The sequence below is a fragment of the Vipera ursinii genome (genome assembly GCF_947247035.1).
Source record: "Vipera ursinii genome assembly, chromosome: 9".
NCBI classification, from domain to species: Eukaryota; Metazoa; Chordata; class Lepidosauria; order Squamata; family Viperidae; genus Vipera; species Vipera ursinii.
Genome location: NC_139523.1, coordinates 14,005,932 through 14,078,020, shown reverse-complemented (window position 1 = coordinate 14,078,020; position 72,089 = coordinate 14,005,932). Strand labels below are relative to the sequence as shown.

General features: G+C 43.8%; 1 protein-coding gene across 1 annotated transcript; it reads left to right on the top strand.

The window, feature by feature from the left end:
* Nucleotides 1-31,274: 31,274 nt before the first annotated feature.
* LOC310644263 (mitochondrial peptide methionine sulfoxide reductase-like) lies at nucleotides 31,275-69,016 on the top strand (the record flags this gene model as incomplete). The annotated part of the gene is made up of 6 exons (XM_083369095.1): nucleotides 31,275-31,347; nucleotides 44,289-44,357; nucleotides 44,655-44,774; nucleotides 48,735-48,839; nucleotides 53,524-53,630; nucleotides 68,858-69,016. The coding sequence occupies 6 exons, from the start codon at nucleotides 31,275-31,277 to the stop codon at nucleotides 69,014-69,016; spliced, it is 633 nt and encodes a 210-aa protein (XP_083225221.1).
* Between the last annotated feature and the right edge of the window lie 3,073 nt (nucleotides 69,017-72,089).

The window sequence follows — 72,089 nt, the reverse complement described above, 5'->3', positions numbered from 1 at the left end:
CAGATGAGAATCTAATCAATATTTGTAATTCATTCCTTTGGAGTGCAAAGCCATCAATCATGCTGTCATGGCCATAGGGACCACCTTCTCCAGTCCAGTTGAAAAACAGAACAAATGGGGCTCACTCAGCAGGGGAACAATGGACTGGGTTGGGGCTCTGACTGCTACCACGGAAGGATCCATTTTGCAATGCCACGAGAGCAGGAGGACGGCAGGTCTTCTAATTGTGGAAATAGTTAGTAGCATCCAATAGTGAGTAGCAAAGCGTCCCAGCAAGGTAAATCTTTGCTGCCCTTTGGATGCCCCGTGCAATTCTCCAGACATTTCTTTTTCTTCCTACATGTTTCATTATTTATCAGTATCCTATTTTTTATTATTTTTGCAAATAACTCAAGGTGGCGAACATAACCAACACACCTTCCTCCTTCTATTTTCCCCCACCACAACAACCCTGTGAGGTGGGTTGGGCTGTGAGAAAGGGACTGGCCCAAGATCACCCAGCTGGCTTTCATGGCTAAGGCAGGACTTGAACTCACAGTCTCCTGCTTTCCAGCCTGGGGCCTTCACCACTAAACCAAGATGGCTTTCCTGTATCAGTTTGCTTTGGCTTGTCCCAACTTACCCTAAGCCAGGAGTGGGCTACTAGGGCAACTTTACAACCTGTGGACTTCAACTGCCAGAATTCCTGAGCCAGCTTAGTTGAATCAGGAGCCACAACTGAATGCAGTCTGATTGCAGAATCCTACATACAGTATTTACTAGGGGGCGTGGAGGCTCAGTGGTTAAAGATGCTAAGCTTGTCAGTTGGAAACCTGACAGCCTGGGTACAAGACCTGAGTGTTGCCTGATGGAGTGAGCTCCCATCCCTTGCTCCAGCTCCTGCCCATTTAGCAGTTTGAAAGCATGCAAATGTGAGTAGATTAATAGGTACCACTTTGATGGGAAGGTAACAGCATTTCATACACCTCGGCATATAGTCATGCTGGCCACAAGACCATGGAAGAATCTTTGGACAACACTGGCTCCCTTGGCTAAGAAATGGAGATAAGCACTGTCCCCTAGAGCAGGGGTCCCCAACCCCCAGTCTGTGGACCAGTACCGGGCCGTGGCATGCCAGCAACTGGACCGTGCAAACATGCAAAGCCCCATCCGTGGGATGCAGACAGCACACATAACCATGCACTCTCCGATCCGTGGAAAAACTTCTCTCCACGGAACCAGTCCCTGGTGCCCTAAAGGTTGGGGACCTCTGGACTAGGGTCACACATGATTGGACAGGGGAAAACTTTATCTCTAGGTATATATTTACCTGGAGGCATATAGTGATTATAGTGGAAGTTACTTTTGAGTGAACGTGTCTACAATTGAGCTATAAAGAAGCAGAAGTAAAATGTGGCTAAGCTGGGTGATGGTCATAAGGCAAGTCATTGTCATTGTTAAGTGAATCATATAGTTGTTAAGCAAATCACATGGCTGTTAGATGAATCCAGCACATCCACTGGGTGTTCTTTGTTCTTTTATGTTGCCAAATGTAGACATGTTGCCAAGATGTTGCCCATTGTAAATGTGAGCCAGTTGCCAAGACCCAAAACGTGACCACGGGACTCTCTCTCTCTCTCTCTCTCTCTGTATATGTGTGTGGCAGTTGTAACTTTGAGATGAATTGTAATGAGCTTTTTAAAAGTTGTAACTTCAAATGGTTGTTAAGCAAGGACATTAAGAGAGGATTACCTGGAATTGGCTGTGCATTACTGTTAGACTCACAGCTATTATTTGTGGAATACAGAACACACTTTACCTTTTCTTTCTCCTTCTCTAACTTCCTTTATGTGACTATCACATAGTTGATCATGTTTAGGATACGTGGCTCTATCCTGCCTCCAGAAAATCCATTTTGAAAGACATAATGGTTTTGAGAATAAAAACCACCCTAGAACTACAGCAATAATTTTGTCTGCCATAGAGTTCCAGCAACACAAAATTGGTGCCAACTTTTTACATTCAGATTTTGTAATTCATATTCATCTGTTTCCACGAGACAAACTAGAATTCAAGCAAAGACAATGTTAGCTCGCTCTGGACTGGAATAGTCTTACGAATTTAGCAGATAGAACCAGCTCCTCCAAAAGTTTTGGATCACAGTTCCCATCTTCCCCAAGAAATATACTCCTACTTTGAACCAGCTCCCCCAAATGTTTTGGATCACAGTTCCCATCTTCCCCAAGAAATGCCCCTACCTGATGGAGGTGATGGAAGAGGCTGGCTAACCCTTCCAAAGGGCACCCGGTTGGGACAGATGGCCAAGATGATTTCGGTGGCAGCTTCATTAAATGACCCCACTTTCATTATGCAGAAGGAGGGTGGTGGGGACTCATAGTGGAAAGCTAGGTAATAAATGTGTCCCTTGATTTCACCTCCTTTGGGGTCATCCATAACTCAGAGAGGTCAGCTGAGGCACAGCTGCAGCAGGCCCCATGCTCACTCTCGCCTAATGAATGGAAATGAAAGTGCCTTTGCCCACAGCCTCCCGTAGCAGGTCTGCTCATGCCACAAGGCTTTGTGCTTGTGCATTGGGCCTTGAAGAGTGCTTTTATTTGGCTGCTCAAGGAAGAGGGGTGCTAGCTGGGACAGGGTTCTAGATCAAGAGCAGAGGGGGAGCTGGAATTCACCCCATTGCCTCCTGCAGATATGTCTTCCAAATCCTCTGTGTGTTTTGATTTTAAATTAATATCCAGCTTTTCCTCTAGGAGTTCCAGATGGCCTGCATAGCGATTTCTCCTCTAATGTTATCATCACAGTCACAGACCTGCGAAGTAGGCTGGACTGAGAAGGAATGAATGATTCACAGGCTAATCCTCCAGCTGTCTACATACTCCTTTCCTTTCCTTTCCTTTCCTTTCCTTTCCTTTCCTTTCCTTTCTTTCCTTTCCTTTCCTTTCCTTTCCTTTCCTTTCCTTTCCTTTCCTTTCCTTTCCTTTCCTTTCCTTTCCTTTCCTTTCCTTTCCTTTCCTCCTTTCCTTTCCTTTCCTTTCCTTTCCTTTCCTTTCCTTTCCTTTCCTTTCCTTTCCTTTCCTTTCCTTTCCTTTCCTTTCCTTTCCTTCCCTTCCCTTCCCTTCCCTTCCCTTCCCTCCCTTCCCTTCCCTTCCCTTCTTTCCTTTCCTTCGTCTATCTTCCTTCCCTTCTATTCTTTTTCCTTCTTCTATCTTCCTTCCCTTCCCTTCCCTTCCTTCCCTTCCCTTCCCTTCCCTTCCCTTCCTTTCCTTTCCTTTCCTTTCCTTTCCTTTCCTTTCCTTTCCTTTCCTTTCCTTTCCTTTCCTTTCCTTTCCTTTCCTTTCCTTTCCTTTCCCCTTCTCCCCTTTCTTTCCTCCCTCCCTCCCTCCCCCTCCAATACCCAAACACAGGCATCAAACCAAATTCTCACTAAAAATCTCGCAAGCTGACTTTATGGAGAGGGACTGTTCCCTAAGATTTCTAACAAAGCATAAATGTCCAGTGAAGCTGAGCTTGCCCAAAATGTTTTCAGTCAGACACGGCACCATGTTTAGTCTTTAATTTGTGGGGCAATTCAACTTGCAAAGTACAGAGGACCTGAGGTGTTAGGGCAAAGCTGCAACTTCATAAAAGAGAATTTTTAAGAAGGAAAGTATTGGCTTATTCTTTCTGTCCCCCGCAGTCCTATGGCCAGCAAGGAACTATGAAATGGAAAGCCTTGTTCTCACCTCGCTCACCTGCCAGATCAAGGATTGAAGTCCAAGTTATATCCCTGGCAAAAGTCTCAGAAGGCACCTCCCCCTCTCTCTCTCTCTCTCTCTCTCTCTCTCTCTCTCTCTCTCTCTCTCTCTCTCTCTGTCTCCCTCTCTCTCTCTCTCTCTCTCCCCCCCCCTCTCTCTCTCTCCCCCCCTCTCTCTCACACACACACATACAAACACACAGATCTTAAAGGCACATTGTCATATCTGTAACACATTATTTTATTTATTTGTTTATTAAACTTATCTCTATCTCACCAAAGACTACTCTAGGCAGCTTACAAACATTCAATAAAATGCCATATAAAACATTTTAAAAAATAGACCTTAAATTTTAAATTAAATGTATTATTTTTATTTTATTTTATTTTATTTATTTTATTTTATTATTTTATTTTATTTTATTTTATTATTTTATTTTATTTTATTTTATTTTATTTATTATTTTATTTTATTTTATTTTATTTTATTTTATTTATTTTATTTTATTTTATTTTATTTTATTTTATTTTATTTTATTTTATTTTTTTATTTTATTATTTTATTTTATTATTTTATTTTATTTTATTTTATTTTACTTTATTTTATTATTTTATTTTATTTTATTTTATTTTATTTTATTTTATTTATTTTATTATTTTATTATTATTATTATTATTGTTGTTGTTATCGTTATCATTATCATTATCATTATCGTTGTTAATATTATAATCACTATTATCATTATTATTATTATATTTACTTATAATATAGATATTTGGTTTTTCTTCTGGAAGACTACCCTTTTATCATATTTGCTTTCATTGTTTATTCTCATAAGAAGCTGACTGTTTAATTTGCTGGTCAGAGACCATCATCAAGATCATCTATCTATACAGCTGTTAGTAATACCTTGGTCGAAAAATGCTTAATTGAGAGCCCCAGTTAAAGACCTCAGCCTCTGCAAGCTGTGCTTATTTTATGCATATGCATGCACACGTACTTTGATCACATTTATGATCAAATTGAAGAAACCACTCTTTCAATCATAGCAACGCCTACCTGCACAGACCTACTTGAGATTAACACATGCATTAGCAAACATATTTATCCATCAGAACGGAATTCTGAAACTATAGAATGGAGAGAAATAGTCTGTGACGGTTCTATGAAGAAATGTAGCCACAGGAGGTGATGAAATTCCCTTTCTAACTTTTAATTTAGCAATTTGCTACATAGAGCAGGAGAGAAGGTGAGAATTACAGGTACTGTAGTCCTCAACGTACAACAGTTCTTTTACTGACCTTTCAAAGTTACAACGGCACTGAAAAAAGTACTCATGACCCACACTTACGACTGTTGCAGCATCCCCAGGGTCAGGTGATCAAAATTCAGATGCTTGGAACTGACTCACATTTATGATGGTTCCAGTGTCCCTTTTGCGACCTTCTGACAAGCGAAGTCAATGGGGAAGCCAGATTCACTTAACAGCCAGGTTATTAACAACTGCAGTGATTCACTTAACAACTATGGCAAGAAAGGTCGTAAAATGGAGCAAAACTCACTTAACAAATGTCTCACATAGCAACAGAAATTTTGGGCTCAATTGTGATCGTAACTGGAGGACTACCTGTACACTGCCCATAATCACATTTAATACCAGCATTTCCTTTAAAGACCTCTTGTTGATGCAGATTCTGATGGTGTAAAGCAGGATTCTTCAAACTTGGCCCCTTTATGACTTGTGGACTTCAACTCCCAGAATTCCTCAGCCAGCATGCCTGGCTGAGGAATTCTGGGAGTTGAAGTCCACAAGTCATAAAAGGGCCAAGTATGAAGACCCCTGGTGTAAAGGAATAGTGACCTTGTGGTCAGAAAGAGCATCGCCCAAGTAAAGGTAATGTTATCCTGCTGGTTTCATAATGTTCTCATTTTTAAAGTTAAGGGCTTTTTAAAATTTATTTCTCATCTGAGACAGACCTGTTATCCTACACAGACAGCTAAAAGCACAGCTGGCAGGTGATGGCATATATTACATTGCAGGATGCGGGTGAATAATGTTCTGGCTGATATAGCTGGTCCATTTGAGTGCCACCTCAATAGACATATGAACTGAGCCAATAGCTGGAGTTGCTATAAATCAGTCTTGGATCTTGTTCCTCAGGACAAACTACTTTAGATTTGGCATTTGTAGATGAGAAATGGTCCTTGAGAGGGAAAAACAACTGTCAGAAAATCTCAAGTTTTTTTTTCTCTTGAGGACCACATGTGTCAGAAGTTGAAGAAAGAGATAGGTTGAGTCAGTCAAAAGGTAGGTGGAAACAGTCTCTCTTTATCCTGACTGCCTCTCTTGTCTCTCTTAAATGTTGAAAAAGAGGCAGATATTCTTCTCAGAGATCAGAGGTGATCTCTTGCAGAAAAGTTTTGAAATTAGGATGAGAATTACCTGAAATTAGGAGCAGGCTTTGATTGCCAATCCTTAGTGCAAGGGAGCAGTTCCCACTTTAGGTAGACTATTGTTTAATCCCTGAAAATTAACACAATCAGTACAAAAGCCAGGAGTTGGAAAATACAGACTTACCTCTGGGAACCATCACAGCATCTTAAGATTGCAAGCTGTTGGGAAATCTGCCATCCTAGTAGATGAGGACAAATGACAAAACCTGGCCGTCTCCTGCTTACAAGGTCTTCTGCTCTCGGTTTATGATAGTCACAAGCAGTCAACAGAGTCAGCCTCAAGATCGCTGAAGAAACAGACATACCACAGGCATTCCAAAATGACAACCCTTAGCTAGCAGTGAAAGAATGTTTTGTTCTCCTGATATCCTAAGAGAACCGAATAAGGACATCATGTTTTTGCAAGAAAACGCAAAATCAGGAATTGGAATTACTGGATGAGAATTTGATTGGATTCAATCCTTAAAACCTGGCAGAAAGACCTCTAGTATTGTTCCTGCACGTGGAGACTGCAGTTTTAGCTACAGCTCAGATTGGTACAAGAAGCATTGAGTTCTTCTATTATATTGCAAGGAGGACACACATTTTAAATATAAATTATAATCAGACCCACATAGTTGTTTTCTTCCCCAAAAGACCTACTGTAACTGGGATTTACTCACAGATAGGACCATCGAAACACATTTGAACTTTTAGATGCAAACATCACATACAGTATTTATCACATGGCAGATAATATTCATGGACACAGCCAAGCTAAATGAATCTAGAGGTGGCAACCATTTACCAGCTGCTGTTAGAATTGTCAAGGCTAAAGGCCATTTGCACATGCTGCACGATTCACAAATCTGTATTTATAGGAGTAAAAACAACCAGTTGTTCAGTAAAAATTCCTTACAGCAGCTTTTCCTGTTGCTGTTTGTGTTGAAGATGTAGAGCTGAAGCTGAAAACTGGAGTGTCTTCATTTAAGATAAAGTTGGGGCATAATTTGAATTTTTGGCTTCATGTAGTCCTTACTGCTAAATTTTCAGTTCTGGAAAAGAGAAATCTTACAAGATAACCAGCAATCTGGGGATTCATCCCAGCCACTGATCATCATTGGATTTAGATAGGGGATTAATAAGAGATCCTTTATCCCTGCAAACCTCCCGACAAACATTGTTTACATGGGCATTGGAGAAATATCTTCCTAGCTAGACTAACTATGTTGGTCTATATGTTATTGGAAAGAAAACGGCATAAAATTCCATGAGCAAACAAAATGTTCCTGTATAGATTTTTTTAAAACAACATAAATGCGCAATTTCAATACAACTTCAATATATATATTGCATACAGGGCTTCAAAATGTTTTCATGCAACCACTGATCACTACATATGCAGGAATATGTGAATTTCTTACTGGGTGATTAGTTCCCATATTTATCAGAATAACAGAGTTGGAAGGGAACTTCTTCTAGTCCAACTCCTGCTCAAGGAGGAGATCCTATACCATTTCAGACAAATCATCCAATCTCTTCTTAAAAATTTCCAGTGTTGGAGCACCTACAACCTCGGGAGGCAAGTCATTCCACTGGTTAATTGTTCTAACAGTCAGGAAATTTCTCCTTAGTTCTAGGTTGATTCTCTCCTTGACTAGTTTCCATCACTTCTTTCCTGCCTTCAGGTGCTTTGGAGAATGGGTTGGCCCTTTCTTCTTTTCAACATCTTTTTTGAATTGTGAGGACCAGAACGATACAAGCATGGTGTTGCTAGTGCAGTATAAAGTGGTACTATTACTTCAAACAACAGGCGGCCTTTCTCAGATATCCCAAGGTCACCTAGCAAGCAGAAGCTGACATTCAAAACAGAACAGGCTGGGGACATAATGCACTGAAAGATGTTACTAAGAGGAAAAGGATTTGCAAAAGAGTGCAGCCCTCGGGGGAAGACTGCAGAAGAACGTGTTCCCCTGTGGAAAAGGCTTGTTAAAAAAGTTTAAGCCTTTTAGACACAGATTTTAAAAGAAGTTTGCAAATAGACACCGGGCTGAGATTAAGGTTGGAATGACCACGTCTTTTTGCTTCCTCAACCCCACCTGGTGCAGAGGGAGTCAAATACTTTCTAGTTTTTCTCACAACCCCAGCATCTCCAAGCACTGGATGGCCACCACTTAAAGTCTTGGAGAGTTATGATTGATTAGAGGAAGTCAACCTCCCTTCTCCTTCAAGATGCTGTAGGTGATGGCCATCTTAGCCCTCAACAGGGTTCTGCTCAAAAAAAGATGGGTCTAACCAAGAAGTTGAGACTCTAGAAAGAGCGCAAAGAAGAGCAACAAAGATGATCAGGGGATTGGAGGCTAAAACACATAAAGAACATTTGCAGGAACTGGGTATGTCTAGTTTAATGAAAAAAAGTATTAGGGGGCGACATGATAGCAGACTTCCAATATTTGAGGGGCTATCACAGAGAAGAGGAAGTTGACCTATTCTCTAAAATACCAGTGGACAGGACAAGAAGCAGTGAATGGAAACTAATCAAGGAGAGAAGCAACCTAGCACTAAGCAGAAATGTCTGTATTCTGTATTCTAAGATACAGTGTGGGGAACTTTCCTTGAAGCAACCTAGAACTAAGGAAAAATTTCCTGACTGTGAATGCTCCAACACTGGAAGTTTTTAAGAAGAGACTGGACAGCCATTTGTCTGAAATGGTATAGGGTTTCCTGCCTGAGCAGGGGGTTGGACTAGATGACCTCCAAGATCCCTTCCAACAATAATATTATTATTATTATTATTATTATTATTATTATTATTATTATTATTATTATTGTTGTTGTTGTTGTTGTTGTTGTTGTTGTTGTTGTTGTTTTGTAGTAGTAGTAGTAGTTGTTAAATTTAAGTACAGTTGTTAAGAGAGGAGGGAAAGATGTGTCTATCTCACCACACAAACACATGCAGACACGTCAAAATATAAAAGGCGGTCCTACCCAATTCATACAACTATTATTCATATGTTTCAGCATATATAAAGGAGGTGGCAAAACTTTATTCAATCTCCATTCATATATGAGAAGAATTGTTGCAAAACTCTGAAAAATCTATTCTTGTATGATTCATTGTTGTGTATTAATAATTTCTCTTTAAAATCATTATCCTCTTCTTTCCTGCTCTGTATAAATGGCTTCTTTTTTAAAATGGATCTTTGATCATAATAAAATTGGACAAAAAGATTGGAATCAGATAAGACTTGATGTTAACTCTAGGAGCTAAGCTGCACTGTCTGTACAGTGGTAGGAAATGCTGCTTTACCAACAGTGCACATCAGCAAAAATGTAAATAAAAAAGGAGAAGCCAAAATCTTCAGTGCAAAGAACACCACAAAATAGAAGAGTATTTTTAGATACCAGACTTCTCAAATTTGGGAGAAAATATCCTTGCAGTGAAAACAATTCCCAGTTGCCATAGGATCTGGCTAGTTTTAAAAAAGCACAGGAAAAAAAAAGCTATATTCATATTTCTCTGAAGCAGCTTTGGGGAACTGAGTCCACCACTGTGTACGTTCTAATACTATTGTGTTAATCTGTGCTTTTAATAGCATATTTTTAATAAAAAGATCTATGAAATTTTAAACAGACACTTTATGCATTATTTGGATGTTATGGCCAAAATGGAAAGCAGACATCACATTTTCTCAGAGAACAAATACATTAACAAATTTAAAATACTACAAGATGCTGTGTTGCATGAAATTGAGCCACGTATTTCTAATCTGGCTAGTGAAATTTTGAAGGTTTAGGTTTTAAATTGTTACTTTTACTCTTTAGCATCTTTGTTTTATAATACTTATCAATAATTTTGATACCATAACATTAGACATCCATCTGCGGAGCCTAATCCTTTTATGTTCGAACAAAACCCTAAGGCAAAGCTAGGAATGGTGAAAAAAAATAAAAATAAAACCTCAGTTAAGGTTAAAATCATTTTAAGTGGTTGGAAGCAAATTCAAGAGAGCAGAATATGGAGCCGCGATAAATTTTCTATGAGTTGACTACAATAATAGCTTGTTAACAGAGAGTTTTGGAATTTCAGCTTTGTCTTTCCTTTATTATTAATATTTTTGTATTAATTGTATACTTTTATATAATATTCTTATTATTGTTCTTCCTGTTAACTGTTTTGTTATTAATATAGTATACAGATGACAGGCTAACAATTTGCAAATAGATTTAATAGTTTAGTAGCTTAAAATTCTTTTGGCCTGTTTCACAAGGGGTCAGAAGCTAACATTGTTGGATTACATTAATCAGCATCCATCTAGGGAGGACATTATGTGTATATGTGTTAGTCTTTATTTTTTTAAGGCACCATTTTCTTTTTAATGTCTTGATTGTTGTGTTTCCCCTTTTCTTGTCCCTTTTATTTAAACATTTTAGTCTTCTGCATTTTAACTTTTCTCAAATAAAAAATTCCCATTAAAAGAGAGAGAGAGAGCAGAATGTGGAAGACAAATTCTCTTCCTTCTCTCTTCTCTCCCCCCCTTTCTCTCTATTTTACCAGATACACACATACACACACACACACACACAGCCTGTTTGGACATCTGAGTGAACAACTCTAAGGGAAATTCTAGTTTGCAAAAAGAAGGGATACGTTTGCTGAAAGAGCCATGCTTTCCATTGGCTTCATCTGCAATTCTTTCTGTGCCAATATATATCTGGCTTTAGCCCTGCAGTATGCAGACAAATTCCTTTTGTGGGGGATGGTTGAAAGATTCTGTTTCACTGGGGCGATGCCTAGCTGCCTCTATATAGGTCAGCTGATACGATGTTTAATGCACAAACCCGGGGCTGTTTCTCCTTCCTATAGAGAAACAATGAATGGCGGGTGGAGAAGCAGGAATAGAAGTTACGTGATAAGATGGGACACATTTGCTCACTTTAAACCAAATATTTTATGGAGAGATTCATTTTTAAGAAGATTTAATGTTTGTGTGTGTGTGTGTGTGTGTGTGTGTGTGTGTGTGTGTGTGTTTAAAGTGGTTAACGTGGATGTTTGCATTTTAATTCTAAAGCAGATTCTGGAGATCTTTGGTGCATTCAAGCATGGGGCTTTGTCCTAATAAGCAACCAGCAAATTCTTGAGTGACTACATGGCCCAGCACACTCTGAGTTCTTCTTCATGGCAAAGGCTCTCCAGCCAATTCAGTTCCCTTTCCGTCATTTATGTCTCCTGGAAGGTTTCCCTCCAGCAGAAAAGGCTCACCCCAGCTTCTTTCAAAGTCATTGCCAGGCTCTTAATGGAAGAGCTTGACTGGAATTTTATAATCATCAATTCTTTAGCTTTTCATTGTCAGATGCAAGTAACTAGGAACAGGAACTGAGCTCAAAGCTCAAAAAGTGTTTTCCGTGCAACCTACACACAAGAACCTGATGTGTAAATCGTCAAGCCACATTGGCCCTAGATAAGAGTTAATGGAATTCAAGGGCGGTGGGGGGGTGGAATTGCAATCTCTTGTGGGAGTGCAGCAATTCCAAACAGATGATGGCTTTGATCCCCCCCTCAGACTCAGCCTGCTCATCTCGTACTTTAATCTCCATTGATAACCACGCCCCCAAAGCACAGAGTGAGAGAGAATATTTGATTCTAAGTTTTAATTAGATGCCATTCTTGCAGCTGTAGTTCCAACTCTTTTCTGGAAGCATTTTCTTATAGGAGAAAGAGAATCAAATCCTTAGCTTTGCAAACTATGACTTTGCAGGGGAAAGTGGCACCAAATACCATACAGGTGGGCATGCACACCAATTAGGCTCCTGATTATCTCAAAGACACATCATGTGGTGAGTGACTCAGACATCATTGGATATGGGAGAACCAGGGAAGAGAGATATGCTTCCATTCAAATATCTCGTAGACACAACTGTCTTATGTTGAGTAGCTAGGTTCAGACATGAGACTAGGGCATAGATTTTTAAAACCATGGCTTGTTGAACAAGCTGCAGTGGTCTGGTTTATACAACACTCTGGCTAGAAGTATGGAGCTCCTGAAAGCCTTGGATGTATCTCTAGAACAGCGTTTCCCAACCTTAGCCATTTTAAGATATGTGGACTTCAATTCCCAGAATACCCCAGCCAGCATGGCTGGCTGGAGTATTCTGGGAGTTGAAGTCCACACATCTTAAAATGGCTAAGGTTGGGAAATGCTGCTCTAGAAAGACCCAAATTCTACTGATTCTAATTTTCAAAGTGTCTGAAAGGCAAACACGATTAAACATATGATTGGAGTAGGACCTTATTAACTATATTTAATTTTAATTAGAGGGAAAGGGAAACAAAACCTTTATTTTTCTCCTGTTTCCTAGTTTGCATTCTGTGGATGTTGGCATAGCTTTTAAAGACCAAGTTCTGCCTTCCATCTGGAAAAAAAATATCTTTATCCCTAATTTAAATAGGAGTCTATAAACCACGTAGTCACATTTTGTGTGGAATCAAAAGAGCGTATTATGGTTTAGGATGATGAGTGAAGTAACCACAAAGCCCAGTACCAGGCATCTACTAAGCCTGGTCACACTTGACTGTTAGACGCTCTCCATAAAGATGGGCAGAATTTTAGTAGTCCAACGTGGTGGTTGTAAGGAATCAGATCATGCCTTCCTCTATCGATATCACCTCTCTAGCAAAGAACTACACACATGAAGTGTTGTGTCTCAGTTTGGTTGTTGACTTATTTTTCAGTGCAAGACCAGGTAACCAGCTGGTTGTGTGCAATAGGCTTCCCCTAGGACTGGTATCAAGAATGCCTCTTTGGGAGTCAGTTGGAGTTTAAAGAGCTAGCATTTATTGTCTTCTCTTGTGCTTTTTGGAAGAGGAAGAGTTTCTATCTATGACCGAGAGCAAGCCAGCTATACAATATATTTTTTCCCCAAAGTGCAAGGATCTATTTGCAAATCTGTTCATTGCTCCATATGACCTTTGTGAGGTCATCAAGCACTTTCTTTGCGTTAAATAATATCAGAGAATGTGACAAAGGCCACAGGGACAGCAGGAACAGTTTGGGAAAACAATATGTCGAAGACACAGCTTGCAAAGATATTCAGTCCATCGCAAAGGTACATTTAGTGAAAGAAAGCAATAAAGTTTACTTCCGGCGCAATATTCCCCAGAAAGCAGGCTGGGGCAATTTACCCCCATAGTTATGGGGATAACTATCAAATCTGAACGGATAAAACATCAAACAACCTGAAACATGGCCCATAGAAACAGCAACTATTATAATAATCAAAAAACAATCCGTATTTCTGACATTCTCCTCTCAAATCTGCATTGGGGGGGCAGGAGGAAAGAGTGTTAAATCCTCCCCCTACACACACTCCCAAGGCTTTCCTCCTTTTCATCAGCTCTCTTGAGCTCCCTCTTTGCCTAAAAGGAAAACCGTAAACAATGGGGATGATTGCTAGGCTGGAATCCACCTGGAAGGGAAGGATGCTCTAAAGGCAAGGGCCAAAAGAGAGAAGGAACTTCATGCCAAATTTATTTTATTTTATTTTTTTAAAAAAGGGAAGAACGGAGCCAGAGTGAAGCAACTGTCTCTTTAAGAAGCTTCCTCGGGCTTCCAAATTTGGGTCAGGCTTGTGCATCTGACGTGAAAGCAAATCTGCTCTCAAAGCATTTCAATTAAATAAGCTGCAATGCAAAGGGATTATTCCACAATGTCTCCTGCTCTGCTGTTCCCCATCAGCCCCCTCTGAGCCCACATCTGGCGTTTGCCTTGCAACAAGGTAGCTGCAGACCTGGTTCCTACCTTTAAAAACATCCCGGAGGTCCAGCCTTGGGCCTATTTTAAGGAGGCAGTTTTTTTTCTCTGGGTCTATTCTCCTGAGACGGGGACCTAAAATGGAGCTTTAGCATTTCAAATGGCCAGTTGGGTGGTGATGTTTCGCTGCAGGAGGCTAAAATTGAACATGAGCCTCTCTGGTGCAATGGTTAAGGAAGGAAGCTTAGAAACGGAGAGACTAAAAGTTCAAGTCCTGCCTTAGGCACAAAACAGTTGGATGACCTTAGACCTTAGACCAGGGGTCTTCAAACTTGGCCCTTTTATGACTTGTGGACTTCAACTCCCAGAATTCCTCAGCCAGCGTGCCTGGCTGAGGAATTCTGGGAGTTGAAGTCCACAAGTCATAAAAGGGCCAAGTTTGAAGACCCCTGCCTTAGACCTAGGAAAGAAGCAAGGCCAGGTGCTTCTGAAATTGTGCCAAGGAAGCTGCAGGGACATGTCTAGACAATTGCCAGGAGACAAAAACTGTCTCAAAGGAACCACACTTTTTTTAAAAAAAATGTTTTTTAAACAATATCAGAATCATAAAATGTCAGCATTTGGAGTGTTTCCACCCACCTTCCTGCTGGAAGAACAGTGGAGAAAAACAGTGTAGATGGATGCTGTTTACGAAGGGCAGTTCTCAAGTAGTCATTCTGCCCTGAAACTTTTAAAAGCCTCGCTTAGAAGTAGCAATTCTGAATTGATTCTCCCAAGGTGACAACATTTTGAAAATCTACCTAGGACATTTATTACTACGCTCCTGACATCATCATCCCTCTGCAGATTTCTCTGGGTGCAGCAGGATTGGAGTCTGTGCATACTAGCTGCTGAGTCCCTTAAAACTGGAATACTTTTGCATCCTTTAAATCCGGGGTGTCAAACTGCCAGCTCACGGGCCGGATGCATCACACGGAAGCTGCGCCCACCCCATTGCTGGCAATGGCAAAACTGTCCCGATACATTGCATGTCTGCTTTAAATGGCCTAATTTCCAACCCAGAAGTACTTGGCCATGCCCAGCCCTCCTCCTCTTACAAGGGAATGAATGTTTGGCTACGGAGTTGCCACTTGCTTAACTGGCCTTTGCTGCCAATCTTGGGCAGCGGATGAAATGGCCTCGCCTGGTTCAAAAAAGCTTTTAGTCTTACATGCTCTTGCATTAAAGACCAAACATTCACTGAGCCTGCAAGCCACTTAGAAATTAGGCGGCCTAATTTCTTCCACCCTATTGCCAATTGACAAACTCTGCAAGTAAAGTGGAAGAAGCAGATATTCTAGAAAGTATGATATACATATATTAGAAAATGGGGGCTGTTTCAAATGGATCTTCTACAAGCGCCAGCTGTGGCTTTCCACCCTGGTTTTTATCACTGTCTCCTGTGGACTTGATGCTCTATGATTGTCTTTGGCCTGCAGGCCTTATGAACAGTTGGAGGAAAAGATGCTTTAGGATGCTGAACTGGAAGAGAGCCTCTTGATTGGCTGCCAGTGATGTCATAGCCCTGCCCACATTCTCTGGGCGGTCTGTGGCCCAGCTGCTACTTAGATTGCATTCAGGGTTTCCACTGCAGCATCTGCTTTCTTCTCCTTAGAACCGCAGCAAGCATTGGACAGAGAAGAAACCCCGGTTTGCTTGGGAACCTGGCCTCCTGTTTCTCAGTGTCCCATTTCTAGGCTTTAGACAAGGAGAGAGGAATACAAACCTCTCAAGTTTTGGGTTTTTTAAAATCTCCAGTATTGAGTAAATGATGTCTCTTTGTTAAGGCAGGTTTCTCCAGCCTGGTACTCTTTAGGTAGTCCTTAACTTACAACCATTCATTAAGTGACTTTTTGAAATTACAGCGGCACTGAAAAAGGTGACTTCCAACCGTGCTTACGGCCATTGCAGCATCTCCACAGTCATATGACAAAAATTCAGGCCCTTGGCAATTGGCATGTATTTAACACAGGTGCAGCATCCCGGGGTCATGTGATTGCCACTTGCGACCTTCCCAGTTGGCTTCTGACAAGCAAAGTCAATGGAGGAAGCCAGATTTGCTTAATGGCCAAATGGTTCGCTTAACAACTGCAGTGATTCCCTTAAGAACCTTGGCAAAAACTTTGACTCAGTTAACAACTGCCTTGCTTAGGCCTCCCCTGTGGTCTTCAGTCAAAGACTAGCTTACTCTATGGCAGGGCCTTTCAACCAGTGGTACGGGTACCACCTGTGGTACATTGGCACCTGGCAGGTGGTACACAACCATCCTAGAAAAGTGGTAGCGGGGGAGGGGAATGAGCAGAATTGGTGGCAGCACCGCACAAGCCTGAGCGAGAGATGGCTGGAGCTGCAGGGCTGTCAGGGCTCAGTGGAAGCACCAGGATCAGCACCAGGCTCCAGCTAGAGCTCGGCACTGATCCTGGCGCTTTGCTGAGCCCAGAAGCGCCAATCAGCTGGCATGTTGCAGCATCTCCAGGGTCCAGCAGATGGGGGGAATAAAAACCAAACACCCTCCCACACCCCACCCCCGCTGCCAATCCTCAACAGAAATGTTCACAACAATGAAAACCTCAGTCAGGAAGAAGAGCACCGCCAGGCAGGAAGGCAGGTGTCTTGCTCGGCTGTGGCCTGGGGGGCACTTTTTTCACTGCCATTGTAACTTCAAACAGTCACTAAGTGAATTGTTGTAAGTCGAGGACTACCTGTACTTCATCATTTTTTTCCTTTTTTTTTTGGTCATCAAGTTTTTGACACCTTGCTAGGCGACTGATGGTACTCGGATGTTGCCATTTCCTAAAAGTGGTACAATGGGTGAAAAAGTTGAAAAGACATGCTCTATTGGGCTGTGATCTCATGACTTAAAATCAACAGAAAATCTGTGACCTTCTTGTATAAGCATCCCATTACAGTCCCAAATGGCTTTCATCCCTCCATAATAATTTAATTGTTTTAATTGTTTTTAATTTTTTGTATTCATGGTTTTAACTGCCCTGTAAACCACCCTGAGTCCTATGGGAATAGGGCGGTATACAAATCCAATAAAATAAATAAATAAATAATGCATTACACAGCCCAAGGCAGGACTGTGTGTCTGTAAAAGGCAAAGCAATATTTCAAAAGTATTCACTTCCTCACGCTCATTTGTATCTGTAAAGCCTCAGCAAGAGCTCTGTCCATGTAAAATTTCTCTCCATCTAACCTGAAGTTATCTTCCTCTTTTTGTGACTTGGTTTCGAAGACTGTTTTCTAAAATGAGAGAACTGAAATCGATGCACAATCCTGAATTGAACTAGAATGATCCAAAATATTGAGGTTTGCTCACACAGAATGCTAAAACCCGGTTGATTTAAACTACAGATTGCTAAACAGGGGGAAAAAAGAAGTCAGAATTTGTATAACACACTAAGTCATCAGCCATGTCTTCCCAATCACAATATCTAGGTTTACACAACACACGAAGCCAATGCTAAATGAATCATGGATTATTGAAATATATGGACCTGGCCTAAGAATTCATATTTGCAGCAAGTCCTTTGATCCTGAGAAATACTGGAATATGGATAAAACTACCAGTCAAGGTGCTTGAACCAAATTCCATGAGGGAAAAACAAAACAACAAAACACAAGTACGTCACACAAACAAATCCATTTCAGAAAATGCCCCTATACAAAGTTTGTTTTAATAGAAACCAAAACTGATCAGAAATGACTCCACGGTTCTCCTCTAAGAGTGGAATTTTTTCAGGGGAAGAATACAATATTTGACCATTTCTCAAGGACAGACACCCCTTTTTGGGATGATGCTAGCTGTAATGGAATTCTCTCATCCCTGGACTGGGAATCACAACTTTTTTTAAAAAAAATGAAGGACAGGAATATCTTCCTATCAGGTGAACAGTTAGATAGAGGACATATAACTCTGAGGTTCTGCCTTAAGGTTCTTATAATTTTAATTTTTAATTTAATTTTTTAATTTTATTAAATTTATATACCGCCCTTTCCCGAAGGACTCAGGGCGGTTTACAGGGTATTTAAAATCAAGCAGTACAAAATACAAAAGTTAAAAAACAATTAAAAAAGATTAAATTATCCCTTAAATAAAAACCTCAGTTAAAAATTCTCAGCCTGGGCCGGAGAGCTCAAAGTGTAAGGTCTTCAGGTCCCGGCGGAATGAATGAAGGTCAGGGGCGGCCCTAAGCTCCACGGGCAGCTGGTTCCAGAGGGCAGGCGCACCCACTGAGAAGGCCCTACCCCTGGGTGTTATCCGGCGGCAATCTTTTACCGGCGGCACCCTGAGATGACCCTCCCTGTGTGAGCGCACAGGACGAAGGGAGCTTGATGCCGGCAGCAGGTGTTCCCTCAAATATCCCGGACCCTCGCCATTTAGGGCTTTATAGCACCTTGAATCTCACCCGAAGGGCAACCGGAAGCCAATGCAGCTCGATGAAGCTAGATGAAGTACCTACTCAAATTACCTCTTTTCCTTTCAATAAGCCTGGCTAATGAGAATCTAGATTACTAGATTAGACAGTATTGAGGGCGGGGGGGGGGGAAAACTAGTTTCCTCCTCATGTTCTTCCATGAAGTCCAGTGTGGCTGTAGATCCTGAAGCCTCCTAGCAAATATCAGTTACTGAAATTTACCAGTAGGTTAGCAATAGTGGAAAATAGCTGTAGCTCAGGTGTAGGATGAGGTTTTCTCTGCTGAAGACGTTACCTAGCCTGGTAACCAAACATTTGGAAACCAACCCACAAGCTCGGAGAACGAACCTTCACCCTCATTTACCAGTAGACTGCAAGGAGGAAAAAAACTACACAATTTTCTGCTTTGGAAAACTCAGTAAGTAAAATAAATATATTAAGCCTCTAACCGAATTAACCTTATTTTAAGCTAAAGGTAAAGCAAAAATATTGTTCAGATTTATATACCCCTTCAATAACAAACCAACTGTATGTGGTGCATATTTCAGTAAACAGGAGAAAAAAGGACAATCGCATAACAATACATAACCAACATGTATTACGCTAAAGAATAGTAAAGGTAAAGGTAAAGTTTCCCCCGCACATGCGTGCTAGTCGTTTCCAACTCTAGGGGCCAGTGCTCATCTCCGTTTCAAAGCCGAAGAGCCAGCGCTTGTCCAAGGACGTCTCCGTGGTCATGTGGCCGGCATGACTAGACGCCAAAGGCGCACGGAACGCTGTTACCTTCCCACCGTAGTGGTCCCTATTTTTCTACTTGCATTTTTACGTGCTTTCGAACTACTAGGTTGGCAGAAGCTGGGACGAGTAACAGGCGCTCACTCTGCTACGCGGCACTCGGGATTCGACCCACCAAACTGCCGACCATCTGATCGACAAGCTCAGTGTCCTAACCCACTGAGCCACCGCGCCCCTTACGCTAAATAATAGTTGTACCAAAATAACTCTCATTTGCTGCAAGGTGGGTATCAACTCTCAAATCGGATGCCAAAGACAGGTGGGGTGGGGTGGTGGGAAACAGGTCCTAAAGGTTGATTAAGGACCAATGGAATTGATACTGACCTGACCCTGAAGGGGATGTGGTTTCACAGAAGGGGGTCAATAATGGAAAAATCCTACTTCATGGCCCCTGTTGGCAGCCCTTTTCTAGACAGGGAACCTGAAGGGAATCTCTCTTCCAGATCTTGCTGGATGCGAAGATACTGGCAATACTCATCAAAGTCAGGCTTTATGAATGACAATCACACTTCGAATTGCATGCACAAGCTAATTGGTAAGCAATGCAGTTTCATAATGGAGGTGTTATCCAGGTAAATAAGGTGCTCTCCGCTAAGCATCTTGAACCACTGTATCCTTGACCTTTCAACTTTCAGCAGGCCTTCTAGGGAATATCTGTATAGAATGCATTGTAACAGTCAAACCAAGAGCTGACTATAGCTTGAGTGTACACGAGCAGGGCCTTCTGATCTAGGAATGGTTGTAATTGGTACATTAGATACCAACAATTTGTACATAGTTCTAACTGGTGCACTAGATGGAATCATGCAAAACCCATCCTGGCCATAGCCACTACCTGCTATTTGAGGATCCCAAGTTTACCATGTTCTGTTTAGTAGAGCGCAACCAACCAAAAATGATATATTTGCAACCTCAGTGGGTTTCCAACCCACTGAGATCCCATCCATGTTGCTGGGACTAAGCCTGCATCTGTTCCTCCCCATCCAGATCCTCATACCCCCCCCCCCCGACACTGGATTAAAACCTTGATCCCTTATCCCAGGGAAGAGATACACAGTTGAGTATTGTCAGCATATTGATATACAGGCAGTTTCATACAAGTGTTAAATAGGAGTCGAGAAAGTTGAACTCTACAGCACCTGCATTAGATGGTCTTAGACTCTGATCTACACTAGAACTCTCCATGGAAGAAGAAGGAAGGAGAACCATTGTAGAACAGTATACCCAATTTCTAACCTAATGAAAACTACTAGAGGTCAAGCAAGACCAGGAGGATTGCACTGCCCTATCTGGGTTCGGTCACAGATTATCCACAAGATCAACTGATGGGATCTCAATACTATATCATGGCCAGCAACTGAAATGAAAAGGCCATAGGATCATAGAATAGTGGAATTGGAAAAGACCTAGTCCACCTTTCTGCACTGTGCAAAATAATAATAATAATAATAATAATAATAATAATAACAACAACAACAACAACAACAACAACAACAACAACAACAACAACTAAGCAATTCAGGATAGAAGACTGTCTAGTCTCTGTGGGTTTTAATCTCCATGTTAGACTGTTTCCCAGTTGAATAGATCTTACCAGCAGGACATAGTTTCTTACATTGAAACAAGATTCAAGTAGCTGCAACTTGCACCCACAGTTACTAATCCTAGATTACTTCCTGACTATCTTCCTTATGGCATCCTTCCATGTAGTTGGACATTGAAATCATCTCTCCCTTCAGTTCAGAGTTTCATCCGGGGCGCTCTGCATTTGCACAGACAACCTCCCTCATGCCTCTCTCCCTTTACTTCCAGCCCCTGACACATCTCTGTGTCCCTGCCATGCCCCCTGCAGTCCTTGGAGAAACATAAATGAATACATTAAAAAGATGGTTTGGTGACAAAATGTTGCTCGCTTCTCTTCTAAATGTAGAGGTTATGCTGATAATCATTAATCTGGAATCACACGGAAAGTGGCAAAGAAAAGAGTAGTTCTGGTTTGCCTCCAGTATGCACAACCCCTGCAGAAAGCTACCAGGTCAGAATTAGAGCCACTGTTTTATTGATGTCCTTTGGGCAAGATGGAGAAATTGTGTGTTTGTCTCTCTCTCTCTGTGTGTGTGTGTATTTGTGCGTGCATTCCCCATCTATGCAAGCTAAGAGAAGCATGAAATGTCACCAAGCATTTTCTCTGCCACTAGACAAGTTGAAAAGAGAGAAAAAGGGGACTGGGGGATGAATAGAAAACTGGCAAACCCCTCCCCTCCCTTAAAGTCACCTTACTATATGGCCATGGTGCTTTTCTGATAGTGAACACTATAGATTATGCACCGTCCCGCTCACTAACCACTAGGCTTTAATGAATCAGTTCTAACATTATAAGAGATGGAGAAAAAATATTTCAATCTTATTTCTCCTCTGTATGATTTATTGGAGACATTTCTTAACATTCCCTTATTCACCTTTTGCTGGGGGGAAGGGGCAGGAGAAGGGATGGTCTTAAAAGCTCCTCATCTTGTACTTGGATAAGAAAGTTGTTTATTTTGGCAACAATGTTATTCCCCCCCTGCATTGAGGAATAGCTAATCTTAAACAGGTTTTAATGTATCTTGGTTGAGTATGAACCACATCACATGAGTATGAACCACATCACATGAGTTCTGCTCTTACAGACAGGCACTTTCTTGAGAAACTTGAGAAATATCAAACTTCTCAAACTTTCTTTCTCGAAGCAGGAGAGGAATTTCACTGTACTGCATGCAAACCATTCTGTGGGTGTCTGCATTCTGTAGGAGTGGATGACACAACTGAAAAATGATGTCAAACTCATTTCTGGATGACTGTCAAAACACAATGCAAAGGGGGAAGCACTTTGTCGGTGTGACGCTGGGAGCTCTCCGTGGTACTGACGAAATGGAGCTATTTGCCATGTCCTTTCTCTGCCTGTTTCTGTTCAAAGACTGGATTAAGCCCTGCTTGAGTTTCAACCACACTTAATAAATCTGTTTACATAATATGCTAAGCCATAAAGCAGTTTCTTTTTATTATTGTTGATTTTTATTAAGGAGATTTTTTTTCCAAAGTGAAAAATTTCAAGCAAAAAAAAAAGAATAGAAAGGAAAGCGATAGGTGAATAAGTAATAAATAAAAAAGAAAAGAAAGAAAAAGAAAAGCAAAAAAGAAATATAAAGAAAAGGCTTTCATTCTTCTCTACAACAGTTATAAATGCGTTTATGTTCTATCGTCTCTCTATAGAGAGCTTTTTTGTGCCTTCCTGTTTTCTATCTTCCACCCTTTCTAATCATCCAACACATTAATCACACGTTCATTTTTCTCAATTTTCAGCAAAAAGTCCAATAAACTCATAAAACAGTTTCTGAGTTTGCAACAGCCCACTAAAATAAGACAGAAGTGCTTTTGGTGTATTGTGTGAATCCTTTCAATAACACAGACATGTCAAACACAAGGCCCAGGGACTGGATCCGGCCCGCGAAGTGGTTTCATGTGGCCCGTGAAGGCATCCTGGAAACAGTGAGGGAACGGCCCCCACTGCCTTGGCCCTGGCCCAGAGACCCTCCTCCTGCCAGAGACCCTCAGATCTGTCCCACTCCTGCCCGGGCCCCCATAGGCACCCTTGATGCCAACGATGTAGAGCTGGCCATGCCCACCCAGTAGGCCATACGCACTCTGGCCATGCCCACCCAGTAGGCCACACCCACCCTGGCCACACCCACCTGGCCCCCTGAGGGCAACTGCAATGCTGATGCGGCCCTCCATGAAATTGAGTTTGACACCCCTGCAATAACATCTTGTTTGGGTAAGAAAAAGAATAAGAAAACTTCTTTTAAAGAAGTTCTTCTTTGTCTTGCTTTAATAAACTATCACAGATATCGGCAAATTCCTATGCTGCAAACAATGAGGGGTTCAAATATATAGTATACCTTTTCCAAAGTGGTGTGTTATTGTTGTCCTAGACTACAATTGCTGTCATTTTGAACATGCCAGTGAGAGGCTAATGGGATTTGTAGTCAAATCTATCTGGAAGCTACCACGACGGGGGAAGCTGATGTCTTACAAATTAATTTACCACTTCATTTGTATTTCTAACGCTTCCTCTGCCTATATGTGCATGATTTGATGAGAAACCACGAGGCAGAGCTTTTGACATGAGAATGACGTGCTCGTATGGAGCGAGTCCCATCAAGCTTAAGGAAAGAATTTAATTCATACCCCTCCTCCCACTCAACTCAAGGTTTTTTTTTTTGTTTTTTAAAAACGTGCCTCACGCATGAAAAAAAAACCAGGCAGAGCTTCAATCATTCCATTGCAGATGCCATTTTGACTTCTTTTTTTTTGGACCCAAAATTCTTGATTTGGATACCCATGAGAAAGTGAGCCAGCTGAAATCAGCAACGGGCAGGGCCAGAAATGGACAAAGCAATTTTTCCCCCTGCTTTTTTCTCATTTCATTTAAACGATAACATACACATTCTTCTCTGCCTCCTCTCCTTCCCTGGTCGACTTCTAGCAAACTGCCCTTTCTGTGCTTTGAAGCAGATTCTATACTTGTGCTAAAGAGAAATATAGGCACAATTTCCTGATGCCCTCCCCCAAAAAATGCTTACGTGATGACGTCCATTTAATTACAAGAATCAAGATGAGGCGTCTGCGACAGTGTACCTGACTAGATGCTTGCTGAGAGCGAGCCAGTGGAAAGGATGCTTTAGTGAGCAATCCTTGGCCCAATCAGCCTTGGCATAACCAGGCCAACCAAGCTGTTTGCCCCTGTTCTGATTGTCTCCCATCCTCTGGGAAAGCATCTCCCTTTCCCCCAAAACTAATCATGCGAGAAACCTGTGGGACAAAATTCAGATGCATCAGCAGGGCCACCCGCACTCCTGTTTCAATTTCATCTTCCCACCAGCCTTTTGAAGTTGACCGGTAGGAAGCCAACAAAGGAAAGGAAAAAGATGTAGGTTACAGCGGACTCCCCAGTTGTAGAGAGGAACCGTCCATGTTTCCTGGGTTTGGTTGCAGCCTCTCAACTCCCTTGCTGATAAGAGTGTGTGCTTGTTCTATAGAAATTCCACCCCACCCAGGTCTTGTTCATCATTTTCTTTCAAGGTCATTTTTTTTGAAGTAGGGTGGCATCTGAAAGAGGAGGTATGAATCAGAAGAGGGGGGTGGGATGGGATGTTCTTTTGTCCCTCTTAAGAGATTGTTTTAAAAGGCAGTCTTTGGAAAATAGGACAATCCAATTCAAGGCAGTTATGTCAGTTGGTGCCCGTGTCGGGAGTAGAAAGATGGGACATACATTTAAAGTCTACATGAAAGAGCACAAATAGGAATCAGCTAATCAATGCTTAAGAGCAGCTGGGGTTTCCTGCCCCCCTATCATTTATTAGCAGCACAAAAGAGGTTGTTTTTCATATTGAGTCAAACAATCTAAAGCTGGTCATGACCGGGTTTTGAGTTTTAATTCGGATACTTATAAACAGTTTTCTAGGCTGAGCGTGAACATCAATGCATCCTTATTCATTCTTTCCTATTTGCATCGTTAGTCTGCCCTTGACTGGCATAACCTCAGGGTCCAGCACAAAGTCGGTCCTGAAGCCTGCCGGCTCCTCAATGGAACAATGGGACTGCTGGGATGAGGTCGGAGGATGAGTGGCATCACTGACAAAATGCGCCAGGGGGGTACAAAATGTTGCCTGTGCTGCTGGCGGTGCAGAGTTTTCTGGGTTTTGCTATCAGCAGAGGAAGGACAATGGAAAAATTTATCCTGGCATCCCAGGGGTGTGCTAATGCTAGCGTGCAGAAGGCATACACAAAACTGTGGGTGGGGGAAAAAGGGGAGGTAGGGTGTTCACACAGATAAGAAAGCAGAGGGACTTGGCAAGGGAAAGGGTGCAATAGGACAGCAGGATTCAGAGGAGGAGCCCTAGGAAGAAAGGCTGTATGGGAGCCAGAACTGGCTTCCTTGTGCCTTGTGCAAGCTGACTGGTTAATCTAGCTAGATGGAAACTGATCTCAGTATAGATTGGGGGGGTGGGTAGGGGAGGGAGCTTAGCTGCATGACAATACATGCAGGGGGGTTTTGGGGGGGTTGGGTATCAGTCACGGGGATAAAACAATTGCTTTCATTGCTGATCTATTTGGGGAGGCCAAAGCTTTCGAGAGACTTGCAGTTATTCATGGGTGATACACAGAACACCATCTATGGCCATACTGGGTTGGACCAGCCAACAACACAGCTAGTGCTGAGCCTGTAGTATGTGTCTAAGTGCACCCACAGTTCTCTCTCTTTTTCACACATACATACACATACACACACACACACAGAGAGAGAGAGAGAGAGAGAGACAAAGTCACACATGCATAGGTACACTCCGTCACTAAAGGACTAACAAGAAGGCTTCTTCATCCCTCTCCCAAGTCCCCTTTCTGAATTCCCTATTTAGAGCTGAAACAATAGTGTTCAGTACAGGACAGTGTATAACCATTTCTCTCTCTCTTCTGCCTCCCCCCCACACACACCTCATCTCTGGACTCCCTCTCCCCCTTCTTCCACCCCCCCCCCACACGCTGAATCATAATTACCTTAATGTTTGAACTGCAGAACATTCCAAGCTGTTCCTTCTCGGTGGAGAGGGGAGAAAGATGTAGAGAGAGAAAGAGAGAGAGAGAGAGAGAGAAAGGAAGGGAGGGAGGGAGGAGACTGGAGCACAGACAAATAAAACCTAAGTGAGAGATGATCTTAGCAGTGAGCTGATGGGTGACACCAAAGGTGTCAATGTCGCCTTTCCAACCGGAATGAGGCCACTGCTGTTGTAAGGTGTGCCCCCCCCCACACCAACTCATGAGCTCTGCCCATGTGTGTGTGTAAATTTAACCCCTTTGTGATAAAGCACCAAAAGTGTCTTCTGTCAGCTCATACCAAGACAGGATGGAGCAGAAAGTAGACCCGAGATTAAGAGGGGCAACCAGAGATGGAGTCAAGGACCACCCCCAAGGTATTCAAATCCAGCTTTCACTGCCTTATAAGCAAGGATGCATCTCTGCTTGCCCCAGTTTTGCTTTTGGAAATGGGGTTCCTCCTGGTATCTCTGGGCTTGAGGAGAGGCAGTGTGCATTAATTGGAGAGGTCATCTGTGTTACCTGTCTTACCTTCCTATGACCGAGCTATTGTGAGTTTTTCTTTTCGTAAACAACTGTGGCCATATTACTAACATCCTTCAAGGACTGTTGTCAGCGTTGTGGGTTCTTTTTGTCCTAGCTCTGCTGCCGATAAACGAGTCAAGGCCTTCCAATGCTGAATCATATGCCTGGTTCCACACAGCTCTGAAAGAAAAAGACAATAGGAAGATGGATAAAGAGCAGAGCATTTTTTTAAAAAAAAGAATGATTGTTTTTAACAGACTAGGGATTTAAATTGGCATCCAGATAAGGTTTGGGGGTGGGGAGAAGGTGGTATGAGAAGGTGGGTTGACATTCAAGATGTTTTAAATGTAAAAATCTGCAATTTTTAACCACCCTTTTTCAGATGTGTGGGTCTGCGTGTAGGCTGGTATGTGTGAGAGAGAACAGGCAGAATGAATGGTAAAAGAGAAGACTCCGTTTTCTTAAAATATATCGGTTTGAGCCATTTGTTTAGGATCCAAACAATTGAAGGGCAGGGGGTGTGCATTAAATTTATGTAACACATTTGGATTTTGAAAAAAAAATCTGTGGGGAAGTTAGCTCTGCTTTTAAAAACAATCAGGTCTGAGTCATACCTCCTTCTGGGCAGATGTATGATTTTGTTGTAATAAATGCAACACATCCTTTTTGAAAATGGTTCAGCTTAGAGACCAAACTCTTAGAGCTTTTGAAAAAAGCACCTCAAAAGCGACTAGATATTTTGAGTCTTCCAATGGTGGAGACAGAAGTCCAACTTAAAGAGAAGATCCAGTCATGCCAACCTTGAAGCTGGCTTGAGTCAACTTCCTTCTGATGAAAGCAATGAATAACAGAATAACAGAGTTGGAAGGGACCTTGGAGGTCATCTAGTCCAGCCCCCTGCTCAGGCAGGAAACCCTATATCATTTCAGACAAATGGCTGTCCAATCTCTTCTTAAAAACCTGCAGTGCTGGAGCACCCACAACTTCTGGAGCCAAGTCGTTCTGCTGCTTAATTAATTGTTCTCATTGTCAGGAAATCTCTGTTACAGTGGCTTTCTAACCATCCATCCAAAGTAATTTCTGTCAACACTGTGCAGCATTTTGCGCAAAGACCTTGAGAACAGATGATGCAGAAGGGGAAACATGAAAACTGAAGGAGCCAAGCAGCCATCTTGATTAAGAGTTTAAAAATCAACTTGCTACCCCAGTTTTCCACCCACCGAGTGACAATATCTCTTCTTTGACTTTGGTGCCTTCTTTCTTCCATTTGGGAGGGATTTTTTCCTATTATCATTTTCGGAACATGTTGATTGTGACCTAAATTGCTTGCACTGGGATTTTAATTCATTCTCAGCAGCTGTAATCACTTGAATTTAAGATTCTCTTTTCCTCCCCTCCCACATGTATAGTTTCCCCTGCAATTTAATCTACAAAGTCATTTCCACACTGAGGGATCCTTTTAATGACACAGTTGTTCCTGCTACAAAGCAGCCTTTCCACCCCCATGGAGTTTTCTTTATACATTTCAATGATGGGTCAAATATTATTGGAGAACCTAATAAACTTGGGAGTCCTCTGGCTTTAGCTGACTGCCATATGGGCCACAAAGCAGAGCTTCATACTGCCGATTCCATGTCATTTTTTTGGGGGGGGGAGGGAGGGAGGGGGAGGAAAACTCTAAACCTTTTTATTCAGCAATGGAATCTTTTCTCACTATCTTCCTGGGCAGACTAATTTATGTCAAACAAAACAGTGGATCACCCGTCATTTTGAACAATATCAGTGCAACTAACACCTGAGGATTTGAAGCACTGCCAAGTTGGATCAATCTTAGTAGGTTGGATATATTGGCCTCCAGCAGTAAATACTGAAGATATAAAAATCAGTCCATACAATGGCTGGGTTCAATATGCTAAGATATAAAGCCTGGTTGGCAGACCATGGTGTCTGGATTCCCACGACCTGCTAGAAGAGTCCCTGCAAAGTTAGCTTTCTACAGAATAACAGAATTGGGAGGGACTTTGGAGGGACCTATACCATTTCAGACAAATGGCTGTCCAGTCTCTTCTTAATAACTTCCAGTGTTGGAGCATTCACAACTTCTGGAGGCAAGCAGTTCCACTGGTGAATTGTTTTAGCTGTCAGGAAATTTCTTAGTTCTAGGTTGCTTCTCTGTTTAATTAGTTTCCTTCCATTGCGTCTTGTCAGCTGCTTTGGAGAATAGCTTGACTTCCTGTGGTAGCCCCTGAGAAATTGGAACATTGCTATCATGTGCTCCCTCGTCCTTCTCTTCATTCAACTAGACATACCCAATTCCAGCAACCATTCCTTATATGTTTTAGCCTCCAGTCCCCTAATCATCTTTGTTGCTCTTCTCTGTACTCTTTCTAGAGTCTCAAGTTCTTTTTTACATCATGGCAACCAAAACTGGATGCAGCATTCCAAATGTGGTCTTACCAAGGCATTATAAAGTGGTATTAACACTTCACATGATCTTGATTCTATCCCTGTGTTAATGCAGCCTAGGACTATGTTGATTTTTTGAGCAGCTGCAGCACACTGCTGGCTCATATTTAAATGATTGTCCACTCCAAGATCCCTCTCACAATTACAACTATTGAGCCAGGTACCACTTATACTAAACCTGTGCATTTTTTCTTGCCTAAATATAGAACCTTATTTTTTTCATCATTGAATTTCATTTTGTTACATAGCGCCCAAAGACTTTCTTAGCAAATTCCATTCTGGATTCCCATAGTTATTCTACACATGAAGCAGTTTGCCTGGTTTGGGACAGGTGTAATGCAATGTTTTTCCAGCTGGCAATTTTAAATTGGGTGGACTTCAACTACCAGAATTATACAGCCAGCTCATCCTAAAGTTATCAAGTTCAAAAAACACTGGTGTGATCTATGTTTATCTATTGTATTCTAATAACCCTACTGAGGATGAATGTCATTCAAGATTAGATTGAGGGCCAGAGATTAGTTTACCTGACATATCCTCAGCATGTGTATCTCAGAGTATTCAAAACCCTAAATCTGGATTAACAGAGTAAAGCTGCGCCCTTTGCTTCACACCCTGTGAGGAAGCATCCATATTAGGGTTTGAGTCTCATTGCCTGGTTCACGCATGATAAGACCCTGGCTTGGTCTCCATAGCACATTAAACCATAAGCTACAAAAACCAGTTTCATCTGGTCTACCATATTGGACAAATTCAGCCAACCCAGGTAACCGGGAAGCAGGACTGACTGAAGAGAGCATTGGTACAATAGCTCTTTTAGTGGGTTCTGCACCAGCTTTTGTTGATTTTATTCTGTTGAATTTGAGAAACGTTGGAAAACAATTGACTCCAGGTGTTGCATCAATGAAGTATGGCAGGGCTCCCCAACCTTGGCAATTTTAAGACTTATAGACTTCAACTTCCAGAATTCTGGGCGTTGAAGTCCACAAGTCTTAAAGTTGCCACAGTTGGGGACCCCTGAACTATGGGCTATCAAGGATCCTTGAGAAAATACGGACAAATGAGAAAGGGAAAACACAAAACTAGTACCAAACTTACACAAAACCTAATAGTAATTTAAAATGGATGAGTCCTTACTGAATCATGTGATCTGCAAAATTAGAGACCTACTCTCCTAGGGTGAGGCTTTTCTCTTAGGCCTCTTCTTTTACCCCACGCCATCTCTCCTGCAGCCAGGATGGAAATTTAAGTCCTAGTGAAGGAACAGATTTCTTCTTAAAAGATCCAAGATCTAAAGAACTCTGAAAAGGAATCTTCTGATTGAAGAACTGGCCTCAAATTGATGACCTTCAGTTGCAGGGATTTTTCCTAGATAGGGGAACAGCAGTATTTTAAAATCTTTCTTAGTTTTTATTTGTTTATTTGACTTGTGAGGCCGGTGTGTTGTGCAATTAGCTCACATGGTGCAACAAGATGGTGGGTTTGTTGTCACTGTGAGTTGGGGGTGGGGGCACGAAGGGAGGCTCAGCCAATCTCAATGTATACATGGTTGTGCTTTGACAATAAAGGTTCATTCAAGATGCCTGGACTTCAATGCCCAGAATTCCCCAGACAGTTGAGCTGGCTGAGGAATTCTGGGAGCCGAAGTCCACACATCTTAACATTGGCTCAAGTTGAGAAACACTGTTCTAACTGGACTTCAGACGCAAGAAGTCTTATGCCTGATAAGCAGAATAGGCTTCTTCCCATCCTCGCTATTTCACCCGTGACAAAAGGACGCAGGCCTTGCCTTTCACTTGGGAGAAAAATTCCTCTGACGGCACGAATGAAGGCAAATCAATGTACGTGTCCCGGGATAATGTTGCAGGAACCAATCTGGATCGGCCACCGGGATCAGAGGTTTATTAGTCTTCCGAGCTTTCGGACTTGTGCTGGAGCCCATCCTCAGGGAACTTCTCTCTCACCAGAACGTGTGAACGTGTGACGCGCATTCCGTTAAGAGTCCGAAAGCTCGGAAGACTAAACCTCAGGTCCCAGTGATCGACCCAGATTGGATCCTGCAAAAATTCCTCTGAATTAACTGGGACTTAATGTTGAGGTGACCCATATAGGCTTGCCACCGGAAGCCTCTCTTTGCCTGAAGTGCAGCAAGGCAGCTTCGCCCGTAGCCAAGAAACTAGGCGCACCCCCAGCCTTACGCAGGTTTACAAGGAGCCGCGTGGGGGAAGCGGACCCACGGGGGAGTTATACGTGCGTCGGAATGCCACCTGGATGCCAACACTGCGCAAGCTTTCCAATTCCTGGCCTCCCCCGGCCCCTCCCGCCCTGCAAAGGCCAACAGCCCCTCCCCCAAGGGTCTACGTCACGGCCTCCCCTCCTCCCCGCCCACCCCAGCTAGCCAGCGCAGCACGCTGGCGCTGCAAAGTGGTGGAAGGGTCACGCGTGGATACTGGGTGGCTTCTTCAGGGGGTCGCGCCGCGATGCCGGGCAAAACGGAGATGCCGAGCCGGGACCAGGCTCCGCCGGGCAGATCTGAAGCTATCGTAGTCCAAGGTATCCCGCGGAGAGGGCCACGGCAGGGTCCGCGTTGAGGAGTTGGAGCGTCCCGGGCTGGTGGTTGAGAGTTCGGTTGGACTTCAACTCCCATCGTCCTTTGCCGAGTAGGGAGGACGGGAGTGGAAATTCAGCAGAGCTGCAAAAACCGAGGCGGAGCTGGGTATGTGTAGAGCAAGCGCTAGGCAACCTTGGCTCTTTTATGACTCGTGGACTTCAACTCCCAGGATTCCTGGCTGGCTCAGGAATTCTGGGAGTTGAAGTCCACGAGTCATTAAAGAGCCAAGGTTGCCTAGCCCTGGTGTGGTGTAAACGCGTCCACTTAGTTTGGTGCGCGTGTCTTGGGGAGCCGTGGGGTCCCTACCTCCAAGGATGCGCAGCGTGCCTCGCCTGCCGCCCTTGGAGCAGCCTCGGCTCGGGTCTGCGAAGGGAGAGACCCAAGTCCCAACATGGGCCATCAAGGTGCCTCGCATAAAGCGTCAAAGTCCTACGATTGTGCACCCTGAAAGCTGCCAACACTCCTTGAAGTCGAACTGCCAGTTGCTTTTCCAAGCCAGGCACAGAGAAGCAGCCGAAACTTACAAACTACACCAGGGTGGAAGACCGCGCGCTTGGCAGCGAGGGGAGCAAAGGCGAAGCGACCTTCGGGAGGGGGGGGAGGCTGCTCGCCTCTCGTTCTCAGGTTTTTTGCTCAGCAAAACGGTGGCCGTGATCGTCAGGTCTCCTCGAAAACTCCTTCCTTCCGTAGAAAACAGAACGGGGACACCCCACCCCCACCCCCCAATAAATGAACGCCCTCAAAACGGACGTTGGTGGAGTGTGTAAGTTTGGGTTCCTTCTGTCTTGGAAGAGCAACCTTTATACTTTTACGCAAGACACATTGCATAAGTCTTGGGACTTCGGTCTCTCCATTTGCAGACACAGGTTTTTCTGCTCTTTTGCCCATATTCCCTGCCTCACCGTGGTTGTATATTCTAGAGAACAAGGGTGACTTTGGAAGGGATTAGACCAGGGGTCTTCAAACTTGGCCCTTTTGTGACTTGTAGACTTCAACTCCCAGAATTCCTCAGCCAGGCACGCTGGCTGAGGAATCCTGGGAGTTGAAGTCCACAAGTCATAAAAGGGCCAAGTTTAAAGACCCCTAGATTAGACCTGGCAGGAGGCAAGCTATCTAAGAAGAAGAAAAAATTCTCCTTCCTCTCCGCAAAGAATAGCTTTAGCCGCACTAAGGCCCACTTATTTATTCCTTTACAAACAGCATTTTATTATACTTTATCCATGGACCAGAGCATCGGCACTGTGTATTCCCCAAGATGCACAGTGGGGGAAGCATGTGCATTGTTTGCAAGCCATTTGGGGAGGATATCCTGAAAGACAAGTTATGCAGAATTAAAATAAATAGGCACACAGGTAGTGGATTTACAACCATTCATTTAGCAAGCTCTTGAAGTTACAACACTGAAAAATGACTTGCAACCATTCCTTGCGCCTACAACCATTGCAGCATCCCTATGGTCACATAATCAGAGTTGCCGTGTCCCCAGGTCATGTATGTTGTAACCTTAGCAGCTGGCTTTCAACAAGCAAAGACTATGGGGGAAGTGAATATGCTTAATGACCACATGGTTCACTTAAGACGGGGGTCCTCAAACTTGGCCACTTTAAGACTTGTGGACTTCAACTCCCAGAATTCCCCAGCCAACCAGACTGGCTGGGGAATTCTGGGAGTTGAAGTCCAGATATCTTAAAGTGGCCACGTTTGAGGACCCCTGACTTAAGAACTGCTGTGATTTGTTAACTGTGTGGGGGAAAAATCGTAGAATCGGGCGCAAGTAATTTAATAGCTGCCTTACTCAGCATTGGAAATCCGGTCCCGATTGTAGTGGTAAGCTGAGTACTAGTGATATCCAAAGATTTGTAAGTCTTGGAATTTACGTTCTTCCATAAAGGTTGGAGAAGTTACCCCATTTTGGTTAGATCTTCCTTGCTTTCCTATCAGCCAAGCGTATAACAGGACAGGGCTCAACAATACACAACCTCGGTTGTGGGTCCAGACCTCTAATCCTTTTTTTGGTTTGTTTTTTAAGTGGCTCTGAGATCCTCCTCTCTCAACCAATAGGGGTAATTGAATATCACTGCCAAATATGTTCGTAAAACAAAAACTTGGTAAGCGAAGATCTCCATGGATTAAGCACAATGAAGAGAACAGCAAAGATCTAACCCCAAACCAGAGGGAAGAAACAAACATTCCTGAAGTCCTTGTGGACTCATTTTACAAACCTTCCCCCAAAAACATGCTTAATGTTTTAGTGACTGTTAAAAGTTACAATGGCACTGGGAAATGTGTCTTTCAACCAATAACTCACACTGACAACGGACATAGCTTTCCCCATGGTCATGTGATCAAAATTTGATTGCTGGGTATCCAGCATGTATTTATGATGCTGGCAGCCTCCTGTGGTCAGTGGATCACCGTTTTTAACCATCCTAGTTGGCTGGATTCATTTAAAGACTGCATCATTCATTTAATAACTGCCATGATCCAGTTAACGGCCATGGGAAAGCTGGTCGTACAATTGGGTGTGACCCTCTTAACCACTGCCTTGCTTCACAACAGGAAATCTGATCTCCATTGTGGTTGCAAGCCGAGGACTACCTGTATAAATATTTTGAAATAAATAAAAATAAAATGTCGTTACTTCTGGCGATATACTGGTATGCTTAATACCGGTAGTAGTGAAGATGCTGACTCTGGAGAAAGCTACTCCACCCCTGGACTTTGGAAGCCACATTATTTGCTCCTCTGTTCCCCCTCCCTCATCCAAAAGATTAGAGACTTGACCTTCAGAGGGTACACCATGCATTTTGCAGCCACTGAATATTGGACAGTGCCATTCTTACCTCTGCCTTCCCTCTGCAGTTGGCAGTCTCTTGCTCAGGAATGAGAGCTGGGTGTACAATATGGTGTGCGCGAATGTCTGCGGTTTGCTGATTTCCCAGCTGTTCTTCCTGACCCCGAGTCATCTCTGTTTACATTCTGAACATGTGCCAAGAGCCAATGCTCTGGAATGATACCCTAGCTGCTCCCCATGTGCTGATTGGGATGGGGCATACGGCACTTTCCATGGCAACGGATACTGTTGCTAGGAGACGGAGGAATAAAAGACTTGGAGGGATGCCTGGAAGCCTTCCTCCCCCTCCTCCTCGGCTTCTGCTGTCTCCCCATTTGGAACAAGATGATTCCTGAAACATGGCAAGCACAGTTATGACCATGAGACAGGAGCACCAGGACATGGAGGAGTTGGGGACAATTAAAGGCTGGGCATTTGTTGGGCCCATTTCTTGGCTGTGTGAGAGACCAACTGTTTTATGCTGAATTTATTTGAAGCAATGGTGTGCCCATCAATTGAGGGGAGGCGGTATCTTGATCCTGGCTTTATTCTAAAAGAAGATGCTAGGCAGGGATATGGCCATAATGGGCTCTAAAAATAAGAATCTTGCTGGCTCAGGTCAGAGGAGTGGGGGGACAGTCCCTCCCTAATAGTTCCCACAGTAGGTAGTAGATGCAGATAGTAGAGTGTTTAGTCTGGCAAGATTCTGTCCATAGGTGAGGAACAATAAGGAACTTAGCTTGGAAGAATCACCACAATGTCCTTCTTGGTTTGGAGGCCTGACGGATTTTAAATCAAATAAATTATGAGTTTCCAATCGTATTACTCTTATCATTTCCCTGTTCTTTAACTTAGGTCTTCAACTTAAGTTGAAGGAATACAAGAAACAGTTTTAGGCCATTTGTCTTGGGGTATCCAAAATATAAGGGACGTGGTGGCTCAGTGGGTTAGGACGCTGAGCTTGTCGATCAGAAGGTCGGCAGTTTGGCAGATCGAATCCTGAGTGCCGCGTAACAGAGTGAGCGCCTGTTACTTGTCCCAGCTTCTGCCAACCTAGCCGTTCGAAAGCACGTAAAAATGCAAGTAGAAAAATAGGGACCACTACGGTGGGAAGGTAACAGCATTCCATGCGCCTTTGGCGTCTAGTCATGCCGGCCACATGACCACGGAGACGTCCTCGGACAAGCGCTGGCTCTTCGGCTTTGAAACGGAGATGAGTCAGAAACGACTAGCACGCATGTGCGGGGGAACCTTTACCTTTATCCAAATTGTATTTTGACTGGTAGATAATGGCCAGGCAGGAGAGAAGAGAATGTAACCCTGTTTACTCTTTGCTTAGAAGAAGAATAAATATTCACTTTGGTTAGTTGTCGCATCTAGAAATAATGATCCCTCTGATTACTCTAATCATAACCTTATCTGCCTCTAGTATTTTTTTAAAAAAAATTAAATGCTCTATCAGCAAAACATTGAAAATAAAAAAAAAACATTTAAACAAACAGCAAAGCAAAACAGACTGGAGCAAACCTTGGAAGAAACAAATATGGCACAGTTTGGGAGTTGTATAGCTGTTCCTTTCCTCTGATAAAATGTTTGTCCTAAGGCAGAGGTGGGGACCAATGGCCCCCTTTATGACTTGTGGACTTCAATTCCCAGAATTCCTGAGCCAGCATGTCCTAAGGCAGGAATCTTCAAACTTGGCCCTTTTATGACTTGTGGACTTCAACTCCCAGAATTCCTCAGCCAGCATCCACAAGTCATAAAAGGGCCAGGTTTGAAGACCCCTGTCCTAAGGTGATCAAGCAAACGCTTTTGTTTCAAAGCAAACAACTAAAGAAGATAGGGTAGTTTTCAGAAAACTCCGAAGCTGTCTCCAAACAGGTTCTTCATTTCCCACAATTTGCTGGCCATGAGGGATGTGGCCAGGAAGGAACTGGTATCCAAAGAGGAAAGTGTTGTTTTGAATTCTCATAATGCACTACTTTTGGGAGAAGAACACTTCCCAGTAGGCGCTAGTTCAGTGTTTCTCAAACTTGCTTTTTGAGTCTTTCATGCAAGTCACTGCAGGTAGTCCTTGACTTATGAACATAACGGAGACTCAGATTTCTGTTGCTCAGCAAGACGATTGTTCAGTGAATTTCGCCCCATTTTGTGATCTCTCTCACCGCGGCTGTTAAGTGTATCACTGCCGTTGTTAAGTTAGTAACACGAATGAATCTGGATTCCCCATTGACTTGGCTTGTCAGAAGGTTGCAAAAGGGGATCACATGACCCTGGGACACTGCAACCACCGTAAACATGAGCCAGTTACCAGGAGTCTGAATTTTGATCACGTGACCACAGGGATGCTACAATGGTTGTGGAAAATAGTCATAAATCTTTTTTTTCCCCCAAAGCATTTCTAACTTAGAATGGTACTAAGTCCAGGAGTACTTGTACTTGTGTGCTATTGTTTGCTAGGACCTCAAGGTAAAGGTAAAGGTTCCCCCGCACATGCGTGCTAGTCATTTCCAACTCTAGGGGCCGGTGCTCATCTCCGTTTCAAAGCCGAAGAGCCAGCGCTTGTCCGAGGACGTCTCCGTGGTCATGTGGCCGGCATGACTGGATGCCAAAGGCGCACGGAACGCTGTTACCTTCCCACCGTAGTGGTCCCTATTTTTCTACTTGTATTTTTCGCGTGCTCCTAGGCTTTTAATATTCATATGGGAAGGAGAAATCATAGGCAGGCAGTGAAATAGGCAATTTATCAAGTCCTTACAGAGCAGCACCCTTGGTTGATTCTGTTCAGCATGGCGGTGTCCCACTTCATAAAAGTTGTTCCAAGTTTATTCATGTTCATTTCTAGCTTGCTTTCTTTCAGTGCAGTTTTGGAAGAAACTTCACAGAGAATTGGTAGTAGTGCAGTTAGCAATTACTGCTGTTGAAATGAATTTCCATTTCAGCTGAGCCAAGAAGTCACAGTAGTTCCTGAGTAATCTGGACTATTAAAGTGAGTTAAAAGTTGGGTCAATAAACCGGACCGTTCCTGGGATCTAATGTCCCGGTTTGAATGCATTGGAATACAAATGTTAATAGAAGATTTCCTAGTCCATATGAAAGAAGGATTCAAAAAAGCTGCAAGTTTGAGCAGAGATTCACTCATATCATTCTAGCGTATGAATGAAGGTCCACTTTTTAACCTTCTAGAGGAGTGGAAATCTCAAAACATACATTTTATTAGAAGGGATGGGTTTTTTTTCATTTGTACAATGTATATTGGTGAGTGGCAACTATTTGGAATGCATAATGTGACCGTGTTTTAGTGCAGGAGAGTACAACTTGTTGGCTGCAAGCCAACATTTAAATCTTTTTGTGAAGAGTAGGAAGGCTGCAGTCAACAGGGAAGGGTGGGGTTTGCTGGCATTGGTGAGAATTTTGACATTTGGGGGCTTTAAAACACCCATGTTTATTTCAGGCTTTACATTTCGGATAGTCCTCAGGTAATGACCACATGTTCCGTGACTGAACTTGCAACAGTTCTGAATAAGTGATACTTAAAACTGGTCCTCAGAATTCCATCCGTTGCGGCACCCCCTGGTCACGTGATCACCATCCAGATCCTCAGTAACTGACCATTGCAGTGTCACATGATCACAATTTGCGACTTTCTCTGCTGGCTTCCAACAAGCCAAGTCCTCACTTAGTGACCCCTGATGATTTGCTTAACAACGGTAACCAAGAACTCAGTTCTCACCTTGAGAAGAAATGGTGGAGAAATAGCATGTAAAGATTTGAAGAGCCAGGTTTTTTTTTATCTCTGAGCTATTTGGAGAATTAAGTTTTTCCTGCTCATTTTCTCAGCTAATTTTGAACACGGGTGTTGGTTTAAAAAAAAGAAAGAAAGAAAGAAAATTGGCATCTCTAAAGGTAAATTTGTTCCCTTCTCCCTTCTGCCTCCTTCTCCCTCCTCCCTTTTTTCTCCCTGTCCCATGATGCATTGTACCTCAGCAAGCTGATGCCATATAAAAAAAACAAGGGGTTGTTATGCTGCCCATTCTTTTGATGGCAGAAGGGTGGGAAGAACCTGGCACCATTTGGAGAGGAAAAACTCCAGCCTTCCGACAGTAGCCTCCTGGGCATGTATTGTCTGACCTACTCCATCCCCTTCCTGAAATCCCTGAGTCTCCTGCAGTACAGAGGGCACAAGGCGGGCATCCAAAAAGTCCGGCCGGGTCCTAATCCCGAAGGGAACCAAGAACCGCCAACCCAAGGGGGTAAGCATTTATTTGGGCTCGGCTCTTTCTCCTCTTCTTCCCTCTTCCCTCTTATTCAACCTTATTTTTGTGTGTGTGTGTGTGGGGGAAAATAAAAGTACAGTAGTCGCCATGAACGTTCAGATTGTTCAACATTTTCTCTCTTTTTTTTGGCTCAGTTTCTGGGTTCTAAACAAGCAGCAAAGGGGGAGAGGGCGGGAGAGAGGATCACGGCCATTGGGATGAAGGTTGGCAGGGAAGCCGTGAGACAGAGGGAGAGAGGGAGGGAGAGAATAAAACTGGCACAGGCTGGAGGTTTGCCAAGGCTGCTTGGCAGAGATGCCATAGAAAGCTGGGCGAACACACACATGGTAATGTATATTTCGGAAGAGAAATGCTAAAAAGCAAAGGGGGGTGGGTGGGTTTAGGGGAATAGAACGACTCGCAGATCCTTGATCTGGGCACCTGTTTGTTTTCTTTTAATATGGCAAATTGCTTCATCTTTTCCTTTTATTTTATTTTCCCTTCTCCTTTTCTTGCGGTTATTGGATGTTCATTATGTAGCACATGGATACCAAATGCAGAGAGTTGCGTTTAGGGAGCACAGCAGTTCCTATGCTGATTGATTTGAATCTGGGCCAAGGAAATAATGTTGACTGCTATCTTGCCTGGAACGGGGTTTTTTTTTTGGGGGGGGGAAGGAGGGTTTGGGTAGCAGGAATTGACTGCCAGCTGCCAAGCTGCCTCGCCACCTTGGCATTGAATTGTCAACCGGATCCAAACGGGCCTCCGGTGGTACCTTTGGACTTCTCTTGGATATTGGTTAGGGATTTCCCTGGTGACTTTTTCACAGGGGACCCCTGCAGCCTCGAAGGCAGGTAGCCCAGAACAGGTAGGAAACCTCAGGGCCAGCTATGGTCCCTTTGTCTGCTTTAGTTTTTAAAAGGATGCCAAACCTGGAAACTTTTGCATCCAAAATCCAAGGATATGTAGGAGAATGGGGCTGGCACGGCATGCAGGGTGGGCGTGGGTGTGTTTTTAAGGGTGAGTGTGTAGATTTTAGTCTCACTTTGGAAAAATAACCCAAGAGCCGATGCCTGCTTTGTTGGGTCTCATTTCTCAAACCACATGGCATGTTGAATGTAGCAGTGGATCTATTCCCTTGAGATGGCTCTTTGGCCAACTGTAGGGCAGTCTCTACCTTTGGTGACCCCCTTTTGGCACCGGGTCTTTGGTCCTGGACACCCAGAGGCTTAAGGAGGTGAGGCAGAGCTGAAACATGGCTGCAGCTTTGCTAGTTCAGGATTGCCAGCCTTCCTAACCACCTTTGGTGGGTGTGGTGCAGAAGACGAGTTACAGGAGCTCCTGGATGAAGGAAGCTTGAACAGGAGGCTATTGGCTCTAACGTGGACCTGGGAACAGAAAGAATTCCTGCTACATCTCTTCTGCCCCGCTCACTTTGAAGCCTGTTCGATAGAGCTGCTGGTGTGGTCGGCTGCCTTTGTGAGACATCCAGGGAGACAAAGAAATTACAGTCTCACCGAACTTAAATAAGGATTTAGACTAGAGAAAATGAGCCAGTGGGACATACCGTTCTTCAGGCTTCAGCCTGAGTTTACCTGGGTTTCTGAAAATTAATTCCTTAGGTAAAGTGAAGGGGTTTTTTTGGTGTTTTTTTTTAAAAAAAATCTGAATAGAAATGAGAAGATGTTTCAGGATGCAGGGTGCAACCCTTGATACTGCAGCTGGCAGGCTCGCTTTTGAAGTTGTAGATGTAGAATAAGCGCAAGCAGAGATCTGATCTAATATAGCATAGGTAAAAGAAGAGGAAATATCTTTAAAAAAAGAAAGAAAGCATGTTCTAAGATGGAGACAAAAGCAACAGAAATTATTGCAGGGGTTAAAAGAAAGACCGCATCATTTGGCTGTAGCTTAGAGCAAAGGCAGGCAGGAAGAAACTCAAATAAAGGTATGTACAGGTAGTCCTCACTTAGTGGCCACAGTTGGGACCAGCAACTTTGTTGTTAAGCAAAGCAGTCACTAAATGAAATCACGGCTGGGCTTATGATCTTACTTCAGCTTTACAGACCTGCAAAAATTAATAAATAAAAAGGATTGGTCATAAAATGACTTTTTCAGCACCGTTAAAACTGTGAATGGTTGTTAAATGAGGCAGTTGCACAATGAAGACCCCCTTTAGTCAATATATGGTGTGGAAAATACAGGTAGAGATATTATGCCCCCATGTTAGAACTCAGAGTCATCTCTAACTGTAAAACCAAAAAAGAGAGAGACTTTTTACAGAAGATGGGCTTAAATTGTAGAAGCTGCTGCCATCCCAGACAGCAATGGTCACCTTAATTTTAAAAGAAGCCTGAACAAATTCTTGAGGTATCAGACAATAGGTGGCTGTTAATCTTGATGGCTGTACGCTGCCTCCTGTTTCAAACGCAGATTTCATGTTGTGGTGTTTGATATTGCCTAACCTGAAAGTAATCCGAGCTCTATTTTCCTAGAGTTCTCTTTAGCTAGATTTATTGAGAAGAAAGCTGTGGAGTTAAAATAATTTAATTATTTTCCTTCTAGAGCCAAGCAGGTTAACAGGAAGACTTTATTGATCTTTCTTCTCTCTCCATAAGATAAAGTGACTTAGAGTTTTTTGAGAAGACTAACAAGGGTCTCCCTTTAAGAATCTTTCTGAACAATGGTTCCCTCTCCTCTCTCTACCAACATTATGTCTGGTTTTGATAATATAAATATTGCTCTGTCTCCTTTCCCCATATAGTACATGTGGTCCTCAACTTACAGCCATCCGTTTAGTGGCTTTTTGTAGGTTAAAAAAAGCACTGGAAAAAGTGACTTATCACACTTATGATTGTAGCAGCATCTCCATGGTCACATGATCAAAATTCAGACGCTTGGCAACTGGCACGTGTTTATGACGATTGCAGTGTCCTGGGGTCATGGGATCACTTTTTGTGACCTTCTGACAAGCAAAGTCTATGGGGAAGCCAGATTAACAATACAGTGAAATAATAATAATAATAAATAATAATAATAATAATAATAATAATAATAATAATAATAATAATAATAATAATATGATGATGATGATGATGATGATCATCATCATCATCTAGTCCATCCCCCTGCTCAACTGGAGTGATTTACTTAACAACTGCCATGGTTAGTAATGGAAATGTTGGGCTTACTTGCAATTGTAAGGACTATCTGTAATGGATATGTGAACCCGGCGAAGGTATACTTTTAACACTTGGAAATCGTATTTTTCAATACAGAGCTCCTATATGGTTAGCAAACTTTGGGAATGCAGGGTGGGGGGAGATTGAGTGGCCAAATGGTACTCTGTATTTGAGAAACTGGTTTTGCAAAACGGGGGCTTCATCTCAGAACGTATCTTGGAAATGATGTGAGATCAATATTAGTCACAATATTCCTCGTCTTATGTTTGTCTGACTTCTTTTTATCTTGCCTGATGAAGAATGCCTGGATACTGGAATGCTTGCAACCGTTTTATAATATTCTACCGTAGTTGACTGCACAGATGTACTGCTTTGGTGGCCTCTGTGCTTTTTGTAGCAATGCATGATGGTAGTGATATCCCTGCTAAATAAGTTTGCCGTAGTCCTTAAATTCCAAACTCTCCAGGATGTTTGTGTTTCACAGGGATGACTAAATATGTCAAGGGCAATTTATGTTTCTCATTTTTTTTATTTGTCAGTTCGTTTTGTTCATTGTTTTACTACTTTGGATTGCTTATTTATTTACATCCTGCCCTTATTATTTTACAAATAACCCAAGGCAGCAAACATATCCAACATAACTTCCTCCTACTATTTTGACCACCACAACAATCCTGTGAGGTGGGTCAATCTGAAAGAGAGTAATGGGTCCAAAGTCACCCAGAGGGCGTTCATGGCTAAGGCGAGACCTGAACTCACAGCCTCCCACTTTCTAGCCTAGTACATTTTAACCCACTTCTAACCACTTTCCTTGAAGAAACGCTCACGAAAATCTCTTACCGGTCATCCTTGATTTACAACCTTTTCATTTAGTGACCATTTGGAATTACAACAACATTGAAAAAAGGGACTTATGACCATTTTTCACACTTGTGACCTTCGTAGCATCCCTGTGGTCACGTGAGAAAAAATTGAGATGCTTGGCATTTATGGCGGTTGCAGTATCCCACCAGGGTCACGTGATCCCCTTTGGCAACCTTCTGACAAGCAAAGTCAATGGGGGGAAGCCAGATCCACTTAAGAACCGGGTTACTAACTTAACAGCTGCAGCAATTCACTTAACAACTGTGGCGAGAAAGGTTGTAAAATGGGGTAAAACCTTGTAGCTAAGCAACAGGGTTGCAAAGTGGAATGTCACATGACTGCACCACTTAGTGATGGCAGCTTCAGCAGTCCCAGTTGCTATAGTTAAGCGAGGACTTCACATGACCAGTCAAGGTCACAGATCATGTGACTGCGGGATGCTGCCACCGCCATAATATAGAGCCTTGGTGGAGCAGTGGGCTAATGCCTCCTTAAGTAACACCAGCTGCCTGCAATTAGTGCAGGTTCGAGTCCCACCAGGCTCAAGGTTGACTCAGCCTTCCATCCTTCCGAGGTAGGTAAAATGAGGACCCAGATTGTTGGGGGCAATTAAGCTGACTTTGTAATAATGCCGCTTGGGGTGTGTGTGAAAGCCCTTAATAAGCAGGCATATACATAGAATGAAGGCTATTGCTAAGCTTGTAAGCCGCCCTGAGTCTTCGGAGAAGGGTGTGATATAAATGGAATTAAAATAAAAAATAATAATAATTATGAACTGGTTGCTGGGCACTCAAATTGCAGTCACAAGACTGCAGGCACACTGTGAAAACTGCAGTTTGGAGGACTGGCATAAGTTTCTTGTTCGGTGCTGTTGTAACATTCATCAGTCACCTAATGAAAGGTCGTTAACTGAGAACTATCTCTCTTCTTTTTTTTAATAAATGTTTTATTAATTTTCTATTTTCACAAACAAGTGCCCAATAGACAACGTGATGACTGAGTCCATTAGTGATTCCTTGGTACATATAAGCTTCTTCAACCTTCAAGTCCGAGATTACACCCTCCGGTACATCTTCTCTTTTGATAAGAACCATTTTTCCACACTAAGCAAATGCAATTCTTCTTGTTGTTAGTAAATATACAATTGCATATCAACATTTCTTACATTTTTCTAGTAATGTCAATAATATCAGTTTAACATATCTTTTCTAACCAAAGCATATCTTAATTGCACTTGCATTCAATTTCCATTTATTTAGTCCATATCCTATTTTCGTGCTTTTCAATTTTTAATTTCCCATCCATGTTCAAAGTATCCCAATCATTTATAATTTCAAAACAAGTTATATTTGGGTAACCAAAAGCATCCCTTATTCAAAATTCTTAGTATATTCTTATTTCCCTTTTCATACCAAGATATGATATTCTGATTACAAATCCTATGTATCTAGTTATAATGATACTTCTGTTTCTAACCATCTATTCTTAACCATGTTCAAACATCTAATTAGTAATATAGCATCCCCTTTAATGTTTCCTTCAGTCTTACTCTAGCTTTCTTCCTTTGCCCACTAGCTTTCCAAGTCAATGCATTTGGATCATCAAATAATTCTTCCTCTAGTTTTGTATATATATTATTTGAAACAAGAGAAACAATTTAGTTAAAGTATTTTTGGAAGAACTAGCCCATTGATGTTCATTAAACAACTGAGGACTATCTCTGATGACTTTTCTTTCCCTTTTTTTTTCAGCTGTCCATGCCGTCAATCAAAACCCAACATATCCTCCATTTCCAGAAGGGATGCAAATGGCAATATTTGGTGAGTGTTGATTTGTCCATGGCCAGATTCAATTACAACCCTGTCCCCACCACTTGGAGGCTACAATCCTGCATTCTAATTTTAAAATTTCTGGCACCAGCAATAGAGAAATAATGTAATTAATGTATTGAAAAGACTCAGGCTTTGCTGTTAGCTGCATGCCTGGTTGGCTGGGGAATTCTGGGAGTTGAAGTCCACAAGCCTTAAAGTTGCTGAGGTTAGACACCGCTGACGTAGAACGTCTTAATAATTCACTTATTCACTTACAGCTTTTCTTTTTCTTGGCTTCCCTCACAGGCATGGGATGTTTCTGGGGAGCAGAACAGATGTTTTGGAAGCTGTTGGGGGTCTTCTCCACACAGGTGGGATTCTCAGGAGGCTTCACGGCCAATCCTACCTACAAAGAAGTCCTCAGTGGTAAGTCTTCTGGGGAAGAATTCTGGGTGGAATCTCTTTCTCTGTGAAGTTATGTCTGATCCAAGGGCTTATACATATGAGAGTCACAGTGTTAGGCAAAGCTATCTTTATATCCTGAAACAAAGGCAATAAGCTCACTTGCCTTGATTTTCTGATTTTCAACTTTATATTGGTGTGGTTGTGTGTCACTGCACACTTAACCAAGTCAGTTTCAAACTAGGATTGCGCAGAGCTTCAGATTCAATTCCAGAAAATATGCTGCTGAGCTTGTAAAAGGGGCATCACCTGTTACTTCTTAAAGCAGCTACATCTTATAGATAGATAGATAGATAGATAGATAGATAGATAGATAGATAGATAGATAGATAGATAGATAGGCAGGCAGGCAGGCAGGCAGGCAGGCAGGCAGGCAGGCAGGCAGGCAGACAGACAGATAACCTTTATTGTCATTTTTTACTGGGGGCACAATGGCACACATTAAAAATGAAATTTAGTTACTTCGTTACATCACGCTGAGTTTGTCCACACAACCTTTCATACAAACCTAGCAGTTACATTTGAGTAACACACTAAGCATGCTTAGTGTGTAATTCCAGGCATGTTTGGTTTTAATTCTGGTAGGGTTTTATGTTTGCATATAGTTTAACCTTTTGTACTGTACATATCCAACCATTGGTTCATTTAACATTTAAGGTCAGATCTTTATTCTGGGGAATTCTAGAATGATTTGGAAAATGCTAGAATGTTCCGTTCCCCTTTGGACCATGATGAACCTCCAGCTAGACCAGGGGTAGGCAACCTTGGCTCTTTTATGACTCGTGGACTTCAACTCCCAGAATTCCTGAGCCAGCACGAGTCATAAAAGAGCCAAGGTTGCCTACCCCTGACTAGACTGCGCAGTTCCTGGATCTGCGAGTTTTGTACCTCCTTAGAGGCAGCGTTGCCTTTTATGAACCTCAGGGAGGAAGACTTGCTTCTCCTCTGTCCTTCCCTGGGCAGATGCGTCTATTGGCAGAGTTAATCCTTCCCAATCTCTATCCAGCAGAAATCAGAGCAGACAGTTTTGCAGCTTAACTGCAAAAGCATTTTAAATGTGGGGTGTGGAAGATTAACTGAAAGAAACATTCCCCACGTCTATCACCTACATTTTGTGTATTAAGACAATATTGAGGAAGGAGGGACAATCTCTTTTGCTTGCTGACACGCAAATACACTCATTCACTCACTCACTCACTCACTCACTCACTCACTCACTCACTCACTTACCTTTCTCTCCAAAATAATTAATTTGTCAAATCTGTAGTTTGCACTTATATCTCCCAACCTTTGTCTCATTTTTAGATAAATCAGGGATACACTGATTGGGGTGCTGGAAGCAACAAAGTGGGGAGCCAGATTTTTCCCACACACAATTTTGTAAGCCAGCAGTCTCCAATCCCAGGTCCGCATCCCAGTACCGGACTGTGGCCCATTAGGAACCGGGCCATGCAAGCAGCAGGCAAGCGTGTGAACACATGAAGCGCCATTTGTGGAAACGGCAGGTGTGCGTGCAAAACCACCTCCCCACCACCACCGCTGCTAGTCTGCAGAGCCAGACAGATTGGGGACCACTGCTATAAGCTCTTGTGAATGGAGCATGGTATCCTTCACATAATTACAGAGTGACCAAGTACTGTGTACATAAATGTCCTGTATGCAGGTAGTCCTTGTTTTACAACCACAGCCAGGAGGAGAATTTCCATGGCTGAGCGAGGCATTTATTAAGTCGGTCAAACCCAATTTTACGATCTGTGTGTGTGTGTGTGTGTGTGTGTGTGTGTGTGCACGTGCGCGCCAAAGTTGTTAAGCAAATCACTGCAGTTCTTAAGTGGGCTACATACAGGGCCCAGCATAGTAGGCATGGCTGGTTGAACATCACCTGCTCCATCCCCACCTCCCTTTCCCCTCCTAATTATCATAGGAGGGTCAGCAGCCTTGCTTGAGCAAAATTAACTAGAAACTGCTCCGGGGAAATGCATCTCTGATGAGAATTTCTAACTCCATGGGGGAATCAGGGTACAGCAGTGAAAAGGAGAAATTCCTCCTTTAGACAGGAGATATTAATCTAACGGGGATGTGTCAAGTGTTTCCAAGTGGGATGAAGGCTCTGGATTAACCCCTGCAGTGCTGCTTAATATGCGGTATGAATATTATCTGCTTCGAGAAGCATGCCAAGAAGTAGGTTGTGGTCTACTTGATGACATGATAGCAGTGTTCCAATATTCGAGGGGCTGTCACAAAGATGGGGGGGGACAATCTATTTTCCAAAGCACCAGGTGGAAGGAGAAGCAGCAATGGATGGAAACCAACCAAGGAGAGAACCAACCTAGAACTAAGGATAAATTTCCCGACAGTTGGAACAATTGATCAGTGGAACAACTTGCCTCCAGAAGTTGTGGGTGCTCCATCACTGAGGCTTTTAAGAAGAGATTGGACAATCATTTGTCTGAAATGATAAAGGATCTTCTGCTTGAGCAAGGGGTTGGACTAGAAGACCTCCAAGGTCCCTTCCAACTCTGTTATCCTGTTAAGACGTCTGGTTCGTTTGGGCTTTCGAGTAACAACTGTTTGGAAAGGCAGAGCCCAACAGTACAGTGACAAGAGTCTGTATTTGCTGATGTTAGTCCTGTTTTATAGATGAACTCCCACTGAACAAGTTCACATGACAGGTAGTCCTCGACATACGGCCACAACTGAGCCCAAAATTTCTGTTGCTAAGCCAGACAGTTGTTAAGCAAGTTTGGACCCATGATACAACTTTTCTTGCCATAGTTATTAAGTAAATCACTGCAGTAGTTTAGAAACATGATAGTTAAGTGAATCCGGCTTCCCCCTTGACTTTGCTTGTCAGAACGTCACAAAAGGGGATCACATGACCCCAGGACACTGCAACCGTCATAAATATGAGTCAGTTGCCAAGTGTCCGAATGTTGATCACGTGACCATGGGGATGCTTCAATGGTCATAAGTGTGAAAAACGGTCATAAGTCCCTTTTTTCAGTGCTGATGAAACTCTGAACGGTCAGTAAGTGAACTGTTGTAAGTTGAGGACCACATTGCCTTAAATGGAAAAAAATAACATCAAATAGTTTGGGAAGAAGCAGTGGAAGAATTTACCCTCAACTTTCTACCTAGTTCTTATAGCTTCTCACGGCTCCTATACTTTCAGTACTGGGGACTGATTTATTTAGTTAAGGAATATACAAGGCCATTCAACTCATAAATTTGGACTCTGAGTGGCAAAATCACTCATTTTTTAAAAAAATATCAAACCGTATAAATCCAATACACCAAAGCACTGTCAGATACATAGCTGAGCTGAAGCAATCATTTTCACAGTAAGAGGAGCTCACGTCCCATCCAGCCCAGTGCACAGGAGAAATGCCAAGTCTTCTCACACTTGGGGACCAGTATTCTCATGGCTAAGCAAGCCATTTGTTAAGTGAGACACGCCTGATTATATGACTTTTTTGCCACAGTTGTGAAGGGAATCATAGGAGCTCTTAAGTGAATCGTGCAGTCATTAAGCAAAGCCAGCTTCCCCCATTGACTTTGCTTGTCAGAAGCCGGCTGGGAAGTTGCAAGTGGCAATCGCATGTCCCTGGCAAGTTGCAATCCTCATAAATACATACCACTTGTCAAATATCTGGATTTTGATCACAGGGCCATGGAGCTGCAGCGATGGTTGTTGAGTGCAAGAACCAGTTGTAAGTCTCTCTTTCCAGTGCTGTTGTAGTTCCAGATGGTTGCTAAATGAATGTTTGTAGGTCAAGGAGTCCCTGTTATGTTATTTTTGTAGCACAGAGTATAATTTGCAAGCAGCATCAATTTAGCCTAATGACCTGGTGAATTTCCATTGGTTGCAACAACTGACAAGGCTCAAAGAAAGCCTGTGGTGATTTTTCTCCATTCTGTTTCCAGGGATGACAGGACATGCGGAAGTGGTCCGCGCAGTGTTTGACCCACAGAAAATCAGCTATGAAAAACTCCTCCAATTTTTCTGGGAGAACCATGATCCAACCCAAGGTAAAAATCTAGGGTCAAGAAAGGTGCAATGTGGGAAACCAATCTATTTACCTTGATTAATTATAAGCAGCATAAGCAATACTCTACTAGCACATCAAGAGGAATTGTGTTTGGAAGCAATCCTAAGCTTTGCTGGTACTGTACCAGTGGTGGGATTCAAATATGGGAACAACCAGTTCTCTGTATGGATGCCACTTCCGGAAGTCCATTCTGGGCCTGGGCAACAAAAAACTAGCTGCTGGTTCTGCCAAACTGGCTGAATCCCAGCACTGTACGATACCTTGCAGCATTTTGGACTATGGCCCCTTCTCATTCTTCCACCAGCAGGGCCAATAATGGAAGATTGTAATTTATAGAAGCTTGGACTATCTAGAGCCATAGTGCCTGGGAAGAAAGAGAGTAGTAGACAGTTTTATAGGAAATAAGACTGGGCTGATTTTGTAAGAATCTAAGTCGTCAATCATTATTATAACATTGCACTGAAGAAGGAAGAACATAATTTACTACGTGATTAGTGTGTGTGTGTCTGTTTGCATACAATAGTCCATTCTTGCCCTCTTTTCATAGCTGATTCTATGCTTATATATTAATAAGATCCTAATCTTATATTTTTAGATACTTAAGGATTGACCAACACTGTTATACCCAGATCGATCAAAGGCCTGTTTAATTTAAGCTTGGACAATTTATGGGTCTAAGTCCACCTTCTGAAAAGAATCCTCTTGTGGAAGGAATCCTCTTCTTTCCAACTTCACTAGTAAATTTTCAGTAGCACAATTGCTGAAAATCAACATGTGAAATCCGTACCACCACCCCCCAAAATATTGAACTGCAGTTGTAAAAACCAGATTCAATCCTAACAATCAAGATGGTCCTCCTGATAAAAAAGGGGTTTCTTGTTCCACCTGCATGCAGAATATGCTAAATTGAGCTAGATCATGGGCTAAGAATGAGAAGCTTTAGAGATGAAAGATTGCTTGCCTCTGGTTAGCCTGAAAATCTGTAACGCAACAAAGACACAGAGATGCAATACCTGAATGGAAAGCTGCTTGGAGTATTTTGAATATAGGTAATCATGACCACAATTCAGCCCAAAGTTTTAAGTCAGTTTTGCCCGACTTTACAACCTTTGTTGCCCTAGTTGTTAAGTGAATCACTGCAGCTGTTTAAGTTAGTAGCATGGTTGCTAAATGACTCTGGCTTCCCCGTTGGCTTTGCTTGTCTGAGGGTCGCAAAAGGTGACCCTGGGACACTGCAACGGTCATAAATATGAGCCCCTTGCCAAGCTTCCAAATTTTGATCATGTGACCGTGAGGATGCCACCCCAGTCGTAAGTGTGAAAAATGGACATAAGTCACTGTTTTCAGTGTCGTTGCGGTACTGTCATTAAATGAACTGTTGTAAGTTGAGGACTCCCTGAGCTCATTGAGTCGGGTTATTCTTCTTCATGCCATTTTTTTTCCCGTTTGATTGCTGAGTCATTTGAGGGCTCTAAGCCAAAGAATACCTAATTTCTCCAGCCTGACTTGCTCCAGAATCCTGAGACAGAGATTTTCTCTTAAGGAATCACATGCCCCTCTTGATTTTGTAAGCCAACCTCATTTTTCAGACGACTGTACCTCTTTAAATGACTCCTTTAAATGGCTTCTCCTACCTCCCCACCAAGGCCACAAAAGGTGAAGCTCTTAGTGGACCCTCTGCTGAGACAGGAGAGGTTCAGTTGTAAAGAAAAGGGGGGGGGGGCTGGGGATTTCTAATGTTTTTCTCCCCCCCCTTTTTTTTAATAACCAGAGGAAGTGGAGGGGTGTGGAGGGCTGTTTGTAACCCACCTCACGTCAACACTGAGCAACAGCGGGGGGAGGGTTGAAGGCCTTAGGAAGATGGAGCATTTTTGTAATGAAGTGTAATTTTAATGAGGAAATTAGAATTCTCTGTGTGTTGCCGGCTGGGCCCTCCTCTGGGTGCGTAATGGTGTGTTTGTGTTTTAATGAGTAAAGTTGCCAGTGTAGATGGCATATTAGGGAGTGAGCACGTGGGGAGAGAAGAATTCTGCCCCCCACAGTCATTGTGTGTTAGATTTCAAAAGAAGATGCCTTATGGCTGAGGAGCATTGCCGACTGCCCTCTCCTAGTGACATTGTCGGGTACAAAAGAAAGAGATAACATTTCCTTGAAGTCAAGCTTGACACCTGGTGACTTACATGGCCACATGTAAGTCACATGCAATTTTTCTTGCCCTTGTCACCACTGCCTTCTCCTGAGCTTTTTCTTTTACATTGGGATTGTCTAGCCTACAGTCCTGGAGTTTCGTGGTGCTCTCCCATTTCTGATGGTCTCTCATTCATATTCAACCTTGTGTAGCTTTTTGAGGTCCAGGGTTGTGTAACCTTAGCTCACAAGTTCATGTGAAGCAGTTGGCCTAATTTCAAAGGACCTGTATAGAACATAGAATCCAAGAGCTGCAAGGGACCTCAGAGGTCTTCTAGTCCAACCCCTTGCTCAAGGCAGGAATCTTACCCCATCCCAATCAAAGTCTAGTCTATGTCTGAAAACCTCCAGCGCCCATAGCCCCAGGAGGCAAGCGATTCCACCGGTTACTTGTTCTCACTGTCATAAAATTTCTCCTTACTTCGTTGGATACGCTGGATACGTTGGATCTTTTTTAACAAGTTTATTTCTTGTCCTGCCCTCTGGTGCTTTGGAGAGTAAGTCAATCCCCTCTTCTCTGTGAAAACCCTTGACAAGTACTGGAAGACTGCTATCATTTCCCCCCTTGTTCCCTCTCTTCAATCGTCTAGCTAGACATACCTAGCTCCCACAACTGTTCGTCGTCCATTTAGCCTCCAGACCTTTTATCATCTTTGTTGCTCTTCTCTGCACACTTTCCAGGATCTCAACATCTTTTTTGTATTGTGGTGACCAGAACTGAATGTGGTGTTCCTTAAGTGTGGTCTTACCAGTGCGGTATAAAGCGGTGCTATCACTTCTCATGATCTTGATGTTATCCCTCTGTTGATGCAGCCCAGGATTGCATTGGCTTTTTAGGCAGCTGCAGCACATACTCAAATGGTGGTCCACCAGGACAGGGCTTTTCAACCTTTTCACCCATTGTACCACTTTTAGGATAAGGCAATGTCTGAGTACCACCAGTCGCCCAGCAAGGTGTCAAAAACTTGACACTCCCCCCCAAAAAGGGAAAAAATGATAAAGTACAGGTAGTCCTCGACTTACAACAATTCACTTAGTGACTGTTCAAACTTCCAACGGCACTGAAAAAAGTGACTTATGACCATTTTTCACACTTATGACCGTTGCAGCATCCCCAGGGTCATGTGATTTACATGTGGATGCTTGGCAACCGATTCATATTTATGATGGTCACATTGTTCCAGGGTCATTTGATTGCCTTTTGCAACCTTCTGACAAGCAAAGTTAGTGGGGAAACCAGATTCACTTAACAACCATGTTACTAATTTAATTTCTCCCTCTCCCTCTCTCTCTCCCTCCCTTTCTCTCTCCTTCTCTCTCTCCCTCTTTCTCTCTCCCTCCCTCTCTTTCTCTCCCTCTCTCTCTCTCTTTCCCTCTCTCTCTCCCTCTCTCTCCCCCTCTATTTCCCTCCCTCTTTCTTTCTCTCTCTCCCTCTCTTTTTCTCTCTCCCTCTCTTCCTCTCCCTCTCTCTATTTCTTCCTCTCCCTCTGTATTTCTTTTTTTCTCTCCCTCCCTATTTCTTTCTCTTTCTCCCTCTTTCTCTCTCTCCCTCCCTCTCTCCCATTGTCCCTTCCTTCCTTCTTTCCTTCCTTTCTTCCTTCCCTCCCTCTTTGTCCTTTCCTCCTTCCCTCCTTCCCTCCCTCCCATTCTTCCTTCCTTCCTTCCTTCTTTCCAAATCCATTTTTACCAAGAAACCTGATGCCCACTTAACTCTTTATGAAGCACCGGAGGAAAGTTGGGGAAGATCCAGCAACGATACTTGGAGGTTGCTAGCTCATTTAATAAGCTTTATTCCAGCAACAGAAACACCTCGTAATCGCTCAGAGTCGATCCACGCACGCCAACAATGCTGCTGTGGACCGTGGGGCAGGAAGGCACCCTTCACACGGGAGGGATGGAAGACGCACCAAAGCGCCCTTCACCCCGCTTGCCTTCTGCAGACCCGGCCGGAGTCCCGGGTGGGGGGAGATCTGGGGCTGAGGCACACTCGGGGAAGCGCACACCAGCAACTCACAACCAGCTGCTCTTGCGGGACGGGGGCACAAAGCCGGCCAGAGAGGGCTCGGAGCAGTTGACCATCCCAGACTACAGCTGCACTTCCACCTTTCCAAGGGCGGCCCCCGCAGCAGAGCCCAGCGCAGGGCACCAGCATGCCCCACTGCCACAGAGGCAGCCCGCCGGAGCAGCCCCTTCACCCCCGACAGGCCCTCATCCCGGAGCCTCCTGCTGCTGGAAACCTGCGGCGGCGGCATAACAGGGCTTGATCTAGCAGACCAATGATCTATCTAGCACCACATTTTCGGTCTGTTTCCATTAATGAAATGGATAAAATGGGAATACTCAAGGATAACACCTTTTCTCCTGCAACTGTTTATTATTAAGGTTGAAGTGGGAAGAAGAAGATTCAGCAATATGAATCAATTTGGTCATCTTTTGTCTAATAACATGCATTGTTGTGGCCTCGTTTTTTTCCCCAGGAATGAAACAATACGAAGACATTGGCACCCAGTATCGCTCGGCCATCTACACTATTGGAACAGAACAATTGGAATCTGCTTTAAGATCTAAGGCAATGTATGAACAGGTATAGGAGAATTGTGGATAGATGGGGGCAGGAGATTAAGGCCTTGGACTAGGGTGATGCTGTTTGTATGATTAAGGTTGATTCTTATTGGCATTATCTTTGTAAGGTGTAGGTTCCTATCTATGAATTCCCATCTAAATGTAACCGTTTCCCCTGTCCAGTTGAATCTGATTCTAGGGGGTGGTGCTCATCTCCGTTTCTTAGCCAAGAGAGCCAGCCTTGCCCAAAGACGTTTCTGTGGTCATGTGGCCAGCATGACTATACACCAAGGCACACAAAACGCTGTTACCTTCCCACCAAAGTGGTACCTATTTATCTACTTGCATTTGCATGCTTTCAAACTGCTAGGTGGGCAGGAGCTGAGCAAGTAGCGGGAACTCGCCCCGATCACGCATCTTTCGGGTCTCAAGCCCTGGTTGCCAACTGTCTAGCTCAGGGGTCTTCAAAATTGGCCCTTTGCCTGGCTGAGGAATTCTGGGAGTTGAAGTCTACAAGTCATAAAAGGGCCAAGTTTGAATAGCCCTGGTCTAGCTGATAAGCTCGGCATCTTTAACTGCTGAGCTGTCGCGCCCCCTGGCTCCCCACTTTAATGCTCTTGGTTGGAGATGTCACAACTGAAACCTGGGACTTTCTCCATGTAAAATGTGTGCTGTACAGCTGGGTTGCAGTTCCATTAGGAAGATCTAATATAAGTTATTCCTAAACCTGAAGTTCATTCTTAAGATTGATTGTTAGAGTTGAAGAACTCAACTGTACAGTTGTGGTGACTATCTTCTCATCACACAGCTGACCGGGTTAGCAACTCTTCTGCAGAAAATAACTTCATGGACTGGTGATGCACGATCACAGCTCTCCCAAGCAAATGGAAAATCTTTGTTAGGATCTTAGCTGCCACAGTATTTTAACTGTCAGGGCTACACACTTACAAGGGTCACCAGCAGCACAAACTTTCCTTCACCCCTATTACTTCTCCAATGTTCAGTCCTCCCATGCGGCCAGAAAGGTAGGGATAAAAAGTAAAAAAAAAGCCTCATTTTTGCAGGATTGCTCTGAATCTACATTTCTCTGCCAGCAGGAAGAAGGGAGGGTTAACTCTCTCTTCCATGTTTGTCCAACATGGTTGACCAGGGAAGAGTACGGTAGTTTAATTTAAAACAACATAGAGCTATTCCAGGCTAAAACTGAACTCCTAGAGCCCACAGTTAAGCTGGTTATAGGTTTGCATGACATATCAATTCTGCTCATGGCCCAGTTAAATATAAATATAACTAGTTTCCCCCCTGAAATACTTAGATTTATTTTTAATCAGTTTGTTTCTCTGTATGTGTGTGTTTAAGTCAATATTTACTCAAGTCTGTGCAATTTTCTTAGTGACATTTCTTGGAAATAGTCTTCCTAAGGGCCGAGAGAGAGGGATTGGTTCAAAGCCATCCAGCTGGCTTGGGTGCCTAAGGGAGGGCTATAACTCACGGACTCCCAGTTTTTAGCCTGGTGCTTTTAGCCAAGGCACCAAACTGGTTCACTGCTGAATTGTTTGGATGTTAAGAAGTTTTTATAAGAGCCAAGTCAAAACCTCTTTCTTCTTCATTTCCCATGGGACTTGATTTCAGTGCTCTGGAGTCTTGTTAGAGGAAGACAATTCTTCAGATATTTTTGCTACCATGTTGCCTCTTAATAATCTCTTTTTAAGGCTAAACGTAACTTAATGCCTTCAGCTTTTTTGTAGGAGCTCATTAACCAATAGAGGTTTGGAGTGGCAGTCTAATTATGCCAGGAAGGTATTGTTCATTGCAAGCCATGTTTTCAGACAAGTTTAGTTTTTACAGGAGCTGCTACTTATGCTTTAAGTATAGCTCTTAATCTCTAATGCCCTAGAGTGCTCTGGACTCAGGGCCAATCTTGTCTGCCAAGCTGTCTAGGACTGTAATTCTCCTAATACGCAGATGCTGGTTCAGTATATATATATATATATATATATATATATATATATATATATATATATATATATATATATATATATATATATATATATATGTGTGTGTGTGTGTGTGTGTGTGTGTGTGTGTGTGTGTGTGTGTGTGTGTGTGTTTTAAGTGTTTGTTAAGTATTTTAGAATACCTTGCTAGGTCTCAAACACGGGACAAGTCAAGCAGTTCTCATCTTACAATCATTCATTTAGAGATTGTTCCAAGTTACAACAGCACTGGAAAAAGTCACTTATGACTGGTCCTTGCACTTATGACTATCACAGCATACCCACTGTCATATGACCAAAATTCAGGCATTTGGCAACCAACATATATCTGTGGCAATGGTGGCGCAGTGGTTAGAATGCAGTATGGCAGGCTGACTCTGCCGGCTCCCAAGAGTTCGATCCTTAACCGGCTCAAGGTTGACTCAGCTTCCCATCCTTCTGAGGTCAGTTCGGTAAAATGAGGACCCAGTTTGTTGGGGGGCAACAGCCCATTTAGAGAGGGCTATAAAGCGGTGCATAAGTCTAAGTGCTATTGCTATTGCTATATATTTATGAGGGTTGCAGCATCCGGGTGTCACGTGGTTGCCACTTACGACCTTTCTAGCTGGCTTCTGACAAGCAAAGTCAATGGGAGAAGCTGAATTCATTTAGTGGCCATGTGTGAGTCACTTAACAGCTGCAGCGATTCACTTAGCAACCATGGCAAAAAAAGAAAAAAAGGTAAAATCAGGCGTGACTCATTTTGCAACTGTCTTGCTTAACAGTGGAAATTCTGTTCCAGTTGTGATTGTAAGATCTATTTATGTGAGGGACCATGCTCCTACAGGGAGGGCATGCTCCAGGTTCCTTCTTTTAAATCTTGCCATCTTATAGGACCTAGGAATGGTGCCTTTTCTGGGGTTGCCCCTGTTCTCTGGGACAATCTCCCTTCTGGTAGAATAGACGACTGTTCTCACTTTTAAGAACTCCATTAGGACCGGATTCTTCCCCCAGGACTCGGGGTCTGATTTAGTAGGAGTCTCCTGGTGATTGTTTTCTTACGTACCTGGTTGTCGTAATGTGTTAGATATTTTTATTGGCAAACAAAGCCCTGATGAAAGGCTTTATTTCAAATGTTAACTTTAGAATCAATGAAGAACAGAGACTTTTCTGTAGTGGCCCCTGAATACTGGAATATGCCAAAAGCCAGGCCTATGGAAATCCACTGGCAGTATATTTTAGAGTGATGGACACTAGTTCTCTAAGAGGACTGAGGCCAAATTCTTGGAAGCTTCTAACCATGACGTCTTTCTAAAATCTCCATCTTATTGATGGCAGCATTAAGAGGAAATATTGCCTCTGAAGAGCAGTAGAAAGAAAGGTCTATTCTATGGAAACATTTGATGTAGAAAACGGAATATTGTCTTAGATCAGAAGTGGGCTTGAAGGCCACATTTGGCATTCACTTGGGCCTACCAATAGTGTAGCCGAGGGGTCCCCAACCCCCGGTCCGTGGACCGGCACCAGGCTGCGACATGCCAGAAACTTGTCCACACAAGCAAACAAAGCCTCATCCATGAGATGCAAGCAGTACACAAAACCATGCCCCCTCCAGTCCACAGAAAACCTCTCTCCATGGAACCGGTCCCTGGTGCCCAAAAAGTTGGGGACCTCTGCTGTAGCCACCTTTCAAGAATTACTGGCTGGAATCAGAGCAAATATAAAGCTGCGTATGGCTTCCTTTCCATTTTCAGTTTAAGAACTACAGGTAGTCCTCAACTTGCCACCACAATTGAGCCCAACATTTGTGTTGTTAAGTAAGACATCTGTTAAGTGAGTTTTGCCCCATTTAAAACCTTTCTTGCCACAGTTGTTAAGTGAATCAGTGAAGTTGATAAGTTAGTAACTAGGGCAGGGATAGGGAACCTTGGCTCTTCTATGACTCGTGGACTTCAACTCCCAGAATTCCTAAGCCAGCCATGCTGAGGGGAAAGGGAGAGTTTTCCAAGCTGAGCCATGCTGGCTCAGGGATTCTGGGAGTTGAGTCATAAAGGAGCCAAGGTTGCCTACCCCTGAACTAGGGTTATTAAGTGAATCTGGGTTCCCTGTAGACTTTGCTTGTCAAAAGGTTGCAAAAAGGTGATCACATGACCTTGTGACACAGCAACAGTCATAAGTACGAGTCAGTTGCCAAGCATCTGAATTTTGATCACGTGGTCATGGGGATGCTACAAAGGTGAAAAACAATCATACGCCACCTTTTTCAATGCTGTTGTAACTTTGAATGGTCACTAAATGAACTGTTGTAAATCGAGGACTATCTGTATAGTGAAGATGATTGTTTATCAGTTCCAAATTCATCTTGTGTCCTGTAAAAATAAATAAATATGGGTGACAATTTCTAAAGCCTTCCGTCTGGGAGTTACCGGTATATTGGTCCATGATTTTCCACGTTAGGCTTGTCTGACAGATAGATGTTTGGGTAGATCCAATACAGCTGTTTTTCCACAATTATATACGAAATCTTCTCTATCAAGCTGTCTGCTGGTCGCCATCCTTGGCAGCTCAACCCTTTTCAGCAGCTTCCTGAAAAACCGTGGGACTTTCAGTCCCTCTCCTTCCCCCCCCCCCATCTTGTGGCTTGACATTGTGTTCTTTTTACACAATGTGGTTCTTTTATGGGTGCAATCTGTTTTGGAAACATGTTTAGAGAGACCTTTGAGGTATCACGTAAATAAGCAGTCTCCAGAAACATGCTGAGTCTTTCCAGCATCGGATTCATGATGGAGCTGGTTGGGATCTGTTTTTCTTTCTCTCTCATGCGCACACTCTGTCTCTCTCTCTCTCTTTCTCACTGTCTCTCTCTCTCTCTCTCTCACACACACACACAAGCACCCTCAGGGACTCTGAAGAGGCTCTTTTTTGTTTCAGCCTCCTCCAGTGAATAGAACCTGCCTCCAACGCCTTGCCCCATAACAAAGGCAGAGAGGCGAATATAGATAATTGCTCCTCCAAGGCCATTCATGTACTCTGGATGGAGGAGGGGGAAAAAAGGGGGGGGGAGATGTCTCAGTTTCCCTGGCAACTTGCCATGATGGTGATTGGCAGCCAGAGAGCAAAGGTCAGGGGAGAGGCAGGTGCAATATCTCCCCTCTGCCTGGGCCCATTTTGAAATGATTCATTGCCATCAGCAGTTGCCCCCTCCCCCAAGTAGGACAATTAAGGGCAACTCCCGCTTAAAATTGGCACGTGCTGGGTGGACATCAATGTGTGTGAGTGTGTATGTGTGTGTGTGTGTGTGTGGGGGGGAGATGGGTATTTCTTGGGAGCTGGCAGTCTGTGGGCAGGGAGCTGTGTGTTGTGTGTTTCCAAGCTGCTAATGAGGTTGAGATTAAGGGAAGTGGGGGCAGTTTCGTAAGGTCTACTCCTTGCTGGAGGGGGACCCCAAGGTAGCTGAGGTGAGGGTAGAGTCATTCCAAAGATGCCAACATTGCTGGGTGTTTATGATGCGGGGGTGGGGGGTGGGGGAGGGGGTGGTAGGGTGAGGTGGGGAGGGCCAGCAGAGCAGCTTTTTTTTTTGTAGCTAGGGTTTGTGTTTCCTCTATTGTTTCTTGGCAACTGCAAAAGGCAGGCAGAGATGTGTTGAAGGAGCAGGGATGAAACACCTCTCATCCTGAACAACTCCGACTGTTGGGCACCTTTCGACTGACAGAGGCGTTACCACTTTGATTGGGTTGCTTGTTGTGATTTTAAGTAGAACTAAGTAAAAACAGGCAGCTGAAAATTGCTGTTTGGTTGGTACCATCTGGGGAAGGGTGAGGAAGGTTGGCAGAGAGAGAGAGAGAGAGAGAGAGAGAGAGAGAGAGAGAGAGAGAGAGAGAGAGAGAGAGAGAGAGAGAGAGAGAGAGAGAGAGATACTGGCCCAAAGTCACCAGGTGGCTTTCATGCCTAAGGCGGTTCTAGAACTCACAAGTCTCCTTGTGATTGGCCCAAAGTTACCCAGTCAGCCTTCATTGCTTTAAGGTGCGATTTCAACTCATGGTTTCCTGCTTTCTATCCTGGTCCCTTCACTTCAGACAGGTGCTGGAACAAGAGCTCTTAGAATTAGTTCAATCATGATTATCTTCCCTGAGCTGTCCATGGTTCTGAAAATGCTTACTGTACCTGAGAACAGACCAGTTTTGTCTCTCATAGCGTTTGACTTTAAGGACAGAATTAAAACCGGAATAAGACTTGTTAAAGCAGAAATGTGGCAGAGTTATTTCTAGGAGGACAAAACTTAGTTTCATTCTGGACACAGATCTAAGCTAAATAAAATGTTTATAGCTAGTCTAACTTTTGCTGAATGTTCCTCCTTTGATGGCAACACCTCCCACCTTAGTGCCACTGCTGTGCCACTCTTTCCTAGTATGCTTTTTGGGGACAGAGTTAGTCTTTGGGGGAAGAGAGAGAATGCTTTCATGTATTTGTTATGCAGAGTAGGACTCTGTTTCTTCAGCTGCATCACATAAACGTGAGGTTTAGTATCTGCTTGGAAAATCAAGTAATGCACAAATCATTTTTTTGATTTTGCAATGTCAGATGTGAGATTCGCCAGGTGTTCAGCAATGCTCCTGCTTGCACTCCTTCAGGCTATATTATTATTTGGTTTGTACATTGGTTGTATTGTCTAACCAAGTGCCAAATTAACACACACTCTCTCGCCCTACCCCCATTTCATTGTGATTGACTCCAGAGCCAAATTCCTTGATGGCAGTGAATGATGGGTTGTGTAGCCCAATCAGCTGAGGACTGTGGATGTTGTATGCTGTAGTCCATCTCCTTATCTAGAGTGCTAGTTTATCTTTTGAAAAAACCAGTGTTGGCAATGAACCTTAGCCAACATGGCAACCGTCTTGAGAATATTGACCTTGTAAGCCACTCACAGTTGCCTTGAATTGTGAGATGGGCAGGCATATAAATCAAACAAACAAATAAATATTCAAGCCCCTCAGCACAGTAGCCATTTAGGAGAGCACTAACAAAATGTTCTCAAGATCCCAGGTGGATTATCAGCCCCTACTGATAAGAAGTTATAAGCCTGCAAGAGTCTTAGCTGTTCCTTCATGCAGAGTTTCCATGTTGCTTCTGCCAATAAAATTAAACATCTGCACGGTAGATGAGCTGCATTTTAGTGACCATGGCAAGAACGTACCTGTGACCTAGAATATTGCTGTCCATCAGGGGAAGGAGAACGGGTGTTCATGATGGGACATCGTAACTGAGATCAGACTCTGGCTGTTTGGGAGATTTTGACAGACAGATCACATCATTCTTCTCTGACAGGTTTCCTTCTAGTGGCCATTAAACATGCTAAGATATTCCCCACCAGGGAGGGGAAAAAATCAATAACTCCCCTCCACATCCCAGAGGACAGGAAGACAGCATACTGCCTCTAGGAGCAATCTGTTATTTATATATTCTGCTCCTTGGTATGGCTTAAATACCAAGCACTTGGTCTCTGCTCCTTGCTCTGTGCAGAGGCCCCCTAGAGCTTTGCTCATCCCATCCTCTGGATGTGGCAGAAAGAAATATCTTAGCATTTATTGATCACTCCAAGGGAGACAGACCTCCTGTTTGTCCAGATCCATCTGGGATCCTGTTTCCGTAGTTCAGAAACAATGAGGTTTTTCTCCAAGGAGGTGTTTCCCTCTCTTACTTGCTGGGATTTTTGCAGGTAAGGGAGAAGACTAAAACCAAAGCATTGTTTTCAAACAATTGCATTTGGTGTTCAAGTGTTAAGGCGGGGCACCCTTATTTCCAATTTGCATTCCCAGGATCTGAAGTCTGAAGCCACCTTTGAGTTGCAATTCTGAGGCTGTTAGGCAAATAGGCTTCTGATTCTGTCTCTTATTCTTCCTGGCCTATGCAGATTCAGCTAGATGTCTGAAGAGCAGCTAGAAAGGTCAGGGGATGGATTTAGAGGTGGACACCTTACTATGGAATCCATCCATCCATCCATCCATCCATCCATCCATCCATCCATCCATCCCATTCCAAAAGTTGCAAATTGGAATTGTAGATCTGCTCCACTGATCAGCTAGGAGAGCTACTATATCTTCTGGGCAGGGACAGTGGAGAGAAGATTCCTTAGAGCTTCAGGATGAAGGGTCCAAGGTGGAGGAGACATTTGCTTTCCTTGTGAGCCCAACCGATTCTTCCCTGCCAATGGAGAACGTTTGAGGAGAATGTATATGGGTGTTGAGCATCGGTGCTGAGTAGGCACTCACTGTAGTCTGGAAGTAGGACAAGAAAAGACTTTCCTTGGGTCACTTCTCCTCACCCCGCAAACCTCCAGATGGGTGGAAATGCAATTCCCATCATCTTCTGCCACTTTGCTTCCTTAGGATGGGTTTAGGAGAGACTGGCTGAGCCCTCCTACCTTTTTCTCAGCTTGAATGGGTTGAGAGACAAAGTTGAGAGCTCTAACCCAGGGGTCTTCAAACTTGGACCTTTTATGACTTGTGGACTTCATGCCTGGCTGAGGAATTCTGGGAGTTGAAGTCCACAAGTCATAAAAGGGCCAACTTTGAAGACTCCTGCTCTAACCCAACTGTATTAGAAAGCAATCTCAGAAGCCCTTTATAAACGCAGTGGTACCTTGGCAACTGAACTTCTTTGAAACTCATTGAATTTGGTATGCAACACATTTTGACCCAAACATTTTGTCCCGGTATTCATTGTTTGTTTGGCACTCAACACAGAAGCTAGGACTTGTCGATGTTGGTAGCCTTGTGACTCACTACATTATTCCTTATGGGGAAAAATTGTTCAGTACTCATCATTTTTGGTACTTTGAGCACCTCCCAGAACCAATTAATGTTAAGTACAGAGGTGTCACCGTATAAAGAATGTGTACATTCTGGTGATATTCTCATAAGAAGACAAATTTCCTCATATATGAACCTAGAAAATGCCTTTGCACAATCTGCCAAAATTGGTTAATTTTAATCTTGCTTGTTTATTTGTTTTTTTCAGGGTATCATATATATACTATTCATGTCCAATATCCAGTACTAAACTGCCTGTTTTTGAAATTGTGGTGGAGGTATATGTGTGTGTGTTTACTTAAATAAGCAGAAATACAGTATTTTCTACAAAACAGGATTGGAATCCTACACAGTATCTTCAAAAGCAAGAAAAGGACATAAAATTGAGTAATGAAGCCTTGGTTAAAACACAAGAGGGCCTAACTCATAGACATCTAAAAAATACTTGGGTTTACCTGAAGTTATCAAAGCTTCAGATCCCCTGCTTGAGTTATTTGGAGAAAATGCTTATGAGAGCCAATCCCATTTACTCTTCTGATCATGACTTGGATATTGACTGTTCCTCCTGAATTCGAGCCAGTGAAAATTCCAAGGAGTGCCGCTTCGATCATTGCAAAATTTCTCAGTTTAAGAAGCAGGAGAAGGATGTTGTGTGAACGCAGCCATTCACTCTCCATTAGAAGCCCCAGCAAGTCCTCTTTCTTTCTTCTTTCTCTCCCTCTCTGGATGCAAAGCTGACTTCCACTGCTCTTTTTCCTGCCGCAGCGTCTCTGCTGACGCCAGGCTCAGCTGGGTTCCAGTTAATTAACCATGTTGTCTTATCGGCTCTCTTGCATACCTCATCCAGACTGCATGCGAATTAACTCTGCCTGCGATAAGCCTCATTGTACTTAGCCCTGGAGAGCCACAGGCTTCCTTCTCAGGCTTCCTTCCCCTGACATAAACAATCCAGCTTCCCTCAGCCAAAAAGCCTCCTGAGCTGTCCATGATTCCTTTGAAGTGGGCAGGGCCATTAATTCCCTCTCTCCCTGCTCAACCGTCTCCCAAGGCCACCTTCTCCCCCAATCAATCTACAGTGTGTCCTCAAACTAATCACAGTCGGTACCAGAATTTCCATTGCCAAGCAAAGGGCAGTTATTAAATGAGTCACGCCCAACTTTTTTTGTCCTTTTCCCTCCCTGGTCGTTAAGCGAACCACTGCAGTTACTAAGTGAATCATATGGCTGCAAAATGAATCCGGCATTCCTCATTGACTTTCCTTGCTGGAAGCCAGCTGGGAAGGTCGCAGATGGTGGTCACGTGACCCTGGGATGCTGCAACTGAAGTAAATACATGCCGGTTGCCAAGCAACCCAGTTTTGATCACATGACCGTGGGGATGCTGCGATGGTTTTAAGTCAATCCCTTTTTAAAGGGCTGTTGTAACTTCGAAGGGTTGCTAAATGGGTGGCTGTAAAACAAGAACTATTTGGCCCCTCTTTCTGCCTCTGCCTCCCCACTAATCCTCAGGAGAGGAAAGCATTTCCACCTGGTAAAGGCAGACGACAATCCAACGATCCAACCATGGCACACAGGGAGAAGGAGGTGGGAGAGCTCCACCAGTCTCTGCTAAACTCATGAATGAATGAACCTTTATCGTCAAAGTACAACCATGTATACATTGAGATTGGCTCAGCCTCCCTTTGTGCCCCCACCACCACAACTCACAGTGACAACAAACCCACCATCTTGTTACACCATGTGAGCTAATTGCACAACACAACGGCCTCGCAAGTCAATCATGCATAAAGCTTATAAAATTATTTCCTGTTCAAAAGCCTAACAGCCCATGGATAAAAGCTGTTCTTCAGCCTGTTGGTGCGGCTGGCTATACTCCTGTATCTCCTACCCGATGGTTGGAGAGTAAAGAGGTACCGTCCAGGGTGTGAGTCGTCCCTGAGAATTTTCCTCACTCTTCCAAGGCAGCGAGCCCTGGCGAGGTCATCCAGTGGTGTCAGGGAACAGCCCACAATGTCTTGTGCTGTGCTCACCACCCTCTGTAATGCTTTCCTATCCGCGGCTGTCAGACCAGCATACCAAACCACAATACCGTGCGAGAGGACGCTCTCTATAGTAGACCGGTAAAAGAAGGTCATTAGCCATTGTTCTACCCTGTTCTTCCTGAAGACCCTGAGGAAGTGGAGTCTCTGTTGGGCCTTTCTGGCCATCTGGCTTGTATTGATAGGGTAGCAGAGACACTGGATAGCATTTTTGTGGCTGCACCTTTCTAGACCTTTGATGGATGGAGAGAAATGGTACCTAGCTTTTTGTCCCAGTCCAGAGAAGCCCCAGGGAGAAGCCATGCATTTAAGAGATGGGGGAGTTCCATGGTATGTGGAAATGACCTTGGGAGACAGGAGAGCTGCCAACCGGTGTGTAAAAGATATCTCAGCTCACAGAAGGAGGGAGTGTGGGGAAAACATTTCAGAAGGATCCTCCTTCGCTTTCTGGAGAGTAGAAGGAAAGGAGGGGAAAAATACGTTCAGTCTTGCAAGATTCTGTTTATGTAACCTTGCCAGAAAAAGCTACTGCTCCCAGTTGCCCTTCTCATCAAGTCTGCCTTGAAGAGCTAACAGGGGACTAGCTGCCAATGTTCATCTGAGTCTCCTAGCGTTTCGTTCATGGGATGTGATGAAAAAAAGGTTTGCCTTTGCCCAAGTAATATGCTCTTCCCCCACACAACAGTTCTCAAGTAAAGATGGGAACACATCAATACAGAATAGCATTAGAGCCCAGAGGAAAAGATGTAAAGTCTATCTAACATGACAGTTTTGGTGTATTTGTCTCCTGAAAATGGCTGGGGAATTCTGGGAATTGAAGTCCAGATTGCGAAAGTGGTGGTACATTAGAGAAACGGTGGAAGAAGTAGTGTGGAACTGCTTAAGCAGAATAACAGTTGGAAGGTACCTTGGGATTCCAGTATGTGAACAACCGGTTCTCTGTGTGGATGCTGCTTCTGGAAGTCCATTCTGGGCCTGGGAAACAAAAAATTAGCTACTGGCTCTGCTGAGCTGGTGCAAACCAGCTGAATCCCACTGCTGCTTGGAGGTCTTCTAGTTCAGGGGTCCCCAACCCCCAGTCCATGGACCGGCACCGGGCCACAGCATGCCAGAAACCAGTCCGCGCAAACAAGCAAAGCCCCATCTGCAGGATGCAGGAAGCATGTGAAACCACTCCTCCTCCAGTCCACAGAAAAACCTCTCTCCACGGAACCGGTCCCTGGGACCCCAAAGATTGGGGGCCTGTGTTCTAGTCCTCTGCTCAGGCAGGAAACCCTTTACCATTTCAGACAAATGGTTGTCCAATCTCTTCTTAAAAACTTCCAGTATTGAACCATCCACAACTTCTGGTGGCAAGCTGTTCCACTGATTAATTGTTCTCACTGTCAGGAAATTTCTCCTTAGTTCTAGGTTGTTTCTCTCCTTGATTAGTTGCTTCTTGTCCTGCCTTCGGGCGCTATGGAGAATAGCTTGACTCCCTCTTCTTTGTGGCAGCCCCTGAGATATTGGAACACAGCTATCAATTCAATAGAGAGTTATATCTGCCTCTGGAGATTGCAAGAAAAAGCCTTGTTTGGAAGTATCTGTCTTAAATACAGGTTACAATGGCGAGCGATTTATTACCTTTTTTCATGTTTACAACCATTGCAGCATCCCTGTTGGTCACATGATCAAAATTTGGATACTTGGCAACTGGCATGTTTTTATGACTGTTGCCGTGCCCCAGGTTTATGTGATCACTTTTTGTGACTTTCTGACAAGCAAAATCAATGGGGCAGCCAGATTCACTTAACAACCATGTGACTAGCTTAACGGCAACGAATCACTTAACAACTGTGGCAAGAAAGGTCGTAAAATGGGGCAAAACGCTTTTAACAGCTGTTTCACTTAGCAACAGAAATGTTGGGCTCAATTGGGGTTGTAAGTCGAAAACTACCTGTACAATATAGAAAGTCATATTAAAAGGAGATGGTGTGAAGAACCAGATGTGTGGATTGCAGATTTGGGGGGGGGAGTGGGGGGGTTGATATTGTTGGTAGAAATCGGGATCATAGTCATTAACAATTAGTAGTGTTCCATTATACTGCCCACCCCATTCTTTAGCTTTGCACTTTAACTCTGAATGAATGCATCTTGCTGAAACAACCTGGAAGCTTTGGATGAGGGAACTCTGCAAATAGACAGGGATCTTGGGGGCCCTCAAGTGGCCACCCAGGCCGTGGCAATCCTTCTGGGCAGTCATGTTTCAAGTCAGAAACATTCCTTAAAAACTATTAAAACATATCACAACCTTAGGACAGAGGTGGGGAATGACGGCCCCTTTATGACTTGCAGACGTCAACTCCCAGAACTCCTGTTGAACTCCACAAGTCAGAAAAGGGTCAACATTCCCCACCCCTCCCTTAAGACAACCTTTGCTGACTTAACTGCTTTCAAGATAAGGTGGACCTCAACTCTCTGGAGTCTCAGCAAAAAGAGACTGCTGGGAGGGCGTTCGTACATCTGGAGCAGTGTCCCTCAGCCTTGGCAGCTTTTAAGAGGTGTGAGGTTCCCTATCTTGCTGGCTGGGGAATTCTGGGAATTGAAGTCCATGCATGTTAAAAGTTGCCAAGGTTGAAAAACACTGGCTGAAGACAGCCCAGGATTGAGACAGGCTGACCGCTGATTCATGAGCTCTGATGAGTTTTCCAGGGTTATGAACCAAGATTTTTCCCTACCAGAGACGGAGAGTTTAAAGTAAGGTCTGGATTGATTCGGCATGGAGAAGATGTGCACACTGGCTGAGGAAGTCTGGGAGTTGAAGTCCACAAGTCATAAAAGGGCCATGTTTGAAGACCCCTGCTCTAGGGCTTCTGAGCTGTGTTGCTGAAAATTGGTGTTGAAACTGAACACATCTGAACTTTATGATTCTTACTAGCATTGTTCCAAAAACTGAAGACAGTTGACTCTTGACTCCAGCTTAAGTGGGGAAAAGGAACTGTACTGGTTTGTATCATTGCCTTATCCATTACAGGTAGCCCTTGGCCTACAGCCATATGTTTAGCGACCATTCAAAGTTACAACAGCACTGGAAAAAATAACCTACAACTGGACCATGACAGCATCCCCAGGTCACATGATCGGAATTTAGGTGCTTGGCAACTGGCATCTATTTACAAAGGTTGCATCATCATTGGTAACCTTCCCAACTGGCGTCTGACAAGCAGAGTCAATGGGAGAAGTTAGATTCGCTTAACCAGCACATGATTCACTTAACAACCGCAGTGTTTTGCTTAACAGTTGTGGCCCAAAAGGTTGTAATTATTGAGTGAGAGAGACTCATTTAACCATCTTGCTTAGCGACAGAAGTTCTGGTCCAGTTATGGTTGTAAATTGAGGATTACCTGTATTGTCTAGGGCTGGGATCCTCAACCTTGGCAACTTTTAAGACTTGTGGACTTCAACTCCCAGAATATATATGAAAAAGAAGGTAACGAGCTGCACTCCATTCCCCAAGCACTGTGAAAATCCTTCCTGCCCTAGCAATACTTTTGATTGCAGCTCCCGCTTTTCCTAGCCAATATTCAGTGCCACAAGCACCAGAAACCTGTTTTCTCTTTATGAGTGCTGGCCTTCTTAAAAACATTAATTCTCTTCCCCGAATCTTGAAATTCCAACATCACTTGGATATTGCAAGAAGGAGGGTGAACTTGGAAGTACTTCGTTCTGCTAACTATAAAAGTAAATGTAAGCCATTTTTCCAGGTTCTCTTGCTTATGAAATCAATAAGAGAATCCTTTTCAATTGAAATATTTCGAAGAAATCCTAAATTAAATGATCTTCCTTGTCTCGGTGTCATAAAAGGGATCTGGAATATCCAGGCTCTTATTTAGAAGTCACATTTGGCAAACAGAAAGGTTGGTGAGTGAAGATGAGCTACAAGGATCTGTAGTGGTTGTTTTCTTATAGATGTTTCATTACCCAAACTAGGTAACATCGTCAGTGCTAGCACTGATGATGTATTCAAGATGGACAGTGATTAATATTTATATGTTACTCATATGTAAGGGTGTAGGCCTATACATACGTTGTACATAGTATGTTTAAATGTGTGTTGTGTATGTGCACACTTTGAGAGCAAGCAACTAAATTTCATTTTTAATCTCTGCCATTGTGCCCACAGTAAAAAAAATGACAATAAGGCTTATCTAGCTAGCTAGCTATGACGTTGCCTAGTTTGGTAATGAAACATCTGCAAGAATACCACCAAGCTCAGAGTGCATCAAGGATCCCTCATTTCAACCCTGAGCTAGAAATGTTTCCTTGAATTGGTAACCTAGAAGTAAAAAACCTGAGCATAAACGACCCTTCCTTTCATGACTCTGCAGGGAGACAATATTTCAGACTGTTCTTTACTTGAAAAGCATTTCTACCTCTTCTTTGGCAGGAGTTGGCTAAGAAGCAACTGGGACCAATAACAACTGAGATTCGGGAGGCTGGCAAATTCTACTACGCCGAAGATTACCACCAACAATATCTGAACAAAAACCCGGATGGCTATTGTGGCCTGCAAGGCACTGGTGTGGCCTGCCCCGTAGGCAAATGAGAGTTCCCCAATGGGAGTATCCTCGGGAGCCAGGGTAATCATAACCCTTGAACAGTTACCATGGCAACCGGCGGCCTAGCATCTTCGTAATTCAACTGTGATTTAGCAACGGGGGCCTTTGTTCCCTTCTTTTATGTCTTGTAGGACCCTGTAAGATTTTGGGGGATCAGGTCAAAAATGGGCAGCCTGCTGGATGAATTTGCTGTGGATGTTAATGCTTTGTGTGGGAGAGATAGATATAATTTCCATCCAGCGCAGATGTTTGGGATCGCCTGACAAGGGGCTGATAAATATACATTATGCATTTATCCCTTTCTTCGTTTCTCTACCTTCCCCAAGAAAGCTGATGGAGCCATCTGTGATTCCTCCATCTTTGCAGTGAATTTGGTTATCCAGCACAGGCAGTCCTCAACTTACAACCACGCTTGGGACCAGAATATCCATTGCTAAGCAAGAGAGTCCCTAAGTGAATCGTGCCTGATTTTACAATCTTTTTTGCCTTGGTTGTGAGGCAAATCACTACAGTTAACTGAATTGTGCAGCCGTTAAGGGAATCCAGCTTCTCCCATGGACTTAGCCTGTTGGAAGCTGAATGGGAAGGTTGGAAATGAAGGTCCCATGAGGGTCGCCTCACACGAGCTTGGGACGCTACAACCATGTTCTATACATGCCAGGTTGCCCAGCACCCAAGTTTTGACCTCGTGACCCTAGGGATGCTGCGAGAGTTGTAAGTACAAATACTAGTTGTAAGTCATCTTTTCAGTGCCTTTGTAATTTGAAATGGTCACCAAACTGGTAAGTCAAGGACTGCTGCATTGGTCCCAACCCACTTCCCTATCTTGCCCTCTATTTGGGTTGGTAGGGCTTAGAGAAAGAAAACTCTGTACACACAAACTTTGCTCTTTTGATCTGGATCTGCAATAGTGGCGAATATCTGTAGCTCCTTTGTAGGATGATAAAGGCTCGTTCTCTGAGCTTGTGGGTTGGTTTCTGAATGTTTTGATAGCAGGCTAGGTGACATCTTCAGTGGAGTTCAGGGGATGTCAGAGTTCTTCTGTTTATAAAGAGTTCAGGGGATGTCAGAGTTCTTCTGTTGGGGTGGGCCTGGCTTAGGACTCCCCTTTTCTCTCTCTGTTCCAGTTAGACTCCTCAGCCGGAGTGAGAGGACGGCTGAGGTTGTCCCTTGGAACTCCATCTCGGGTGAGAGCTGAGATGGCTTTGCAGATTGAGAGATATGCCCACTGGACCTGTTCTTTTTCCATCTTCGTACCATCAATGAACAATCCTTTGGCTATATTTTCAACATCAGCCCCAAGAGACTAATTGAGTGCTATATGATCCATCGTTACTCCGAAGCGGACTTGTATGCCCTTAGGGCGGTTCCTGCCTCATGGGCGCGACCTGTTGCCTGTTTTCATACTCCCCTTAATGACGGGCCCAAGCCTTGGGACTCCGAGAGGTGGTTGGGCTTGGATAGGGGCCTCGAGTTAAGACGCGCTAAGAGGCCCCTGATCAGATTTTTAGCCGGTTATTTTAGGAGGTTAGGGAGGGGGAGGGAGGGGGGGATGGGGAGGGAACTTGTAACCGGCACTCAGTCTGGTCCTGTTAGAGGTCCTGGTGGGACGGGGTTGGGGGAGGTGGCTGCTGGCGCTGGGAATGTGGGGGTGGGGTATCGAATCCCCACGGCGATAGGGTATGGCAGCAGGTGTTTGCGAGGAGGGTCATATCAACATCTGGGATCTCGCCCCCGCTATCTTCGAGCGGTGGCGCGCTCCGACCCTCCGGTTAGCACCCTCTTACCCGGGGATGAGGGTGATCAGGCCCCTGAGCTCAGGCTGGTCTATTTTAACGCTAGATCCGTAGTTAATAAAGCTCCCCTCATCCGTGATCGGATCGAGGAGGAATGTGCGGATCTAGCGTGCATCACGGAAACTTGGCTGGGCTCGGAGGGAGGGGTGCCTCTCACCGAGTTATGCCCGCCGGGTTTCCGGGTGCTGCACCAGCCACGGGCTCAGGGCAGGGGTGGTGGGGTGGCAGTGGTTATTCGGGAGACATTGTGTCCTCGGGGGGCCACCATTGTCCAGATGGCCGGGAGTGAGACCCTCCTCTTGAGGTGTGGTCCTCGGGTTCAGTTGGGCTTGTTGCTTACATACCTGGCGCCCAGCTGTGTGGCAACAGCCCTGCCCGAGCTGCTCGACACCCTCTCAGGGCTGGCGGTGGAGTTCCCCAGGCTCATAGTCCTGGGTGACTTCAACCTGCCATCACTGGGAGGGTCGTCGGAGTTAGCTCGGGAGTTCATGGCTTCCATGACAGCCATGGGCCTGACCCAGGTTATTGAGGGCCCGACTCATGAGGGGGGTCACACTCTTGACCTGGTGTTTCTGTCTGGACAGTGGTTGGATGATCTGGGAGGGGGTTCTCCGTCCATCACCCCTCTGTCATGGTCAGACCACTACCTCCTGAGGCTAGTTTTCCGTCATGCCACCCCCCGCCGCTGGGCGGCGGAGCCGACCAGGTGGTTCCGCCCCAGGCGCCTAATGGACCCAGATCGGTTCCAGAGGGCGCTTGGGCCTATACCTATCACCCTTACCCACAGCCCAGTCGATGCCCTGGTGGAGGCCTGGGAAACGGCAGCCACCAGGGCACTCGACTGTGTTGTACCCATGCGACCTCTGACCCGACGCAGATCCCGTTGGGCCCCATGGTTCTCTGTGGAGCTCCGGGAGATGAAGCGGCGAAGACGAGGTCTAGAGAGCGGTTGGAGATCCAGCCGATCCGAATCCGACCGATTGCAGTTAAGAACCTTTATAAGGTCTTATCTTGCGGCGATAAGGACGGCGAGGTCTAACTACTTTGCCGCCCTTATCGCGTCCGCAGATAATCGCCCGGCCGCCCTGTTTAGGGTGACTCCCTCCCTCCTTAACCAGGAGGTGAGAGAGGATCCCTTGCAGGGACGAGCCGAGGAGTTTAGTCATCATCTGGCGGACAAAATCGCTCGGATCCGGACCGGCTTGGACTCTGACTGGGCAGAGTCTAATGTGGAGGAATCAGGCGGTCTTGAGCACGTTATCTG